This window comes from Phragmites australis, chromosome 15 (genome assembly GCF_958298935.1).
Source record: "Phragmites australis chromosome 15, lpPhrAust1.1, whole genome shotgun sequence".
Taxonomy (NCBI): Eukaryota; Viridiplantae; Streptophyta; class Magnoliopsida; order Poales; family Poaceae; genus Phragmites; species Phragmites australis.
The window spans coordinates 4,692,657-4,753,604 of NC_084935.1; the positions used below are offsets into that span (position 1 = coordinate 4,692,657).

At 43.4% G+C, this 60,948-nt stretch overlaps 2 protein-coding genes across 2 annotated transcripts; both read left to right on the forward strand.

Annotated features, from left to right (window-relative positions):
* The first annotated feature begins 17,767 nt into the window (after positions 1–17,767).
* LOC133892357 (protein IMPAIRED IN BABA-INDUCED STERILITY 1-like) lies at positions 17,768–23,285 on the forward strand. The gene is made up of 9 exons (XM_062333075.1): positions 17,768–18,921; positions 19,639–19,923; positions 20,015–20,332; positions 20,578–20,805; positions 21,255–21,352; positions 21,662–21,770; positions 21,914–22,450; positions 22,531–22,663; positions 22,802–23,285. Exons 1-9 carry the CDS (start codon positions 18,532–18,534, stop codon positions 22,819–22,821), a joined length of 2,118 nt encoding a protein of 705 aa, XP_062189059.1. The 5' UTR covers positions 17,768–18,531; the 3' UTR covers positions 22,822–23,285.
* Positions 23,286–45,584: 22,299 nt separating this feature from the next.
* LOC133892356 (formin-like protein 5) lies at positions 45,585–56,478 on the forward strand. The gene is made up of 18 exons (XM_062333074.1): positions 45,585–46,019; positions 46,691–47,391; positions 47,470–47,688; positions 47,782–50,516; positions 51,038–51,161; positions 51,651–51,722; positions 51,805–51,903; positions 51,974–52,015; positions 52,576–52,707; positions 52,783–52,864; positions 53,211–53,305; positions 54,323–54,394; positions 54,497–54,613; positions 55,175–55,243; positions 55,336–55,402; positions 55,558–55,700; positions 55,783–56,027; positions 56,110–56,478. The coding sequence occupies exons 1-17, from the start codon at positions 45,947–45,949 to the stop codon at positions 55,870–55,872; spliced, it is 4,932 nt and encodes a 1,643-aa protein (XP_062189058.1). The 5' UTR covers positions 45,585–45,946; the 3' UTR covers positions 55,873–56,027; positions 56,110–56,478.
* Positions 56,479–60,948: the final 4,470 nt, after the last annotated feature.

The window sequence follows — 60,948 nt, forward strand, 5'->3', positions numbered from 1 at the left end:
ATATATACGATACACGATCATTGTAACATAAATAAGTACCACGTCCGAATCTAACATGCCCTAGGGAATATAAACAAAATGATTACAACATCTGGTCTACTAAGTGTAACATATGTACTTTTCCTTTCTGGCCTCTTCCAGTCCTACCTCATGCGCCCGACGTGCCCTACAGTGCTTCCTCTCCTTCTCTGCCTCACGAGCCTCTGCTATCATGTGGTTATGCTCCTCCCTCATCTTCTACTACTCCTTTTGATTACGCTTGCGTGTAGCCTCCCTCATCTCACTGGCTTCCATCTCATGGAGACGTCTCCGAGCAACGCGGTGCTGAGTGTGCAGGAGGAATATATCCACTTTTGACTACTCAGTATCCAGCCACTGTAAGAAGTCACATAGTGGTAGTGATGACTGTAATGTAGACCAAAATGTTAAGTGGTAAATCTTAGTTGTTTTTGGAGTAGTTTGGCTATAAGTTATTACCTTGTGGCAGGAGCCAACATTGGTGCTTCCCTGGGATGGATCGTACTCATAGTTGTGGTACATGAAGAACCTCCTTCTGTATGTGTAGGAGAACTCAAAGGACTTCATGACCCTACAAAGGTCTCTACACCAGCATATGGGTATTTTGATCCCATCAGACGTAGTATCTGGCAAGTATTTCTTAGGGAAAGGATTGGATATCATTTTCGTCCGAGTCGTGAAGATTGACGCTAGTTTTTTGGTTCTACATGTGACCAGAAGATCGTCTATTTATACAATAGATTCGTGCTAGTGCATAGACTAAGTTTAGTCCATGGAAATCGGCCCTGAGAAAGCAAATGATTTTGCAGTAAGGAGTGGTTATATCAACTGAAAAGCCTATATATGAAAATGCTACTTCTACTTCATTCATGTCATTACGATGTGTTTCTTGTAAGTGTGGCATGTTCCGTTACACTTGCTACACCATTTCACACGATAGTCGGCTTTTGTGTTGTCCATGTCATCACAAAGCCTCAGTCTTGCATTGTCCCTTCTTTTGCTTCATCTTATTGGGATCATGGATGAACACACATTCGGGTTCAGGTTCCTTCGTAAAATAACCATAAATCAGAAAACCATAGACCTCATTGTTTCAGGTGTTCAATAGAGCGTCCTTCTTGAAGTAGTCAGTGATGTTCCTCTGAGTCCTCATCACCGTCATAGCACACGCGACAATCACATGTGAGAGACGGCTCGTAGAGTCGGCTTGTAGCAGCTGCAAACATATATGTCATCGAAGAGGGAGCACTCTTGGATAACTCTCTTACTCTTGCCCTCCCCTCTTTTTTCTTTTGTCCCTGTAAAAAACTTTGTATATGTGTTGTACAGTTTCCATGTCCTTCATTCGGTGCATCTTTACCTTCTCCGTCATGCTTCCATATACTTAATCATTTTCGTCTCATAAATTAGATAAGCATCATTTAGCGCTATTTTATTGTATTTCTTGAAATACTTGCAAATAGCGTTCTTTGAAATACTTGTAGGTCCTTTAAAATATGAACTTTACAATCCTCACCAGCGGCAACCTCCTCACATATTTCATCACCTAGATGTAAACATCTACTAAATTTATAGTCATAATGCTGCACCTAGCACCGTTTGTGTCGCAGAGCAGAACTCACTTCTTATTCGGCTCATTCACAGTCCACTCGCTAGATGATCGGGTAGATGACCCGATCCTCTATATTATGCCAGCTTCATTATCCATTGGTAAACACTCAAGAGGTACTGATTCGTCCTCCATTCCCCTCGTAGGCCTCCGTGCACGCTCCTGTATTTACTTCTTCATTATCTCATCCAATGTTTTCCAAAATGTATCGAACTTCCGCTGTTGTTTCTAACCGCACAACCTCTTAAACATGTTTACGAGGTCTCATCGTCAGATCGCCACTAAAACCGATCTGACCACTAGACAACGATCTAACCACCTGATATACTGTCGGTCTTACCGTCAAGACATCAAAACCTTCTGCAAACCACCGATCAGACCTCCACTTCAGACCATCACCTCCACGTCGATTTAACCGCCAGCCATACCAGCCATGCCAGGACCCCTTCGCCGGAGACGGTCAAGGAGGTATGAGATCTGCCGTCGCGAATGGGGAATGTGGAGGTGTGTCTTACTCATATGCAATATGCAGGAGCAACTCAGCGAGATCCAGGGGACCATGATGAGGTAGCCAGGAGATACCCGAGTGCAGTGAGCTCCTCTCCACCCCGGATCCAATCCGCGAGCTCCTCCGGGAAATCCATGAAGTTCAGGATCCAGTCACTGCTCGGCAAGCCGCAAGACGTCGACGACGCCATGAGCCGCTGCGTGATCCGCGGTCGCGTCGCCCTCACTCAGGACGACACCATCGAGGATTCGGGGAACCTCTCTGTTGCTCCTGCCATGCCGCCTCGCGTCTCTGTCCTCACCGTGTCGACGAGCGTCCACCCCAAGCCGGACAACGTCGACAAGCTTCCCGCCGACCTGCCCAAGCTCGGCGTCGCCTTCGTCGGTGCCGCCAATCTCTCGCCTCCGTCGTCGCCTCCGTCGACACCGGCTTTCGGCACGTTTCCATCGCCGTTTGGGCTAGCCGACGGCGTCCAGACCTCCAACCATGTCGCGGTCGCCGACCACCTCGAACCGACGCTCGCCAACCGTTTGATGGAGAGCCTCGGTCACTCCTCCAAGCGCCCATGTGTGGTGGTCACTACGGCGCTCACCGACGGCTACCCAGCGTCGCAGTCCGCACCCTTTCACATGGTCACGCCGCCGCCCAGATGCGTTACATCGTCCGCGCCGTCCTCGACCACTCCGTCTGGAAGCTTATGGAGAACGGCACGCTCACCTTCAACCGCGACGGGCTCAAGGATGTTTTGCCCGTGCCAAGTCCATTCTCTGCAACAGCCACCCACTTCCTCGAGCCATCGTTCCCCAGCCGCTCGACTGAATGTCTCAACGATGATCACCCGGGGCTGCTAGTCTTTGCCAACGGCCGCTCCGCTCCCTTCGATCCTAGAACCGGCAAGGTCATGCGCCGGGTTCCTGGGTTCGCAGATGGGGACTGCCGCTATCCAGCGTCGGTCGGCCACTACCCGACGTCACCGTCGGCCGCGCACACGGTTCCTTGTTCCATCGACAAGCTGACCACCGAACTGACGATGTCGCCACTGCGCGCTATGCCCTCTGGTGAAGCTGAGCGTCCTCACTCCCGTGCCGTCCACATCGTCTGCTGCTACATGGAGGTGCACCAGCGACATCTCGCGAGCTGGGTCAAGACACTCACTGCAAAGGAGATAATGCATCTTCAGCAGGCTCAGCTGGTTCTGCTGGTCTTGCTCCTGTCAATCATTGAAGCAAAGAATACTCAACAGGTTCATTTGTTAACTCAGACTGTCAAATGTTGAATGCCCTTGCAAATGCTGGAATAGGAATTAAGGTTGGGGTTCCAAATGTCGGGCTCCTTGGGCAGACATAGGTGTTGGAGATTGGTTTGAGGAATTGTCATATCAGCCTGATCCAGCTATACTGCTTCACATTTGCTTCTGTTGGAACATTCCATCTCATGAGATGATGTTGTTCGGGGTTGGCGACAGAAACTGGGATGATGTTGTTTGTGGAAAGAGTGCAGGAGTTTTTACATTAGCTATGACTAGTGTGCTACATATTTGCTTTAGCTATTTGCTATTTGCAACAGCTATGATTAGTGTCTTGGAAGGTGCTATTTGCATTAGCCATCAGGTGTCATTCAGTGAGAGTTGCAAGTCTGTTGTAGCTGGAATGAGTGCCATAGATTTAAGGAGTGAAATCTCTATGGCTGTGGATGCTGATGTAACCAATCTGAAGGGCATGGCCAGAATGATCAGCACGACAGAAGAAATTGCTCAGGTGCTATCCCAGTGGAGTTTGGTGATAGAGGGGCTTCAACTACCATGGCCACCACCAAGAGGTTGGACAGTGTGGTTTTGGCAGGGTATGAACTCACCCATGCGATTGACAATTCTGATACATGCCTTATACATGACAAATCCCCTTCAAGCTAATGCTGAGATTGCTGGGACATATCATCAACAAGTTTGGCTTATTGATCTCGAAGAAGCAAAATCCAACACCTGCGTTGCTGCTCCCCACTGTGCAGATCTTCCTGAACAAACGAAGTTCAAATGATATTTGCAATTGAACATGGGAACGAGTTTGTTGCTGCAGAATCAGAGCTGATGCCAGATTATGGGGTCAATCAGCAGATAGTTGAACTACCTTCTATACACCCTCCTCCTATTGATGCAAAGATGAAGCTGTTGAAAGAGATCGCTGAGGAGCATGAGGTTGATTGGGATCCATCAGAGACGGAGGTAGAATTTCTGAAACCTCAAGAAGATCTACTGAATGGACCAACCTACTTCAATGGTTCCATGCTGCCTCTTCTTAAGGACAAGAAGGATGTTCCTTGTGAGACTGATTGGCTGAATCCTGTGAACACTTTAGATCAGTCTTTGCTATTCACAAAGGGCAATCAAGCCAATATGTGCAGCATATATACATGGATATTATCACCACCATGGCCACCACCTACTGAATCAAAACAGATATGGTTGCTATGTGGGGACTATGGACCGCTCAGGAGCTTCAGTTGGGTGTTGTCGCGAGCTCATTTGGTTGTGCTGTGCATCGAAGGAATCTGGAGCTATGCCAGCCGGTTGCACTTCCAGGGAAGAAGGGAAAATGAAGATGCAAGTATCTATTGGAAGATTGCAGTGGAGATTCTCATAGCTGAAGGGAATGGTATTGCTGGACCCTTGACAAAAGTTGCACAGGAAGGCTTTACTGAGGAAGATGAAGAGGATGGGAATGAGGTAGCTGGAGATAATGAGCAGCTGTGGCCTTCTCATTGGAGAGCTCAGAGTTCAGAGATCATCTCCTTTAACAGTTCTGTTGCTTGGTGAGGATTGGGAACCTCGTCTGATCGTAGCACTGGAGGGCAAGTGCAATCTGAAGGGAGGGGAATTTGTCATGACCCGCCGGTTCCGCCTGGGAAAACTGAAGAAGTTGGTGCGCACCGGTGTTTGTTGCTCTGCTTGGAACAGATTGAACCAGCTGGTTTTTCTTTTAACGTCGATTTGAGAACAGTTAAACATGTTTAGCTGGTTTTCCTTTCCCTTTTTGGGTTATTAGCATGTAATCACCATTTACCGTGGTAATGGGTGATTAATGAGTGAGCCTGCTGGGATATATCTGGTAGAGGGGGGTTGGTGGAAGGAATCTAGTCATTTGTAAAAACTGGAACCATCTGTTCTTGTAGTAATACAGTAGTTGTGCTTGAGTTCTTCCCCAAATTTCCACGCTAAATTTCGCTGCGATTTCTCCCATTTCTGTTCAACGGCTTGTTGGGTCGCCCTGCAGTCTTAACAATCACGTGTGAATCAATATAATCAAATGGGCAGATCCGAGAGGCACTATAAGAAACCAACATAGACGATATCATATTAGTGATAGTGGTTCATTATGTGTCACTAACGTGTTATTAGTGACGGGTCATATGAAGACGTATCACTAATGTGACCTCGGGTGAGGACCCGTCTTAAACTCGTCAGTAATAATATCTCATTAATGACGGGTGAGAAAATCATCTATCACTAATGATAGCAGCGACATGTCACTTTCAAACACGTTACTAATGACTATATCATTAGTGATGGATAGAGATGGCACACGTCACAAAAGATAACCTAGTCATTAGTCTAATAACTGTGAATCGAACCCGAAAAAACCATTCATTGCACTTTTATATGGACTCCTCGGCCTCAGCTCCTCATTTCTCTCCTTCACTCTCTCTCTCCTAAGTTCCCCCCCCCCCCCTCTCTCAGCCGAGCTCCCCTCCTTACCGAATCTCCTCGACCTCACCTCCCCTTTGCGCCACTCCCAAGTCACCTGCTACAACGTAAGAAGCGGTGGCCACGTCAGCCCATACATACCCTTCACCTCACCCACCTTCGCTGCCTCCTTGGCACCGCCATGGTTGCCTCGGGTGCTGCCTCCATCACGCCCGGCACGGTCTACTTCCTCAACGACTCTGGCCTCTTCTTCAAGCCCAAGTCTGGTGGCGGCAGGGTGACCTCAAGCGGTGGATCCACGGCGACCGGATCTAATGCTCGAGATCTAGGGCGTGTGACCGAGATCCAGGGCGTGTGGTGGATCCACGAGCACTAGCTGACGGACGACACGGGGTCGAGTGAGTGGTGGTAGTGGAACAGCGCATCTCTAGGTTTCGGTGGCAGCGGCAGCCGCTGTTGCGAGGTGGGCAACGCGAACTCATCTCTCCCTCTTGTACTCACCGCTGCGAACTCCTCGAGGTTGATAGATCCAGCCACTATCACCAACGATCCTGCTCTCTGGGCGTTTCTTGCTTCATCTTTTCATATGTTTGCATAGATTCGTGATTTGTATTTCTGTGTTGTTTTAGCTACTAGGTCTAAAGATGATGCCGATTGTATAACAAGTTTCTATAATATCATTCATGATTATAAGGTGCCCGATGTTAGATAGAAGACCAACATCTATTGAATATTCACGATAGTAGCAATCCTCTACCCAACTAGATCTTCGATAGTAGATATATAGAAATACACTTTGATCATAAGGTTAGATCAATCTACACACCTCTATGTGATTCTGAGAATAGTCAAAACAAGACTATGATTATTATCCAACTTAAAAGCCTAAACATGCATGAATCTATTTTTTTTATACTCTTCGACGATTACAAGTATGTATTCTTATTTTCATATTTACATACAAGGTAATCAAGTAAAAATCCTCGACAGCTTGTGAACACATAACTGGAATTGTCCGTGCTTTCAACAGTAACAGACCGTCGTCATCTTATCTTGCGAGTCTCGTTGTTGCGTCGCACCAACTCGCTTTGCAGCCGTCGTACATGACAGGATCTAGTACATGGCAGCGCGGCTGAGTTCTCACGTCATCTGACTCCGATAAGGATTATTGCTCGTTTCCCCTCGGCTTTTCTGTCAGTATCAGATACATTTCGTGTGTGTAGGAGCATCTTGCCATCTCGCCCTATCGACATCTTCATGTCTCTATATGTGTGAAGTCTTGTCATCTGCGGCACAGCTATACTTCGGAGGCCATCGCCGGTTCTTCAGTTGTACCAATTCCACATGCATCAATTGAGAATCTGAATCGGGGGAAATTCAGACAACGTCACTGATAACGGTGGTAATCCAGAATACAGAGAACGCTATGGAGGACTGAAGACGTCCATGAAATGCCATCTATAAGCAGGAACGTAGTCACAATACGCCATTTTTTTATTTTTTGGCCTAAATTGGTATGTACAATGACCGTTTTGCCCCTCCTCAATAAAAATTACTTGAATCAACAATAATAAAAATATTGCTTTAATTAGACCGGTTACTGCTGTTATGAAATATGACCATACCGATGAAGTAAAAAAAAAATTGAAGCAAGAGTTATTACGCTGGCAGTTTGTAAAAAAAACATTTTCAAAAGCAATAAAAAAAATTGCCATGACCTTTTTTTCCATATGTAATTTTGGTTTGCACGGTGTCAGCTATTAGGCTCCTTCCTCAAACAAGAGTTATTACGCTCCAACCATTACATATGCAAAAAAATGTCATGTCAATTTTTTATTGCTTTTAGAAATGTATTTTGACGAACTACCAGCGTAATGACTCTTGCTTCAATTTTTTTACTTCATCAGTATCGTCAGAATTCGTAACAGTAGTAACCGGTCTGATTAAAGCAATTTTTTATTGCTTTTAGAAATATTTTTTTATTGTTGATTCAAGCAATTTTTAATGAGGAAGGGGCAAAACGGTCATTGTACATACTAATTTAGGCCCAAAAATTAAAAAAAATGGCGTGTTCCTGCTTATAAATGGCATTTCATGGACGTCTTTAGTCCTCGACGGTGTTTTCTGGATTGCCACACTTATCAGTGGCGTTGTCTTAATTTCCCCTCTGAATCGTGGTTCCCGTCAAGCTTCAGTGTTGACCAACAAATTCTGATGACCGTGAAAACAAAATGACCGACAGTTCATTCACAGAACAAAGCATTCACGTAGTCATGTGCCAACGTACCATACGGCTATTCTGACCTTCAAAGCCAAGTACCCCTAAGGCCAGCTCCAGAGGTAGTGCTACAGTACCCGCAAAGTACTGTAGCACTGAAAATTTATCTCCGCTCCTCCGTACCCAGTGCTACAGTGCTGCTACGCGGTGCGGAGGGAGTAGGGCACTGTAAATTTGCCGGGGTTACTGTAGCACAGTAACACTGTAGCAGTACTTTCATAGAGGCTGCTAGTGGATCCGGAAGGAGGAGAAGAGTAGTAGAAGATAAGAAATAGGGTAGTTGTTGGAGATGAAAAAAATAAAAAATGTTATAATAGTGATAGAGGATACTGTAATAGTATTTTGAGAATAAAAATTTAAAATAACTGTTAGAGATAGCCTAACATATGTATCGCTCTTTTCTAATCATCATGTCAGAAACTGAATGCCTTGGATGGACCAGCCTCTCTGCATTACCTGCCTCTCGTGCTTGCTCAGTTATTCAGCTCACAATTTTCGTACAACTGAAAACAGAGGAAGAATGGAACAAGACGAGCGCTTGCAGCTCCGCAGAGTGCACTGTGCGGTTGGAGATGCATGCATACATGAACAGAAAGCACCTGCACGTTCTATACCCTGGCTGTCGTCTAGCTTCAGAAGAAAATGTGGAGCTCTAAAACCTAGTCGCTACTGCTGTACTCACAGTTGGTAGCATGCAGGTTCAGCCTTTGTGGCTGTACGAGATTCTAAAGCCCGATGACACATGAACTGATTGACGCACGCTTTGTCCTTGCTCGGAGAGGCCGGCTTTACCGAGTCAGAATTTAGTGTAATCTTGTACTGGAACTCACCAGGACAAAATAATTTCTGTGGCCAGTGGTTGATGTAGATGAGTATGGGAAGACAATGGTAGCTGCATTTGCAAGAATGACTCAGCTGTCAATGTCGGTGCAGATTCAGATCTGAGCTGCACCATGCGACCATAGATCGATCAATGGCGGCTGACGACCGGGACACGGTTGCTGCCTGGGGTCATGCGTGCGTGAGTGAGGCTGCTGTAACTGCGTCGAACAATGATGAGCGATGACTGCGGCGAGGGTGAGGAGGGACCCCCGGGGGGGGGGGGGGGTGAAGGCCAGCCTCAGCATGCAGCTGCATCGTGCACGCCATTTGCGCATTGCCAATAACCAGTATGCCCGGCCTGTAGGCTGTTTGTTGGAGGTGGACGAAGCGTTGTAAGAGAGAGACACAAAAACTCAATTAGCGGAAGAGACGTCTACGGTTGCCAACTTGCAACATAAGAAAAAACTTTGTTCCCTGTTAGGGCATGCTTATTGGGACATACTAGTTCATCAATCTGTGCATGCAGGGCTAAAATTATTTTTTAGAAAATACATGGATAATAAAACTTCATGAAATAACTATGATTTAGGATTTAAAGTTGATTGATGTGCATATATTGACCATATTTCCTTGATGTACTCCTCTAATCAATTGAGTCTTGTACAAAGTTAGTTTTCTTTTTTTTTCCTCACAGTTCACTATATTCATCAATATATATGTGACCATACATGATATAATATTTTATTTTATTTTTTAGTTTGTTTTCGGACTACACGGCATATGAGAGAGACCTAAAATAACTTTTTAGGTGAAAAGCACATGGAATGTTACAAGGCATCGACACTTTGAGTTTATTTATTATAATAACAAATGTGGGTAATTTAGAAGCAGTTATTTGGGTTCTTTTAGTTAGTTTTTTCATAATAATATATACGGGTAATTTAGATATATGTATTAGGAGTACATTGGGTTAATTTTTTCATAATAGTAGCGATGGATAATTTAGAAGTATGTATTGGGGTACTTTGGGTTAGATTTTTCATAATGATGAAGCTAGGTAATTGAGAAATATATTAGTATCCAATGAATATTGTTGTCGAAAATGATTAGAGTCCACCAAATCGATGATCGAATGTTTTACTTTTTGTGAGAATTTTAAAATTTCTCTCTTTTCATAACGTATCTTATCTAAGGATAAATGTGGATACTCTAAAATTAGTCTCTAATTAATAATAGAGTGAATTGCATAAAAAAACTACAATATTGTGCTATTTATAACATAAAACTACAAGTATTGTGAATAGTAACACAAAACTACTGTTATTGTTCACTAATTTCACATAAAACTCGATTTTAATTAGATTCACTCAACTTATGCTTCTTCAAAAATCCTAAAACTTTTTGTTCATATTCCATAATATATGTGCAACTCATTTTAATTGGACTCACCCAAAAAACATGTGTATAATTTAAACTAAAATTCTCCAAAAACACTACTTTTATAATACCTAACAATTGTTAGGACCTCATATAAAATCTAAAAAATATAGTAAAATTCATTAATAGTCTTCTTATATGATAGACTAATTTCTAAAATTATTTCCAGCCCTAGGTTTATGTGGTGAAAAAAGTGAGTTCCTTTGTAATACTCCATTTTAGAAATTATTCCATCATATAAGGAGAATATTAATGAATTCTACCGTATTTTTGGGATTTTATTTGAGGCTCTAATAATTGTTAGGAGTTATAAAACTAGCCTTTTGGATAATTTTAGTTTAAATTTACATAGGATTTTTTAGGTGAAACTAATTAAAATAGGTTGCACATGGATTATAAAACACATACAAAATTTCTGTGATTTTTGGAGAAATAGAAGAGCATTTTTTGGTGAATTTAATTAAAATAAGATTTGTCTGAAATTAGTACATAATACTTATAATTTTATATTACTAGACACCATACTTATAGTTTGTATTATAAATGACATAATATAATAGTTTTATACAATTTACTCTTAATAATAATAAGATTCTCTGCGGTGACGGAGCTTCCTTAGATAAAAGGGGGTCATAGCTCCTCTTGCTTTACAAAATTCTAATAGAAGCATTTATTTTATCACTTACATAATAAATCAAATCCCTAAACATAGCAAGTTTTTTTAGACCGGTCCCCTCTACATTCCTAAATCCTAAGCTCCGCCACTGAGAATGAACTCTCAAGTGTGGGTATCTCTCGTGTTATGGAACAAAGCGCAATCACACAATGGCAACGTAAACCAACCAACCGTTTATCAGTACGGGAACCAAACAAAAGGCAAGTCGATCTGGTGCTGGTTCGGTCACTTCGGGTCGCGGAAGTCAGCACAGCAAGCATGCAGGGGGGCCGGCCACTGACACCGAGAGCTGCACGCTCTGCTTCCCAGCCTGACTCCACTCAAAGCTGCCTGCCTGCCTGCCTGCCTGCTCAAAAGTCTCCTGCAACCCCATCGCCACCAACCTCCCGTCCACACCGCATCTAGATGCGCTTCAAAACGGGTCTGATAGTCTACCGTAAACTTCTTGTGGAATAATGTGTACCATTAGACGCATAATAATTGGGTTCTGAATGGAAGAACCTTGCATTTGAGTGTCCTCTAAGCAAAAAATTTGCGAAGTTTTGCTCGAGCTGCTCTCCATTTGGCATGTCCTAGGGAGCAAGCCGATTATGACATGGTAGGTGGATTAGCAGGAGCATCAAGTATCGCGCCGACTGGTTAAATCTCTTGTACCGCCGTCGCCGTTTCGACGATACAGGAAGCAGTACGTGGTGCCCAGCTCAAGAAAAAGAAAAACTCGATCACGGGGAGAATACATTCTCTAGCCTTCGTCTTAAAAGATAGGAGTTATAAGAGAGGTACACACTTTTTATAAGCATTCAGGTTCGAACCCGAATGAATGATCTACCAACTCGGTTTTATGGTACCCAGCTCAAAATTAGATAAGCACAACATGGTTCCTCTTATTAGACCATTTTCAACTATTTTTCGTCATGATACAAAATCCTTTTACGAAAGGATTTTCGTTCACTTCAGCATTGTAACGATTTTTCTTTACTAATACTCGTTTGCAAAGAACAGGTCGCTGTGTTCAAGTTTTCTAGAAGATTCGAAGTGAAGGAGAGCTATCCATGCGCGCAGGAATAATCAAGGATGGTTGCAGAATGAATCGCAGCATGGACATGGAACCAAATGAGCTGCCCTGATTCCCGTCGAGTTCCTACCGCTGCAGCACATGACGCCGAGCGTGTGAAGTATGAACAAAACCAAAGAGATGGGTGCCAGTGCACAGGTGGGGTCAGTCTTCGTGTGCGGCTCGTGGCGTGGCGTGGCGTGGAGTGGAGGCGAGCCCAAGTGTCCCCCCGTTGCGCCTGCACGGAGTCGGTCAGCCCCAGTAGAAGACACGGACTCCGTGACATCCGTTTCAGACTTGGGGCCGGTTTCCAGTTTCCACAGTCCACTGCTTTTCTACATCTTCCTCTTTCCGTCCACTCTCCAAGCTTCAGGGCGAACGAAGGAATAGTGTAGGATTTTTAGAGGATTTAATTTCTACAGGAGAATTTCGAGGATCTTTGTAGCAAAGGAATGGTACCTGATAAATCCTTTGAAATTATAACGGAATGGGCTATTTCTAAGAAATTTTGAAGCAAACTAAACACGAGGTCTAATCTCGTGGTTTTCTTCCTTTGTATCTTGGGTATATTTTTCCTGTATTGCATCCAAACTTAAAATTTTCTACGTTTTCCTGTTCCTGCGTATTAAAAATCACGCGTTCCAAAGGGCCCTCAGAGTCTAAAGCTTGTACTAGTGCTAGTCTACTGTATACTGGACGTCTCCAGATTTGGCTTTGGATAAAAAGAAGAGACAAACATTCGGCTCGAATCTGATATTTGACTCCCAGAGAATCTACTCACAGTTCAGTAGTGGACATGAACAGTGTTGTTTGGTCACTCACTCATACCCCCTATAATTCTTTCCCCCCCAAAAAAATGGAATTAGCTGAAGTGTAGTCGTTCACAATAAACCTAATTTATTCGTGCTCGTTTCGTTCTCTACGAGTAGTAGATGTCAGGAATTAAGGAGGCCGTTGTTAGCGATTAAGCAATCATTGTCGGCAGAGCATAGCTCCTTAACCCAGTTGATTCCGCTGAAATTTTATACCATGGCATGGTACTCCTGCCGTCCTTTTTGGCATGCATGGTAGTGATCGGCAAATCCCAGACACAGTGCAGTTTCAGTGTACCATAAGCTAGCTTTAGACGCTGCATTATTCCTTGGCTAAGTTTTATGAATATATGGTTATATATTTCATGCCAAACTATTCTTCCGTGTCAGGCATGCCGCACCAGCTGGTACTGATTATTGCTTGATAGATCACGTCGTAGACTATTGGACCGGCCGAAATCCACTTATTAGAAAACCCTGATGCTACTAGTTTTTAAAAACCATGCCTGTCTTGACAGGGAGGAAGAAGACGACACTGCAAATGCGTGCCTGTGTGACTGTGACCTAATTTGACCTCTCCGGTTAGGAATCTGACCAACACAGAAAATACTGCCAAAAATAGGTACCAGCCTTTTGCAGTTTTGCAGACCAAACTTCAACGATATTCCGATCAGTTTACTGATTTTTACGACTCATTGAAATGTCTAACCACAAATGGCCAGCATGTCTGAAATGCAGGATTTCTGTAGTAGTAATTCTGAAAAGGATCAAATGAAGATCTTTTAATGTTCGTTAAAACATTGAGACCGAGCATTAGCTTGGGTGGCAAGGCTTGCTGATGAGCAGCCTGCCCACCAGCGTTTGAACCCAGGTTCGACTCTGGTGCTCACTGAGAAATCGAGCGCTGGCTCAGTTTGGTAGTGTACATCTTCGAGCATTCCGCTCATCTCGACTCAAACTCGGATGCTCATTCTTCTTAAATAATACTATGCTAGAGACTTCCTGGCCAAAGTTAAAAAGAAAAAGAAAACTTACATTGCAAATGCAACATGTTTGCACACTTGCACATAAAAGAGTCTTCTGCAAGATTGCATAATCTTGGACTTTGAGACAGAGAGCCTAACATCTATTTCTTTGATTAATGATGTGATTGTTTGTCGGTATAAACCGTATATATAGGCTAAGTAGAGTTATATTTATTGAAAAGAAGAGTGTTTATTTGTTTTATCTATCTGGACAAATCGATCTGACTTTCTGTTTAGTTGGTTAAAAATGAGACTGTATAAGTGAAAGTAAGAGTTGAGATTATGATTAGTTGTTTATATAAAGATGATTTAATGATATTAATAAGTAAATTTGTCTGTATGAGAGAAGCTCGAGGACGTACACTTACGTCTATCGAACCAAACTAAAATAATATATGAATAACCAAATACATTTGTATAAGATTACATATCTATCGGGCCAGGACATCTTGTGCGGCAATAAATCAACCCCTATGAGCTGCAACTAGGTTTTTTTTTTTTTTTTTGCCTTTTGAGGGTGGGAAGTGGTTGCCCTCAACCTAACCTCCATTAAACTGCACTATAGCTAGTTGACGTAGTCACCCAGTCATGAGCAATCTTGTTTGTTTTCTGACATCTTTTTGTCTTGACCAAATGGGGATAGATGTCGAGTTAACAACTGGATTGTGGGACAGTTCCAAATCAAATGTCTGTCATGTCAAATTTACTAAATATACTACCCCTACACGAAGTAGTACTATTTTGGCGGGGCAGTTGGGAACTGCTAATACACAAATAGCAGCTTTAATGCCATGTATGAGCCCATGACCAGCTAAGATGTTGCAAACGCGCTAATTTGCAGAAAAGAAGGGGACTAAGCAAATACTCCTACTAGCAATATGGTTAGTCTATCTTCAACAAATACTTAAAAAATTATTTACTATAATATTATTACAATAACTTTTAATACTATATTTTATCTCCAGCAACTATCATATTTACTATCTTTTATTACTTTTCTCTTCTTATCAAATTCACAATCATGCTAAGTAAACAATGATGTGGAGGATACAAATTTAAGCCATCTCCGGCTACAATAGTTACTGTAGCACTATATACTGATCATATAAGCTAGCAAATGGCTTCGACAGGAGCCTATCTCCTGGTATAGGGATATGGCCAAGAGGATAGGTAATCTAAATTTGTAACTTTTTCTTTTTTAATATTATTCATAGAGAATGACTATGGATTTGAAAAGAAAAGTAAATTAATAGAAATTAGAAAATAAAATAGTTGTGGGAGATAAAAAAAAATAGAAAGTCCAGTAACACTGTTAGATGTGCTAAGCCATAGTTGCTCTGTTTGCCTCACTATACAGTGATAGTCACGGGAGGAGAATGATAAGATCGGTGAAGTGAACGGTGTTGCTCTCCGAATCCTGATCAAGACCAAACGCAAGTACCGACACGTAACAGTTGCATCTGAAACAGTCGCTCGAATGAAAGCCATTCTTTTTTTTTTCTGGAACTCTATCACGAGTCGACGCGGAAGCGAGGAAAATAATCCTCTAAACGTAGCACAATTTACAGCACGCCGCGGCATTTGTCGGAGCCGATTTCCGAACACAGGGAAAGAAGCCAGAGAGTGCGCCGGAGCACGGGGGGCAGAGCATGCAGCGCGATTTTTCCCACGCTGGAATCACTAGCTCCTCGCCAGACCCCCCCGGCCGAAACCGACCGCGCGGACGTGCAGCGCAGTCTGCAGAGCGTGGGCGCGCCGTTTACACGGGTCCGGCCAGACAGCGGTCTCGCGTGCGCGTCGCCTTCGCAGCTCAGACGAGGCAGGCGGACGCGAGGGACGGTGGACCATCGATCAATCGCCACGCCTCGTCACGGGCCGCCGAGGCGAGGAGGCGGGGGAGTGGGGGACCGACACGACCGCCAACCTGCTCCCCCTTCCGCCGGGGAGAAAGTGGAAACGGGGCCAGGAAAACCAACGGTTTTCGATGCGAAAAGCAAGAAAAAAGAGGACGCTGCTGAATGGCACTGCTTTGGCTAGTGGATCCGAGCAGGGACGGATCCTGGGGCAGGGGTTGCTTAGTGAAAGCCTATGAGTCCTCTAATAATTTCCTTTTTGTTATGGATAAGGGAGAGAATAAGAAAAGACAAAGCAAGACCAAGAGAAAATAGAGCGGGAAGGAGCACGACGCGGTACAACTCGTGTCCAATTGTCCATCTGCAAACCCGCTTCCTTTTTTCCGTCTTTTTCGTCACGGAGCACCTCGCATTCCGAGAAACCAGGATCAGTACCCAAGCAAATTCTATATGATATTATTAAAAAAAATTAGATATTATTCATACTATTTATTTTATGATTTATTAATGACTAGATTAAAGATGAGAAATATTAAGTGGATACGTGTTATCACAGATAAAAATATCTTTTGTAATATCGAGTCTTATAAAATTTACTTCTAAACTAGTACCACTCATACCTGAAGCACCGAGCACTTAGCAAAACAGGAACTCCGATGCTTGTTTACACTTGCACAGTTGCACAGGTATAGACGTCCAAGGTATTACAAATACCTGCAAAACCCAGGACTAGTATGTCAAAGTCATCTAAAATTAAATACTGGATTGTATAAAACTGCAAATATTATGTTTCATAATATAAAATTATAAATATTGTGTATTAATTTCAAAAAAAAATCAATTTTAGTTATTCATTAAAAAATGATCTTATGGTTTTCTAAAAATTCTAGAACTTTTTTTAATGTGTTTCATAATTCATGTGCAACTTATTTTAATTAGATTCAACTAAAAAACATGTATAGAATTTAAAATATAATTATTAAAAGGCTATTTTTATAACTTCTAACAATTGTTATGACTTCAAATAAAACCCCATAAATATGAAAAAATTCACTAATATTTTTCTTATATAACAGACTAATTTCTAAAATTATTTCTAACTTCTAACTATTGTTAGTAGTTATAAAAGTAATTTTTTTTGAGAATTTTAGTTTACATTTTATGTAGTTTTTTTAGATGAATATAATTAAAATATGTTACATATTAATTATAGAACATGTAAAAAAGCTCTATAATTTTAGAAGAAATATAAGACCGCTTTTAGATAAATTCAATTAAAATCGGATTTTATATGAAATTAATACATAATACTTACAATTTTATATTACTGAACATAATATCTATAATTTTATATTATAAATAACATAATACTTATAATTTTATATAATTCACTCAAAATTAAAAGGTGATGACACCGGGTGTCCTACGCCCCCGCTAATCTCGCTACAAGAGCAGAGCACCGAGCCGCTGATGAGCGAATTTGTTTAGCCTATTTAAAATTAATATTTTAATAATAACTCGCTAGGATCTATATTTTCAGAAACTGATCCCTTTTGTCACGCCAGACGATTTGACGTGACTCACCACTTGGTCACGCCACGGAACCGAGCGCGACTGCGGTGCCACGTCGGCGGGAGGCCCACCCTGTGCCACGTGGGCGTGTCGACATAGCAGCCCTGAGTTGCGCCAAGGCGCATGGCACGACTGGAGTCGCGCCAGGCACTATGGCGCGATAGAATGCCATACAGGGCTGCCACGTCGGCACGCAACATAGGGCTGCCACGTCGGCACCGCAGTCACGCCCGGCTCCGTGGCGTGATCAAGTGGTGAGTCACATCAAATTGTCTGGCGTGACAAAATGAATCAGTTTCTAAAAATATAGAACCTGACGGGTTATTATTAAAATATTAATTATAAATAGGTTAAAAAAAATTCCTGATGAGCAGAGCGCGACGCCGACGACGCTCCTCACAAAAGAGACGCGTGCGCGGAAAATCTCATCACTCCCGCTTCCCGTGGCGTGGACCTTTTAAGCATCCCTGATTCCCACCCCACCTGCGAGCCCGCCCCACCCTGCTCCACTCCCCTCCCCTGATCGAGCTGCCCATCTGCGGTCTCTGCCCTTTCGGTGTCCCGGCGGCTGGGGCCTTCCTGATCTGTCCCGGCGGCGCGGCTGGCGGCGGGGGTATGGTGATTTCGCCGTTCTGGCTGTTGCGTCGGTTCAGTTTTTGCTGAATTGAGGACTCGGCTGCCTGATTCTGGCGGCTTCTTGATCCGTCGCGCGCCGCGGTTGCCAAAAGGCCTTGCCTTTTTCGCTCGCCGCAACGGTTATCCTGTGCTCGCTCCTCCAAACCCCCCCCCCCTACCCTCGCGATCACGGGGAAATATCGCCGTCGTGGTCCGTCGACGGGTGCGGTCGGTTGCGTCAAGGTCTCGCCTTTTTTGATGATGTCTCGCGTTCCGTCTTAGTTGAGCCATTAATTAATCTTCCAAGTCAATCCCGACGTGTTCTTGACCTGTGCCGTGTCCGGCCCGCCCGTGACGCCTGTGGTTGACGGGCGAAGGGGTCAAGTTTTTTGTTCTCGATTCTTTGTGCCGCGGCCGCCGGCTCAGCCCAATGCGAGAGTGAGGGGCTTGAGAGAAGCGGAGGAGCGAACGCGTGAAGCGGCGGCGGTCTTGGTTCGTGCGCGAGCTCGGCGCATGGTTTGTGGCGCTTGGTGGTGGTAGTGCGCCGCCGCGATGGGCTGCGTCGCGTCCAAGAACGTCGTCTCGGTGACGCCGGCGGCTGACTTGTCCGGCGAGCTCCGGGACAGGGGCCAGCCGCGCGCGCCGGAGCCCGCGGCAGCGCCGCTGCCGGTGCCGGCGGTGTCCGTGTTGGTGTCCTCCCTGCGCAGCTCGTCGTCTGCGGCGAGGGGGTCGGAGATGGTCAAGGACGAGGCGGAGGAGCCGGGGAAGGCCGTCGTCGCCGTGGCGGCCGCGTCCCGGAGCTTCCGGCTGCGGAGCCTTCGGAGGAGCCTGGAGGGCGAGCAGGTGGCGGCTGGGTGGCCGCCGTGGCTCAGCGCCGTCGCCGGGGAGGCCATCCAGGGGTGGATCCCGCTCAAGGCCGACTCCTTCGAGAAGCTGGGGAAGGTACTGTGGAGCTTTCGGCTGAGGTTTCCTGGGTGATTCATTTCGGTTGCGGTTTCCTGGTTGATTCAATTCATTTCAATAGTTCGTGGGTCATTTTCCATTGGGAATTTTTTGCATGCATGTGGAATTTTAGTAGAAAGATAGTTGTTGGGATTATTATTTGGTTGAATTGGTAGGTATCTTTCTGGAATTTATATCATGTGTTTGTTAGTAATAATACACTAATACTCTGTTGGGTGATGGATTATGACATGAATAATAAACTAGTATAATTGGTAGGAGTAATTGTTATGACACTGAAGGGGATAAAAGGGAGGTGACATGGGAGATCTGGTGTCTCCTCCTATGAGGCATCACATGTTTTAGGCGTCTCGATTGTTGATATGCTTTGCTGGTAGGATTTGACCTCTTTATACCATTTCTTCTATGTCATCTTCGTTATAGAGATATGTAATGGGAAACGAATTAGTACTACTATTGTGCTAGTTTTATCTCTACAACAAGGGTAATGAAACTGTGGAATTCATGTTTAATTCCTGGTGTACCATCGTAAGTACTCGTGAATTCTGAGAATTTCTAACGTGTCTTTTATGTTGAACACTTAGTGAACCTGCATTATTTTCTCAATTTATGTACATGAAAAATATTCTTTAAATAAATGTTTGCTGCGTGCTGATTAAGGTCTGACCATGTTTGTTTGTTGCGCTGTTTGTGTAGGTTGGGCAAGGCACATATAGCAGTGTATTCAGGGCACGGGATCTTAATAATGGAAAGATTGTTGCCCTGAAGAAGGTGCGATTCGACAATTTTGAGCCAGAAAGTGTTAGGTTCATGGCAAGGGAGATACAGATATTAAGAAGGCTTGATCATCCAAATGTCATGAAACTGGAAGGCTTGATTACTTCTCGGCTATCATGCAGCCTTTATCTAGTATTTGAATACATGGAGCACGATCTTGCTGGACTTTGCTCCTCCCCGGACATCAATTTCAGCGAAGCACAGGTATGTACATCCAAGTACATTTATTTCCTTCAGTACAACTTTGACATTACACTGTGTTGACCTGACTTTTTCTCTGATTGTCACATCTCAGCTCAAGTGCTACATGAACCAGTTACTATCAGGGCTGGAGCATTGCCATTCACATCGCGTAGTTCATCGCGATATCAAGGGTGCTAATCTCCTTGTTAATAATGAAGGGGTTCTAAAGATAGCTGATTTTGGTCTTGCTAATTACTTCGATCCCAGCAAAAATCATCCTCTGACCAGCCGTGTTGTCACACTGTGGTACCGACCACCTGAACTGCTACTAGGTTCAACTCACTATGATGCAGCTGTTGATTTGTGGAGTGTTGGATGTGTATTTGCTGAGATGTTTCATGGGAAACCTATATTGCAGGGAAGAACCGAGGTAATTAATTCAGTTACACTAACTACTAGAGTTCATTGCATTGCATCTGCCGGATTCTTCATATTTTGTGGGTTCTGGTTCTGTAACAAATTATGTACATGCTGATTTCCTCCTATCCTAATTCACTAGACATGTAAGCTTCGTTGCTTCCTCTTAAAAGTTTTTTTTTTTCCCAATTTAGCTTGGCCTAATTTCTAAATTTTCAAGGATTTACTTGCTGTATGTAACATCTTTCTCATTTTCAGGTGGAACAATTGCACAAGATTTTTAAGCTATGTGGTTCCCCTGCAGATGATTATTGGAAGAAGTCGAAGTTGCCTCATGCAACAATATTTAAACCGCATCATCCATATACAAGTACTCTTCGAGATGTTTTTAAAGAGGTACCAGAAAATGCATTGAATTTACTAGAAACTCTTCTCTCCGCGGAGCCCAACAAGCGTGGTACTGCGTCAGGTGCTCTTACATCTGAGGTAAGACTGTAATATCCTGTGTTCTTATTGTGTATTGGATGGTGAATGATTGAAAAACTGGTATATTTGGAATTTAAGCTGTTGGTTTTGTTCAAGTTTGCTAATTCTGTTCTACTGCCCTTTTCTTTTGTTATGCATCAGCATGGAATATTATTCTTTCACTCGTATAGTTAGGAAATACTACATAGTAGTGCAAGTGTATGACAGATATACAGTATTACTCGATGCTAAATCTTCAAGCAGCAATGCTGAATATCATTGTCGGTGTAACTTGCATTTAGCTTGGCAATTCCATCTTTTTACATGTTACTAATATATGGGCAAGAAATCTTTAGTTTTAGTGTAAGCAAACATAGTCTTCTTTGTTCCTATTGTGATTTCTATAAGAATAGCACATTCACTCAAACTGGTACAGTACTGTCTGATTTATTTCCTTTCTTTTTGTACAGTTTTTCAAGACAAAACCTTATGCGTGTGAACCTTCAAGCTTGCCTAAGTACACACCCAACAAGGAGATGGATGCAAAGTTACGGGAAGATTTGCGCAGGTGGGCTTTGTTAAATGCAGAATCAATTTATTGCAGAAAAAGAAGTCTGAAACTTAGAATCCGTATTGCTTCTAAAGGGTATGCTTCACAAATTGAAAATCACCATATGGCTGTATGCATCTTGCGATGCAGAGGCCGGAAGACTCTTCCATTATCTAAAACCATATTTGCTGAGCAGCTCCCAACACTAAAACATATTAGGTTGTTATCAGTATGAAATTTGACAACAGGAAATTGAACAATTTTTTTTCTAACACTGCAATAGTCAATCATAACAACCTTAATTTTCTTTCTGTTTCTTTTTTCCAGGAGAAAAGCCAGTAGCAGAGTGCATATGACAGAAGCATCAAAGAAGTCATCAAGGCTCAGCAGAGCAGCAAGAGAAATTAGTGAAGTCACTAAGCAAACGAATAGCAAGGTATTAATTTTTTTTCAATGGCTGGATGCCTGGATGTCTTCACTAAATGTTAACAGCAGGCCAACTTGGACAAGCTGTATGAATATTTAAGTTGATGGTAGTATCATTCATCAAATATCTCCTGCTTTTCTTTCTTTCTTCAGGAGTCCAAAACTAGTGTAAACGGGAGCAAGGATGGTGCAGTACAGGATCGTGCAAAACTGAATGGTGATGCTAGGCTGTTTGCGGACATACAACCAGTTTCAGCGGCCCAAGTTAAAGAAAGGGCTCGGCATGTTAAGAATGAATCACGAGAGGAAATCCCTTTCTCTGGGCCATTGATTGTTTCATCATCTAGTGGCTTTGCATGGGCCAAAAAACCACAAGAGGACCGTTCTTTTGCTAGATCACGGAACAGATCTAGTTCAAGAGGCCAATTCACTTTTGAGGTCAATCAGGACAATAAGTTGCAAGCTAAAGAGAACATTGGCTCGAGGGAACTACCTAACAGAGATGTACACATGGCACGTGTCAACTCCAAAGTCCGAGAGTCGCATGATTTAGCAAAGCGTGCAGTTCTGAAGAAGTGGTCCCAGTTAGAGCGTCCAGATTCATTTGATTCTTGTGACACTTACCACTCTCAGAACTTTTCGAATGCGATATATCTTGGGGATACTCTCTCATCAAAGAATAGCTTCAAGGTGGGTCGTTCATTATTTTGATTGCTTCTGCTTCTTTCATATTAACAAAGTTGTAACTAATGTGCTATTTGAAACTTCAGGGTGACCATGACCAAGGAGAGAAGGTTGAATACTCAGGCCCTTTGTTGTCTCAGTCACACAAGGTTGATGAACTGTTAGAGAAGCATGAGCGCCACATCCGGCAAGTTGTTCGAAAATCATGGTTCAGGAGAGGTAATTTTGTTTCAGAATTAGTATATACCCTTTTTTTGGGCTTTGATGCATGGATTCAGCGATTCCGTTATATTTCATTGCCTCTGTTTCTTGCTCTGATAATCCTGTATTGCTGGTTGCCTGATTTTACGGTAACAGGAAGAAAGCAAGACAAGTGAGAGGAAAAGCTTGACCACTTGTGCTCATCGAAGAAAACGCTGAAACGCAAGCTACATAGAGGAAGGGGGCCGGGGCATGTCAGTTTCTAACGAGTATCTACTGCCAGAGTCCTTAGTCGGCACATTGGCCTTGACTGCGGCTGACGATTACGTTGCTGATTTGGAGGACCTACTGGAAACACCATTAGTTTATGATTCCATCTCACAGCAAATCGAGAAACTGTGATTTAGTCTCTGCTACTAGATTTCTAACATGTCGTGTGATGTTCCCGGAGGACGCCTATGCCATATCCCCATTTTGCTCTCCATCTCTCTTGTGCCTAGGAATAATTAACACCTGACGAGCTAGTGTGGCTGATCAAACCATTTGTGTAGTCGAAACCAATAACCACCGCATCATGGTGCGTGATCGATGTAAAGCCCTATGTAAAAAAGGTAAATCGAAGATTTATTCTTATCTCTAACTCCAATATCCCATCTCCGGTTGCTACTGATGCCTGGTAACGGCCAAGCTGAGCTCCTGTCAGTAAGGACCATGTCGCTGCATTTCTGCTCGGGTTCAGCATCGTCAGTTCGTCTTGCTTTGCTAGTCTATCTGACTCTGAGCATAGTTCAAAAAAAAAAAGTCTTCTGAAGAAGGTGGCACTGGCTGCAATGATTTAGGTCACCGGGGGGCAGCTGCATCAAGTTATCAGTAGACTTGCTGTTTTTGTTGGTTGGTTACACAAACTGATTTGTGTAACGGTTACACAGTAGAATTTCTCCTATCTGAGGTGTGTGACGGAGGGCAACACGGTGTTCTGGCGTGTCTAGTTCCAGGTTCCATGCAGGAAAGGTGGACAGAACAGCGAGGAGGGAGGGTGAAGATGCGGCTGGAAAGGAACGAGAAGAGAAAGCTCAACAGTGTTCGTCAAGAAGATTGGGTTCAGAGGATGAGAAGCATGGGCATCCTAGCGTTGGGCGAAGTTGATAATTTGTTCCAATGTAAGGGTGTGATGGAAGTTGTGGTGACTTGGGTACAGCGGCGGATCCACCGCAGGTGGGGGTGGGCATACTTGAGAGTCCTTCAAGTACTCTACAATTTTTGGTATGCGAGAGGTAAGAAGAGAAGAGGGGGAGAAGAAAGAAAAGAAAAAAAATGGTAGGAGAAGAAGAAAGAAGAAGAGAGAGAGAGAGAGTCTTATTTCTTGGGTAGGTTGGAAATCTCGGAGAACTCGGCTCGTCTGTGTTTTCCAAAAAAAAAAATGAGCTCCTACTTCCCCGGGCGGCCCAGCCGAGATGGTGCAGTGGAAGGCCCGCTTAAGGAGGGATCCGGCTGGCTGGGGCGCGGTGGTGGAGTGGAGCGGTCTTATATTTTATAGATTTTTTATTTTTTAATATTATCAAGAATACAGTACCGTTTTAAAAATCACACGTCTAACCTACCGTCGCATATTCAATGGGTGAGAATAAGATCTCGCCTGTTGAATGGATAAGATCTTATAAACCCTTACAGTAAACAAATTAAATAACCGAAGAGAGAAATATCTCGCCCATCTCAGCCGGCGAGAACTTGATCTCATCCGCTGAACGGGTAAGAACTTTCTCTCTCTAATTATTTAATTCGTTAACCGTCGGTGTCTATAAGATCTTACTTGTTCAACAGGTAAGATTTTACTTTCACTCGTTAAATGAGTGAAGGTAAGTTAGATCTGCAATGTTTTGAATAGCTGTATTATAAAAATATTAAAGTAATAAAATATATAAAATAATCGATGGACGGACGGGACGGGACGGGAGGCTAGCCCAAGTCGATCGTCAGCGGACGATTTTGGCGGACGCTGCACGTGTGAGATCGCGGTTGGGGCCGTTGGGGTGTGGACGGCTGTAGGAAGCTGTGGGCCGAGCTCCAGCCGAGGGCTGAGGCCCGGGTTCCATAAATCGGTCACGCTCGGCTTGGCTCAGCTGGGAGATGAAAAGGTACGGGCGTGCCGGCCGGCCGGCCGTGGCGGTTGTGACTGTTACCACACGACCTGCGGAACGGCCGGTCCTTGCCGGCCGCGGTAGAGGAACAGAAAGCGATGCCACTTTCTTTAGGTGTGTCGGGACAGCCGGACAGACAGGAACGGTACTGAGCAGTGAGTGAACCGGTTGCGGTAGATCGTCAAAAAAAATTACTAGCATGTACACGTGAACCACAATAAGACTACGACGTAGCTGCTGCCTACTAAACCTACGTGACTTCGTCGATCTTAGAAACACGTGATATGGTATATATTACAGGTGTATGTTGATATGCATGTATAGGATGCAGTGTGCGTATAGGGGTATGTTGAAATACTACATTTTATATCTGGCTTAGGGCAGCTTCAATAGTTGAGGTAGCTGTTTTTTATTTTGCAGACGTTGAGAAGAGAGAAATGAGTGGAGATTAAGATAAGAGCTAGTTGTTAACTTTTATTTTGCAGATTGGAAGTGAATTAATCTTGAAGAGCTATATCTAGATGCTCTTCATCGAGAGATAGCTCTAAGCATCAAGCAGATCTCACCTCAGCATCTTCCTACTATGTAAGATATGAGAAATTCTAAACGATAAGACACATATAAATTTTTTAAAAATATAATTTAATAGTTAGAGCTAGTAGCTGCTGTTAAAGAAAAAGAAAGGGTCGTCTCTGCGCGCGTACTTCCTCGTAGCTGCCCTTAAAGAAAAATAAAGAGTCATCTCTGCGCGGGTACTTCCTCGTCCTGGTACCTAGACTCCGATCATCAAGTCTCGCAAAAACTTATCCAGCTCAACCAATGCACCGCCCCGCCCTGCATCGCAGTCAAAAAAAAAAGGAGGAGCACAGGCCCCGGCAGTACTGCACAGTTCGACAGGCGTTAATGGCTTGCCGTGCCGATCCCGGGCGAATGCGCGCACGTTCGCCGGCTGGCCCGCCAGCATGATCCTTGGCACGAGCCATAGTTGGCCAATATTCCGCGTGTCGCCTAGCAGCGCTGAAAAGTGGACGACATCGGCATGTGCCTCATCCTATATGCTCCGGCTCATCGGCATGTTTGATCGATCGTCCTGCTATGCTACGCTGCGTGGTCCGCGCCCCCCTCTCCCCTCGCGACGGACCAACGCTCTCGGAAAAAAGCTGGACGACGCTCCCGGCAGAGGCTGCTAGACGCTGACACTGCCGTCTCGGCGTCTTCCTCCATGATTGCGACGAGCTGACGGCCTCGGGACGCGCGCTACCGACCTTTCTGCAAGCTGCAGGCAGGAGGTCGCCGGCTCGCCGCCGCTGCTTGCTGCTCCGGCCGCCGCGCGTGAGGCATTAACAGATTCGCTCGGTTCATCTGATCGTCTCGCGCGAGCACTTCAGCTTCGTACCGGTGGCGCGGTGGCCCCTGCCATGAATTAAGACGGAACTGAGCTGATTAGTCGACGATGCTGATCAGCGGAGAGAGAAGGCTTGTGCGTGCATGTGGACAGAAGCAATTTTGAGCAGTGACCATCACGTGGGCCCAGCAACAGTCGCTGTCTCCGACACTCGAGGAAAAGGCACGTAGGGCTCCCCTGTCAATCGCTACCGGTATCTCCATCGTAGGCAGGCCGTCGCGGTTGATTGCACACCAAGCGACGACCTTCGTTTTCACCGCTCCATGAGCAGTGGTAACTGGTAACTGCACCGTTAATTAACCTGGTTGTTTCGCACGGAATGGACAATCCATCGAGGACTTTTACAGTACATTTAAATAAGTGTATATCATCTATTTTTTTTATTCGGTGGTTTAGATTAGCCTAATGATACTCTATCGCCTATCAGTATCATGTGTATCATTAAAGAGTATCATGGATATCATAAGGGTAGGATTGAAAAAAAAAACTATGATAAACTTGTAAATTATATGTTTAATTAAAAAAGATCAAAATGTTAATTTATTCTTCGGATAAGCTTTCACTTATTCTGTTCATTTCATTTATTAGGGTTTCCATCCTCCGTCAGTCGATCGATAATAGGTGGCGAAGGTCCGAAGTCCGGTTAGTCAATAACGTAATTACCCCTAAGGGTATCAAGATAATTACAATAATACCTACTAAAATAGACGGTTGTATCACAACAATGATATTCTCCATCATCTAGTATCATGGTGTACTATAAAGGTTCTCTATTATTAACTCGTCATCCGTGAGCGCTATCACTACACATCGTACGCTCATGTATGATGGAGAACTCGACGGCTCTTGTTGTCAAAAGATGTCCCCGTCATGGAAAAATAAAGACATGTTCACTGTTTGCCTTTCTCGCCAGCTACAATCAACTGATAATTGGCCTGCCAGTGGCAATGGAAGCCTCATGAGTTTCCTAACATTTTTTTTTATCATAGGTAGAGGAGAAAAAAGAAAAGAGAGAAGAGAAAGAGGAAGAAAAAGAGAGAGGTGGATGAGCTTTCATATGTGGTTCTTTTGCATCCGCCATTAATTATTGCTGCACTAATGATGTTTGGTAACGGTGATAATGGTCGCACTCCCCAGATGCTAATGAGGCAATAATCAACTACAACTTGGGACGGGAGGGTAGCTGGGGACTGAGCTTTCGAAGAGCACTTTTGGCCACAAACAAGAACTGAAATAACGGAACACAGGAGCAGTAAGTTTTTGTTCAGGTAAATTTGAACAAATGAAGATGGGTTGAATAATCTCTTCAGGTGGTTAATTGGCGCTTGATTAGGGGTGCTGAATTCATTGCGCGCACAATGACTCGCGTGCTGCTTCTAGGAGACGCGTGCGATCACGTGATGGGATGGGGCGCTCGTGCAGATGTCCCGTCCGGCCGTCGTCCCCATGCATAGCGATTGGGTCGAGAGTTCGAGACGTGGGTCATAGCGTGGGGCGGGATGTAAGACCATCTCTAGCTATATTTTTTTTATTTCGTTTTTTTTTTGATTTTTTTTAGTTCCTAATTTCTTTATTTTATCTTATTTTTAACAGTTTTCTTTCGAGGGGAATCGTGAAGGGAAAGAAGAGAATCTCGTTTTAAAGGGAATAACTCTGTAAATTCCGTCGTGAAAAAAATCATAAAGCAAAAATCGTTGGAACGCTGAAGGGAACGAAAATTCCTTCACGACAGGAATATCACCTCTAAAGGGAATCCCTTGGCTAGTCTAAGTGGATATTTAAATGTTAGTTTTAGTTATTATTTAGTTTATTTTTAAAATTTTAATTAGACAGAAATAAATATTTGGTTAATTTTATTAAATTTTAAATTAATCTAATAACTTAGAAAATACAAAACTTACATCTCTACACGTGATATTATATTGTGGGTCGCAACACAGCGAAACTTGCCCCAGACATGGAGACCTTTGTGAGCCATGGCTTCATCCATACAATCTCTTGGGAACGTTACGCTCCTAAGTTGAACCCTGCACCGCACCGGTCGTAAAAGTAAAAAAATGACAACCAAAACCAAAATATTTTATCTGAACGGTCCAACCGTTTGAAGGAAATCAATCTGAATAGCAGTACTGAAACTCGCCCTCCGTTCGAGGTTTCGATGGTAGCTGCATGCACCCATGGCGGCTCATGTATCCAATGTTGATCATAAAAAAATTATTCTAGTTACATAAAAGATATGATGCCAAGATAAATAACGAATATCTTAGATTTTCTTAGACCTCCCTCCATGTTGATTTCTTAGACATTAATCAAATGTCTATCTAAATAAAAAGCTAATGTGATAAGCATTTTAAAGAGGAGAGAGAAGTAGTTTGTTTCTTATGAAACAAACTACTCCCTTCTTCCCACAATACAGGGTGTATAATTTTTTGAACTTCTTCCCAAGTTACAGGTCGTATTAAGCATGAAGCACTGATGCCGCCGTTTCAGCTCCTACATGCGAACCGTTGCTACATGCCTGCACTTAATGCTGCTGCATGCATGCTGTCTATATTTCCTCGTTTCCACGGTTCCAGAGCCATGGACGTCACCTTTGACGGTGGCCAGGACGGCCCTATGGGCTACCAGCTCGACCTCGCCACGGACGACTCCCTTGACCGCGCCCAGCTCCGCGTCCCTCTCGTCGCACACGTCGACGGCGCTCAGGACGGCTACCTCGGCGGCCTCCTCGTATCGCAAGTCGACGACTCGGCGACTCCTTTGACGGTGCCCATGATGGCCTCCTCATCTCGCAAGTCGACGACGACTGGACGGCAACCTTGACTCGCAACTGGCCGACGCCCACGACGACCTATTCGTCTCGCAAGTCGACGACGCCCACGATGGCCTCCTCGTCTCGCTAGTCGACGGCGCCCGGGACGGCCTCCTCGTCTCGCAAGTCGATGGCTTCTTCGACGGCGCCCACGCCAGCGTAGTCGTCGCGCACCAAGACGTCACTCACGATGGTGTACTCGTCGCACACCAGGACGACTCCCATGACGCCACCCATGATTGGCTAAACGAGCTCGACGAGGAGGATTTCTCTGAGTGGTTGTCCGGCATGAGAGCTGGCTGCTATCGCTGCTCGCTCGAAGGCCCTTGCGCTCATTGCCGTCAGTTGACACCGTGCTCTCGTTGCAAACGCGTTCACAGCGAGTACACCATCAACGCTTGGATATACGGATACGAAATTTAATTGCAGGGTGATGCTTCCAGAGGAAGGCGCTCTGGCAGCATGGTGTGTCCCGGAATCGTTGTGGAAAAGTTGCAAAGGACTTGGTCCATGTCGATGTCATGGCGTCGGACACTGTCGGTGATGCTTGATAACAGAAATAACATTACAAAATTCAATCATGGTTCGGTTACAATTGCAAAAACAGAAATAACAGATCTACATCTAAGAGACAAATTGTAACGCTTCGCTCATAATTTTTGCCTCGCATTGTAACCTAACCGGAAGAACACCATTCCTCTCCAAAGCTTCCTTCTTCAAATGTGGAATTTTATAATGTTGTCCCCCCTTTTGCCATAGTATCTCTCTCATGCAAGCTTGGTGAGTTAGGAAAATACGGTTACTCCTATCAATTGGATACTCGTCGTAGGCTTTGGTTACCTTGGCAATAATGTCTTCAACACTAGTGGGAGAGGACTTTTGAAATATGGCCTGGATGGCCGCAAAATAACCAAGGTAGAGCACATTGAGATCGGGGGATTTAGGCGGTTGGCACATCAACCTTATGTCAAAACCATCTGCCGATGCCGCATACAAAAGTCGACGTCGTCTACTACAACATGCATCTTAGCATTGTCCTGCTGGATGAAAATAGGGGTACTAATATCATCTGCTGTCCATCTCTGTTTGATCGCTGGCAAGACATAGTTCAAGAGATACGCAAGACATAGTTCAGTAGTACACGCATGAACTACTCATATTCCTAATTTTACAACAGTGAATATGAATATTTCTACAGCTAATTCATGATAAACTACTCATATTTCTACAGCTAATGCATGAACTACAACTAGCGTAAACATGGAATGATAAACTTACTCGTTTCAGTTCCAACCGCTGTCATCCCGGCCACGTCGCGTCCGGCCATTGCCATCCCAGCTTCACCACGGTCAGCACAGCCAAGCCTAGTTTTCATTACGCTTGAGTCCCTGATGCCGGCACGACAACGGCCAGCGAGTCCAAGTCGGGTACCATGACTGCGGCCAGAGCGCCCTAGCCCATCGTTGCCCTCACCGGATACCCCGATGCGGGCATGAACTCGGCCAAAGACTCCGAGACTGTTGCGCCCGCGGCCTACTAGGCCAAGCGTTTTGTGGCCGCGCCCAGCGTTGCCTTCTCTTGAGATGCGAAACCCGGTGTTACCTTCGCTTGAGACGCGGAACCCGGTGTGACCTCGGCCGACGAGTTCGAGTCTGGTGCGCTCGCGGCCGGCGAGCCTGAGCGTGTCGTGTGCGCCGGCGAGCCCGAGTGTCCCGTGTGCGCCAGCATCATCTCCTTCTCCCTGATCTCTGGCAACTTCTTGTTCCTCGCCACCATCTCCTTCTCCTTGATCGCCAACAACTTCTTGTTCCTCGGGTACATCTCCCCCACCACAATTGTCACCTTCATCTCCTCGTCCATTATTGTCAGCTCCATCTCCTACACCATATTTTCCTTAAGCACGAAACAAAACCAAAAAATAGAAATATACCTTCATCCCACTCAAGATCGTGGTTGAGATCAATAACAAGTCCATCAAACTCTTCAATCTACTCCCAATTGATTGGCTGGTTAAGGTCAAAATTTGCCATACTCAAAAAATTTTAATGGATGAGTAACATTTTAGTAATCCTAGACAATTGTGAGACCATAAATTATGTTAAGAGACCTTAAAAAACTAGAAAAAAACATGCATACACTGAAAAGCTTATTTTTTAATATCAATTTCTTATTTTCTCTCCTCTTAGACACCACCTAAGAAAATGCATTCACTACTACAAAACAGTCCTTCGTTGTCGGTTCCAAACTGGCTTTCACTGCTGGTTTTGGAACCGACAGTACGCAACAGGCAGTGATAATCCAATTGCTATTACTGTCACCTGTTGTCCATATGTAGTATTGCCATTTTGCAGAAACTAAAAATATATCAATTTCTTATTTTCTCTCCTCTTAGACAGCACCTAAGAAAATGCATTCGCTACTACAAAACAGTCCTTAATTGTCGGTTCCAAACTGGCTTTCATTACCGGTTTTAGAACCGGTAGTACGCAACGGGCAGTGATAGTCCAATTGTTATCACTATCGTCTGTTGTCCACCGACAGTATTGCCAGTTTTCAAAAACAAAAAAATTAAAAAAATCACCATCGGCCACGCCCACTCCGTCGCCGCCGCTCGCCTCGGCCGCTGCTCGACACAATGCTCACGCCGCCACTGCTGCCGGGTCGAGCAAACATTCACAAAAATCACAAGCTAGCCGAGAGCACATTCACAGAACAAAACTAGCAAACATTCACAAAAATCACTATCAAATTAAAGCAATAACAGAACATTCACATAACAAACAGTGATTACCGTCGAGCAATCATAGAACATCCACCCGTGGTCAAACCACGCCACTGAGCACGCAGAACGGGAACCGGCGCTCGCGCTCAGGGACGCCGACCTCGGCAAGCTACGTGCTGAAGGCGTGAGCTCTCTGGGATGACGTAGGCGGGAGCTCTCGGGGACGCTGTGGATCTCCTCGCCGCCGTGCTCGCTATGGAGGTCGCAGTGGATCTCGTCGGAGGCCACCGTGCTCGCTATGGAGGCCCCGTCCGCCCCGGCCTTCCTATCCTGCGCCATCGCGGTGAGCCTCGCCGCGACCCCGGTCTACACTCAGCCGCCGTCTCGCGCCTCAGGCCGCCGCCGCCGCTGGAGATTCCCTTCGCCCTAGCCAGTCTCCCTTTCCCTCTCTCCTACGTGCGCATGAAGAAGCCCGCCGGTGAGCTCCCCACTGTATGGCCGGCCACCTTCCCAATCCGGCCGGCCGATGGGAGAGATAGGGGGGGGGTGAGGACGGGAGGGGTGAGGACTTAGAAAAATTAGGCGGTTGCGGCGTGAAGAGATAGAGCCGGTACGGTCGGATGTGAGACGTTCCAAAACTGAATTCGATTAAAATTTCAGGCCTGGCTTAACCTTCACTGCCGGTTCATATTATCCACCGGCAATGATAGTATCACTGCCGGCTCATAAGCTGTGATGCCTAATTTTTCTGTGTAGCTTGTGAACCGACAGTGATGCTTCATCACTGCTGATCTATTAGAAACTGACAGTGATGAGTCGGTATAAAAGACGATTATATAAGTAGTGATTAGGAGTGACCTTATCACCAAAAGTGGAATAGCTTATGCTGATGACGACACATTTACCAGCAATTTTCTAAAACTTGTCTTTAGTCGTTTTCTGGGGGTGAAATGGTAGATGAACATATATACATACTACGGTTGTAATATGAAGTCGAGGAAACACAATTTCCAGGTCGCACTCAACACATTTCGTTTCCCCAACGACAGGAGCCGATTCAACGGAGAGCTAAGGGGCTTGCCTTCTACTTTTGAAAATACTTGAGAGCTCCCTCTATAATTTTTTTATAAAAAAGAAATATGAAGAAAAGGAGAAGAAGGACGGAAGAGAGAGAGAAAAAAAAGAAGAGTAAGGATAATAAAGAAGTTAAGCTCCCTAAATTTGGCTCTGATCCCGCCATCGCCCAGCGAATGGAAAACGCAGACGGATAAAAATCTCAGGTCCCCACCGGCTGAACGCACAGCTCGTTATCCGCAGCTCCCCCGTGCTTCCAGAGCCGAAAACTATCTATAGAGACGTGACCGTCCCCGGACGCAGCCAGAGACGTTCGCATCGGTGAGCAGCACGGCTGCCGTCTCCATCCCCATCAAGCTCTCGTCCGCGCTAGCTCTCCCGTCCCGTCCCGTCCAAAGACGTTTGCATCGGCGGCACGGCTACCGGTTAGCAGCGAGCTTTTTCCGCTCTGGCCTCCCGTTCCATGGCCACTTTTCCCACGTTTAGTCTTTTTTTTTTTGACAAATCGCCGCTACTGAGTATAGTCTAACGATCTTCAAAGAGAATAATTATAAAAAAGATATAATGTAAAGATAAACATGCTTATTTTTTATTCATCAATGTTTACAATAAAATATTCTACCTCATATATATATATATATAGTATCAAAAATCTCTAAGAGATATAATTGAATCTTTCAAGAGATCGAGACGGGTCCATATTTAATTGCAAACTTTAGGTTTTGTAACACTCCACTTTGGCACTTCGCGCAAAATGCATATGTCTCATTAAAACTCTCTAAAAACTCAGTGAAAAAAAAATTAAAAGAAAGAGTACATAGCTCGTGGTATAGTCCCATGAATTACCTCGTTAAAAATCATAACATGAGAAACTTAAGGAAAACTCGTCTAAGGAAAAATAGTATAATCCACCTAAAATACCTCATATAATATTCATGATTAACTTTTAGGCACTTAATCTTCTTAACTAAGATTTAATTCTTCATATCGGTATTATATAAAAATTCTCTCACTAAAATATGCAACTCTCGAAGCCTCATCATCCTAATGCCATAAACACATCTTTTAAAAAAGATGTACAGAGAGACTTAGTGAATAAACCTGTAAGATTCTCATATGACTTAGTATACATTACCTTTATTTTATTCATCTTAAGTAATTGATGAGCGTAAAAGAACTTAGGGTTAATATGCTTCGTTAAGTTGCTTTTCACATATCTAAGATTACACTTGTGTAACACGTGTAGCATTATCTTTATAGATAATGGTATAGGTGTTAGTAGTGTTTAAACAACATAACTGCTGGATATGATTGATCACTCTTCTAAGTCATACGTATTCTTGTGCGGCTTCATATAAAGCTATTATTTTCTGAGTGGTTCGTCGAAATAGACACAGGATTTTGCTTTGATGATTTTTAGGATATTACAGTTCCACCACATAGAAAAACATAGTCAGTCTGTGATTTCTTTCTATGCGAGTCTGACAGATACTCATCATCTGCGTATCCAATAAGACTTAGGTCCGGATTTTTTCTGTAGAACAGACCCGTATTTTTACTATATTGCAAGTAACGCAGAATATCCTTCAAGCCTTTCCAATATTTTTTAGTGGGCTCTATATTGTATCGTGCAAGCAGGTTTACTGCAAACACTTTGTCTAGCCTGGTGCAATTAGCCAGATACATCAGAGCAGAGCACCTATTACACTTAAGTATAGAAATTCCATTCCTAATACTTCCTCCCCCTCTTCTCTAGGTCTCTAAGGATCTTGATCTGCTTGCAATGACCTTCCGGTTATAGGGGTTTTGGCGGGAAATAATTTTTTAAAATCAAACTGCTCTAACACCTTCTCAGCGTAATTTGACTGATGTATAAAGATTCCATCTACCACATGCTCTAGCTGCAGGCCTAAGCAAAACATGATTTTACCTAAATCTTTCATTTCAAATTCAGACTTCAAGTACAAGCTTGCTTATTCAATTTCTTCTTGTGTACCGATGATATTCAGATAATCTTCGTATGCAAAAATTCATTTCGGGATCCTACTATTTCAACCCATACAACGATTTATTCAATTATACGCTATAAAGATGTCTATTTCTTCTATCATGATTCGACAATGGTATTTCTTCAAGTACTTTCATATAAATGTTCGAAACAAGACTCCTATAAAGATATACGGTCACAACATCCATTAATTTTATTTTTAATTCTAGATTGATTACCATTGAGATCAAATATTTAAAGGTAATGTCACCCATCATCGGAGAATAGGTATTTTCATAACCAACGATTGGTTGTTGAGTGGAATCTTGTGCCACTAGTCATGCTTTATACCTCATAATTTTATTCCTTTCATTTCTCTTACGAACAAAAACTCATTTGTATCATACTGGTTTGATGTGGGGGAGGTGTGCGGCATACTGGCCCAAAACCTTTCTTTTATTCAGGGACAACAGTCCAGCTATTATTGCCTTCCACCAGTCTTTCCAATCTAACCCCATTCTACATTCAATGAGCGATGCATGCTTAGGGTCATTATCTATAGATGTGCCAATTTTATTTGTGTAGTATGTGTTAACTATTGTGATTGCTTTGTTCTAGGATTCCTTAAAATTCACATAGTTTATTGCTATTTCATCATAGGTTACACTTTTATGTGCTTCTGCATCTTGCTCTTCATCATTTCTTACTTTTAGTGCAAGGTTTTTTAGTTTACCAGCATCAATTTTAGCGCGCGTATTTTTTCTATTTTCTTACTGCATAGGAAGATTAAAATCTAGTATACCTACTTTCTGAGGTTTCATATCATCGCCAAGTCTCAACTGGCTCTCCTTCTTTTTCCTTTAGGGTATTTTTGTGATCGGATGTGGTAAGCTCTTATTCCTCATATTCGTCAAACGTGTCCGGCTATTTGGGACTTGAGGAACCGAATTTCTTGTTATTTTATTATTTTTTGGAGCTCCTAGGACAAAATGAGGGGTACGTTCCTTGGATACCTTCACCCTCTTCGGTGTATTGTGTGCAGGTACATGCGACTTAGTCACGCTCATCAAATCATAAAAATGATCAGGTAGATTGTTTGCACATTTATGCAAATCGATAATTTTCTGTACTTCATCATTTGCTTCACTAATGCGAGGATCATGTGTTATAATTCCTTTGGCCTGTCAAATAATTTCGTAATATTTTTCATCCAAGGGTATATTTTCTTCCTCTAATGACAGAAAATTATTTTCATCAAATATGTAGTCAGTGAAGCGGGCTGTATGCAAGGTCCCAGAGCGGTTCGCTGTGGTGGTGGTATTGACATATAAATCACACATCCAAATTTGTATAAGTAGAAAAATTTTAGAATTATCCCAGTTTCATAGGTGAATGGATGCTAATATGGAGATGGTCTATAATTAATGAGAGCTATCGCGTGTAAAACTTCATGTCCCTAACATGTAGCAGACAAATTATAGTGCCGCAACAAAGGTTTAGCAATGAATCTTATTCCTTTTATCATTGCTTCGGCTAGTCCATTCTAAGTGTGGACATGCGGTACAAAATGTTCAACTTTAATTCCCATACTAGTGCAATAATTATCAAACGATTTAGAAGTAAATTCTCTAGCGTTGTCCATTCTAATAGATTTTACTCGATTGTCAGGAAAAATATTCCTGATTTGTATGATCTGCAAGATCAACTTTGCAAAGGCGTGATTGCGAGTAGATAATAGACATACATGCGATCACTTCGAAGATGCGTCTATCAATACCATCAAGTATCGAAACAGGCCAAATAGTGGCAAAAAGGACCACAAATATCCCCTTGATTCGGTCCTGAAATGCAGGGATTTCATCTTGTACCTTCCAAGTAGACGGTCTTATTATTCATTTCTCGATAGCATATGCATGACATACAAAATCTTCATAATTTAGAAAATTCTATACATTAATGCCATGGCATCGTGAGTTAGTAATTATGTTCCTCATCATTCAAAGATCAGGGTGATCAAATCTATCATATCATAGGGAGAATAATTCTGTACTACAAAACACAATCTTTAAGTTAATGAACACTTCAGATGTTTTAATGCAAATGTAGTACAAGCCACTACTCGTGCAGGAAAGTTTTTTCTAGTATTCTTACTTCATTATCACGCTTAGTGATGTGTAGCTGTTTCCTACTATCTTCTTAATCAGTTTCTACATGAAAATTGTTAGCGCAGATATCTTTAAAACTTAAGAGATTTTTTTAGATTCAGGATACAACAATGTTTCTTTAATGTGCAAAGTAGATCCCATAGCTAGTATGACTATGACTCTTCTAGAACCTACAATACAATTATCACTACCAGTAATAGTCATCAGATTTTTAGAACTATTTCTAATAGACTGAAAATGCATATTTTCTCTTAGGATAGTGTTTATGATTCCACTATAAATATCGAAAAAAATATTGTTTGCACCAAAGCTCGCTCTTCTAGAGTTTTCATTTATTTATTCAATGCTTCTAAATTCAGCAACAAAATAAATAGTTGATTACTCTAATTCTAGAGAGAGTATGCAAAATATGGTACCACTTCTTCTTCAATAGCTTTTTTTTCGCTTCATCCTTTATGGCATTTTCTATAGCAGTGGAGGACGGCAAAGTAAAAGCCTCTACGTTCTTTATTGGGAGGTCTTTTACTACAAGTGTGGGAGCATCATCAAATTTCATATGAGAAGATACACTTTCAATTGTGGCTACTTTGTCCACCTCCATCACCACTGTGATGGTGAGGTGTGCTTCTAGCTCTCCTTTTACTTCTTCTGGTATACTTCCACAACATGTTTTGATGCTTTGCAGATTCTGGTTCTGCTCACCATATGATTTGACTTCTTTCATTGTCTTGTCATTATCATCACCAGGTTTAACCTTGTATGTCACCACTTTCCTTCCTCCATTCCCTCGCTTCTTATTATGGCTCTTGCGTGCTTTGAAAGAGTTGTGATTGACTTCTATGCCACTTCTCTTCTCTTTCGGCTGGGATAAGAAGTTCTTGTTTATGACTTCATCATGAACTTCATAAAGCTACAATATGTGAATCAATTTAGAATACTTCTTGTATTTCGATTGACATTGATTGCGTGCAGATTCTGCCATATTCGGGTGGAAAGTGGAGAGAGTCTTCTCAATTTTCTCCTCTTCTGTGATCTCTTTCTCACATAGATACATGAATGTGCAAATGTGGTGCAATGCAGAGTTGTACTCTTTGACATGCTTGTAGTTACATAAACGGAGCCGGACCCATTCTTGCTCTGTAAGAGGTTTGATGGTGTACTTAAGACGTTCAAAACGCTCCTGTAGTGTGTCCCATAGTGCCTTGGCGCTGGTCATTTCCATGTACTCATCCTTCAAAGTGGGAGAGAGATGCTGGTGGAGAAAATGAAGTGCTTGATAATTTTCATCCTCTGTGAGAACTATTGCACTACTTGTTCCTAGGCCAATGGCAGTGCATAGCCTTTTCGCTTCAAGTACAATCCAGACATCCAACGCCGAAGTGAGATAGTTACGGCCATTAGCACTAAACTCAGCGAACTCCTTGTTCGTAATGTCAGTCATCCACATATTTAATAATGCAAGCATTACTACTAGTAAAGTAGCATCATGTTTCTAAATAGGTTACTGTAAATTTTTTTCGACATTTTCTATGCTATTATTTGATATTTACTGAATTTAAATGCATAATAGGCAATTTAAATAGTAAAAACAAAATTAAAAGCATAGAAACAATAATAACATAATTAAGTAATGCATAATTGCTAAAATTGATACAAAATTTGAATTCTAGAGGTACTTCTATGCAAAAACAAAACCTCTGTATAATTTCCAGAACAACTAGGGGCCTAAACACAAAAATTCAGAGATTGCTCTCAAATAATGGAAACCTAGGGGCTAAATGCAAAATTTCTAATTTTTTTCCATTTTCCTTTTTTTCCGCCAAATTTTCAAACTATTGGGCACTCTTGTTTACATTTTGGGTCGGCCCAACCCATCCGATTGGTTCGCCTCCTATTGATATGGGGGTGGCTAAGGTTTTGAAACCCTAACCACCACCCAACCCATTCGGTGGCCGCCATTCGACCGACGGCGCACTAAGCTTCGAGTGATGGCAAGCTAGCATGCTAGCCGGGATGGAAGCGCGCTATGGCGGCCGGTGCAGTGGGTGAGGTGGCGCGTGGTGGCACCGGTGTGGTGTGCTTCAGGAGACGCGGTGGCGTGGTCAGGGCGCACGGTGGTGCATTCTCAGGGCGATGCCAGCGATCCTTAGGGGTGCAGCGGCGCGGCGGTCCGGCGACGCTGCTTTGGGCGGCTCGTGCTCGTAGGCGATGTGGCATCATGTGCTTCTGGCGCGGCACATCGACCGATGCTCTGGCACAATTGCGCTTCTTGTGCTATCGGGCGCACTACGAGTAGCAAGCGGTTTGGCAGCACGCGGCGGTTTCAAGGCAGCAACGCGCGGTGGGAGACCGACTTCGGACGATTTGACGGCGGCGGGCACGTGTCATTTGGCTATAGGCGAAACGGCTGCGCGGTGCTCCAAAGGGGTGCAATAGCGCTTCGGCTCGGTGTCACTTCAGGTGGCCAGCATGGTGGTTCCGCTTCGGGCGGCGTGGCAAGGCCTAGAAGGCCGTCGGCTTTGATGCCAATTGTATTTTCCCCCTTTCTTCTTTTCAATTTGTGGCGGTGGCCTTCAAGCCACCGCGATTATGTGCAGGGGGACGGTCGCTGGATTCCAGCCGGCGGCATGGTGGTAGCTACGGGACCCACCAGTTCTACACCGCGTTCATGCCTATGCAGTTCACACTACTATTCTGCTATGCTATTCATTGCAATGTGCTATTCATGCTATTGTTCACATATTGTCATGCTATTCACGCAGATGTACAGATCCAAAGCAAAAACAATAGTTGCAAGAACACGTACTGAATCGATTGTACCTTTTAATTCTTGCGAATAGATTTGTGCCGCGTAGGGCATATAGGCTAGGCCATGACTTGCCCGTTTGACGACGATGTTGATGCAATTCAGATCGGTTATAGGTAGATTCGTTCCGTTAGCTTAGTCTTCGGCAGAGCTTTGTGCTGATAATGTGTTGAGAAACCGCTGCTATCAGATGTAGTCCAACGATCGCCCTAGAAAAAAATTGCAAAGGAGACACAATGTAGGGGAAAAGCTACTATTCTTTATTCATCTGTGTTTACAATGAGGAGTTCTGTCCTGTATATATAGTGCCAAAAACCTCTAAAAGATTGAATCAAATCTTTCAAGAGATCGAGATGAGCCCACATTCGGTTGCAAACTTCAGGTTTCCTAACACCTTTCTTGTTCCCTCGCACGTGTCTTCGCTCCCTGTGTTGGCCTCACACGTGTGGCCTTATCCGCGCAGGTAGGCTGGTTTGGGATGGGAATTTTTTATTTTATCATATTTAAAACCAATATATTATTATCAACACATGGGAAACTAAATTTTCAGAAACTAGCCCCTTTAGTCGTGCCAAAGGCATCAATGTGACCTCCCACCTATGTCACGCCAACCTATTTGGTGTGACCAAGGCGCCACGCTAGCACGATGCCGCGATAGCCAGCCGACGTGGCAAGCCTGAGTGCCAGTAGTTTTGGCGTGACCGACTGTCACGCCAAGCCCCTCGGCGTGACTGAGGTGTATATAGTGGACCACACCAGCCCTTCCCTCCCGCATGCTGTTCTCCCTCTCCAAGGCTTGTTTTCTCACGTCTTCCCTCTGCTCCAAATCTTTCAACAAATTCAGTAATTTTGGACCCAAATCAAAGGAGATTTCACTAGATAATACACATTGAAGATAAATACTCTATTCCATCCATTCAATATCGATTTTCCCTATACTTTTAGTTGGTTTTGGGGTACTTAGGGTTTGGAGATTAGGCGATGTTAAAATTAAAATTTGGTAAGATTAGCTATTGTTTGTTTGTTGGTGTTTAATGTTTAATGTGGCATGTTTATTATTCTTGTATGGGGGACCATTTCACTCTTGTATGTGGTTGTGCGAAATTAACTGTTTCTAATATAGTGCGTAGGATTTAGTAGTGATGAATGTATACATTTTTGGTGCCCGTTGAAATAGTAATGGTTTGGTATTCGTACATTTGTATGGTATGACTTCCAATTTGTGGTGTAAATAAAAGTGGACACACATTGGCAAAAGTATCCCGATGTTAGTTGCAAGGATGCCCCCATTCCTCCCGCTCTCCCCGTCCCGATCTGTGATTGTGGTAAACCTATCGTTGTCCTTCAGTCGTTACATGAAGATACTGTTGGTTGCGCTTACTACCTATGCAAGGATTATCATGTGAGTGTATATTTATTTTGGGTTAGGGTGGAAGCATATCTCTTTACTTTTGTTGATATTGTGTTTCATTAATTTGCAAGAGTGGGAAATGCGCTTTTTCTTCCAATGGATTGATGGGCCTGAGATGTATAACCCTAGAATTTTGAAGGTGAAATGGTTTAATCAGTATCCGAAGCCATACGACAACTTTGTTTGTTGGGTTCTTCCTCCACCAAATCCTCCAAAAATGACGGATAAAGAGAACTGTGAAATGCGCAGAAGACATCTAGTGGATCCTCCGTTATGCAACTGCGGGGAAGCATAGCATGTTGTGTGAACCTTATGGGAGATCTCCTTGCTTCCGTTGTGAAGGGATGGCAAAGGTAAAAAATGTGCATGTTTGGTGTTTACAATTTGAGTGAGGTATCATACAGACTTGGCGTCTTGCTCCAATTACATGAAGACGAACCAAATACAAGAACCAAAACCAACTATTGTTCCTCTCTCCTTCTGTCAACACAAATGCTAGGGGGACAAATTGATCCTTCACATCGATGCCAACAACAATCATCAGAGCACCCTTGTACTTTCTTATCAATAAAGTGACATCAACGCTAATCACGGGCCTACAATGCCCGAAGGCCTCTACGCATTTAGGGAAGCACCAAAACACACACTACATGACGAGCTTCATTACCTCACTATCACTGCCCATCATGCCACCGACCAAAATGAAGCACTTCGTTCTGAGATTGAAATGTGAAATTGCATCTAATATCCTAGGCACCCTCATGTATGCATCTTTCCAATCTTCCCATAGTAATACCATCACATGTTGCTTCGTATTCCATGCATTGCCATACAACACCAGGTAATTGGTAAACCCAATTATAGACTCAATTAGAGAGGTCACAGTCGTGTCCGAGTCTGTCCAAATGATGGGGCGATGCGCCGACCAAGATACCTTGTTGTGCACTATGAGTGCACTTGTTCTGGCCTTATTGACCCACAAGTGTGGAGTTGTTTCACATTTGCGACCTTCCATCTTTGGTCGTCATTTAGAATTACACAGACTTATACACCCCATCCACAACCTTTCTGGTATTTGATAGTGTACCTCTCCTTCGCATAAGAATAAACCACGTCGTATGACCTGTGGTGCCGCATTGCATAGTCCATGAACTAGAACTTCACTTGATCAAGACTATCAAATATCATCCCCTTCTTAATCTACTCCTTCCCACCGTTTCGCTCCTCCTCCGTAGACATTAAGCCGTTATCACATAGAGCTTTCTTGGTCAATGAAATATCCAAGTACTTGGCACCTTGGGCATATGCACATGTACAACCTTCAATGTCCTCATCTTCTGCTCATGTAAATTTCATTCCACCAAGCCCCCATTTCATCCTCGCTCGCTTCTCCTTCAACCCCAAGACCAACATGTCCTTGCTCAACACCAGACACATGTTTTACTTCTTTTATCTCATCACCTTCATCTTCATCCTCACTATCCGAAGAGAATATTGGATTTTCTTCAACATTTACTTGGGCCGCCTGTTCCTAAAAAAAAAACTATCATCGAAGTCATTACATACAACAGTAAAATCAAACTTATTAGAACCACATGCAGCTCTCTCCTAAACGGAGGCACAAGGTACCTCCGGTATAGTAACATCGGCGAGATCAGAGACACCGGCAACATCTGGGACAACGGTGGTAATTTCTTAAGCCAAATACTCAACATGCTCCACTTCCTGCCTATGTCTACTCCGTACTTCTTGAATCGATGGCATCGAGCTTCCATAAATACCCACGTCAACTATAACCTCCGTGCAATAAACTTAAGAATCATTCACACAATCCTCGTATAATTTCCAATAATTCTCTGATGCCAACTCCATGATAACATAGTGAGACCTACTACCATGACCAGCATCAAACCTTTCACGTACGGTTACATCACTTTCATCCACATCTATATTCATAATTGACCTAACATGAGTAACAATTTCATCGAAACAAGGCGGACTCCCAAATTTCAACACATGCTCCCTCATCTTATCAAACTCCTCATTTGCATTAATTGTACCACCACAAAACACACAAATAATCCGGTCCATATACACAAACCATCCAAATATATCACATATGCAAACATACGTAACATATGCAAATTTTACATATAATCAATTTCAATCCCTGCGCCTCATCATTTGGTCACAACAATTCAAAATTACTCATATATATAGAAGAACATGCATTGCTCATATACATGGAGCCTAACCATATATGCCTCAATTTCCTACGCTCAAATAATTACATGCAATAAATTCCACGTGATACAAATACGTAACTACACATCTATAGCACGATATTTAACCTCCGATCTAACCCAAAATGTACAAATTTCATAGATGATCATCACCAAAATACTAAACCCTACTTACCATTCACCTAAGAATGCAAGCCAAAAAAAATATAGATGAAATGGACGAGCAACCTTACCAGGACACTTTCACGTGAATTCCGCTTCAAATTGGGCCCGAATGACGGAGGATTGTCTGAGGAGACTCTGGCCGGCGTGCTTGGTCTAGGGAGACGAGAGGAGGAAGAACTACGTGCGGGAAGGAAGGGCCAGCGTGGCTCTCCGTATACACTAGCGTGACATCTGGTCATGCCAAGACTCCTGGCACGACTCAAGCCTGCTACATCGGCTGGCTGTTGCGGCGCCGTACCTGTGTGGCGCCTTGGTCACACCAAAGAGATTGTCGTGACATATATGGGGGATCATGTCAATTACTTTGGCATGATTAAATGGGCTAGTTTCTGAAAATTTAGTTTCCCACGTGCTGTTAATAAAATATTAGTTTTAAGGCTAAAATAAAAAAATTCCTTTGGGATGCGTTTGTTTCCCTGAATTTATCCTTAGTCTGATCTGGTGGATACATATAATTGTGAAGATAAATGCGTTTAGTTATTTATATCTACTGTTTCAATATGTCTTTACAGATACAAAATATACGTTTTCAGCCTGTCCCAGTCTAGCCTTAGACTCATGCATTTGCTCGTACAGACATGTCCGCTTATCAGGGTTACAAAATCATCTTAATACGAGCAACCAATTACAATATCAACTTTTGCATACGCTCATACAACCCCAGTTCAGTCAACCAAATAGAAACTCAGCTCAATTTATTCATACAGATACAATCAATTTAATATTTTTTTAATAAATATGACTCTACTTAATCGCACTATACGAAACCCGAGGAACCAAATACACCCAAAGGGATATGCTCTTGCTGCTCAATTATTTCGATGCTTTACTCCAAGATGTGTTTTGCATCTATCATGCTGAAATTTCTGGTCCACTGTAGCCATATTTTTTAATTGCATAGAATGCTTTGCCAAATAACACAACTATTGTGCACCCGGTGAAAGTGCTCTCTGATTACCATGTCAGCCTGTAACTATAATTTTATACATTTCTGTTATATGCTGCTGGCAATGAAAGTCTCGAAGTAACAACTAGGCGAACTCAAGGGCATGCTGTTCTCCATCTCAGAAGATGAATTTTGTGTTGCACAAGTGGTACTCCAGTGTGCTGCCTATAATAATGCACAATTGAGAACTACATTAATCAATGCATAACTTAGACACAGCTCTTCACCAGACTTTTCCCTCTCTGAAAATGTAATCGTTGACATGCTAACAAAAAATCTCTGAAAATGTAATCGTTGACAGCCCGGACAGACATGCACCGAGCTTAAATTCCCTCGCAGTACAAACGGCAAAACAAATTGACCATAGCACGTGATCCTCCAAAAACAGTTACCAACTTGACGTTTTTGTAAAAACAAAATTAACCAAATTTACCACGAATTTAGGGTAGTCACGGTAAAGAATCTCAACACTGAGATGAGATCTCGTCACCCGGAAAGGAAAATCCGGGGACAAATAATTCAATGAGGCTTGATCTCATACTTTAAAGGCTATATTAATTTATAGTGTGACGTATGATATTTTATTTTCTTCTTTATTTTTACGTCTATAATTTTCTCAATCCATATTTTTTTTATAATAATTTATGCTACATATCACGTCATAAATTGATCTGGTCCTTAAATATATTAGGCCGTCTCTTAGCATTTTTCCGTACCGACACGGCCACCGAGGCCCCAATCCACCTCTCTCCCCGCACGGCACCTCCTCCCCAACCGTCCCATCTGACGTATGACAAATTGGTCCCACGTGTTCCGGACCCACAATGACAGTGACACACTTGATTCAACCAGCGTCGCCGAGCACGGGGCCTTCACCGCTGTCACGGCTCCCCGGGAACATTCACGGCAGCAGCCAAAACAAATCGAGCAAGCGAAATAAAATAAAGCGGAAAAGAAATTGAAAACGCCAAGTCGTAGCAGTAAAAAAAAAAAAACTCGGGAAGCGATAGCGAAAGCGAGAAAAAAAAGATGGGAAGAGTTAAAGCTAAGCGAGGAGGCCAGGTAGCAGTAAGAAGAAGAAGAGTCCCCAATCCCACGGTGCCTCGAGCCCTCGACCGGCTCCGCTCGCACGCCCACCACCGCGCCTAGCTGTCGCGGCGCGGATCCCGAGATCCTCAGCGGCGCTTCGGCGGGACCACCCCGGAGCTCGGCGGCGGCGGCGGCGGGCGCACGCCCCATGCCTTTGGCGCCCCGATCGGAGCCGATCGGTGGCCGCCTGAGACGTCAGAGCAGCTCGCCGGGAGCCGGAGAGGAGGAGGGGGTGTCTGCGGCGGCGGAGGAAGAGGAAGAGGAGGAGGGGGAGAAGGATGGCGCTCTTCCGCAAGTTCTTCCTCAAGAAGACCCCTGATCGGCTGCTCGAGATCTCCGAGCGCGTCTACGGTATAATGGTCTCGTCTCTGGGTCGAGCTGGGCCGTGGGGTTGCTGGATTTACAGGGGAGTTTCGTGTTCCGGGGAGGACTTTTTGGCTTTGGCGACGTTTGGGGTTCGGAATTTGGTGAAGAGTTGCTTTATGGGAGTTGAATTGAATTGAGCCGCAGTAGGGCGCATTTCGAAGCACGGCTGTTGGCAACAAGCAGCTGGATTTAGTAGATTTTGAATTACATTTTGGAGCATGCATTTGGTGTGGATGTGGGTTTGGAAGCGTGGTAGCAGTCTTAGATTTAGCTGCATTTGGCTTAAATCGCTTTATTTGTTTCCTTTCATGAATTTGGTGGTGTTTATGGAGGCTTGCTCTTTAGGAAGTTTCCTGGTTAACTGCATTTGTCTTAAATTGGCATGCTCATCTCCACCTGCATTATCCCACATGTTCAATTGTTGCTTGCATCAAATTTTCAGTTAGTTATAATGATGCACGTACTCGTTGAACCAAAGTTAATCTATTCATACTCCAATTGTTTGGAAATGTGAAATTTTAGGATATTTGCAATTGTAGAAATTAAGATGCTGCTAGCCTGCCAGTGCTAGATACGTTTCGAATTTTTTTTAATACTAGCTGAATGGTGCAAAGATGTGTATCAGATTGTGCTAATTTATATGGATGTGTTTTCAGTGTTTGACTGCTGCTTCTCAACCGATTCCATGGGTGAGGATGAGTACCGGGATTACTTGAGCGGCATTGTTGCGCAGTTGCAGGAATTTTTCCCAGACGCGTCATTCATGGTATCCAATTTCTGGTCTGGGGACAAGAGGAGCCGGATTTCAGATATATTATCTGAGTATGACATGACAGTAATGGACTACCCGCAACAATACGAAGGATGTCCATTGCTTCAGCTTGAGATGATCCACCATTTCTTGAAATCGTGTGAAAATTGGTTATCAGTGGAAGGACAGCATAACATGCTTTTAATGTATTGTGAGAGAGGGGGATGGCCAGTGCTCGCATTCATGTTGGCCGGACTGCTTTTGTATCGGAAAACATACACGGGTGAGCAGAAAACACTAGAGATTGTCTACAAGCAGGCTCGCAGGGACTTTATACAGCAATTCTTTTCATTGAATCCTCAGCCTTCACATCTGAGATATTTGCACTATATAACAAGACAAGGAAGTGGTTCAGAATGGCCTCCAGTTAGCCGGCCCCTCATCTTGGATTCAGTAGTTCTCCATATTGTTCCAAGGTTTGATGCCGAAGGGGGTTGTAGGCCATATTTGCGTGTACATGGGCAAGACTCAGGTCCTGGTAACAAAAGTGCAAAGGTCCTTTTCGAGATGCCAAAGACCAAGAAACATCTTCAGCGTTATGGGCAGGTGAATATTATTCCCATGTTGCTAAGATATTTATCACTTTCCAAGCTACTCTGATATATGGTTGCAATTGCAATGCAGGCAGAAGTCCCGGTAAAACTTAGTGCTTTCTGCCGTGTTCAAGGAGATGTGGTACTTGAATGCATTCATATTGGCGATAACCTTGAGCATAAGGAAACAATGTTTCGGGTCATGTTCAACACTGCATTCATTCAATCAAACATCCTAGGATTGAATCGTGATGACATTGATGTTGCTTGGAATGTGAACAATCAGTTTCCAAGGGACTTCCGAGCTGAGGTATTAATGTCCCTATGCCTCTTTTACTTTCTTTTTTTCTATCAGTTTCCTATGCACAGAGAAATCTAAAACAAAACCCAATTTTTGAACCAGATACTCTTTTCCGACCCTGATACTTTCAAACCTGCTGCTACTGCCGAAGAGGTAGCTGATGATGGGGATGAGACCGATGTTGCTTCGGTAGATACAGGAGAGGAGTTTTATGAAGCAGAGGAGGATTGGCATGATGCTAGAAGAGATCCAGAAACTCAGTCAATCGATGGTAGAGTGTCATTAGATGATGGCATTGCAGAACTGGATGGTGGCGCGGCAAATGAAGAAATAAGCAACCTAGAAAAGCACCAGACTGATGAGGACGTGAAAATTGTTATCTCCCAGAATTCAGGTAGCATGACTGAAAAACGGCCAAGTGCACCTGCCTCAAGTTTTGAAAGCCCAGGAGGTTTGCAGCAGGGACATGGGGTTCTTGCAAAATCTAAATTAAGTGACACAAATGACCATGAGAACAGTGATGTGCAGGACATACAGGTGGTTGCCACATCTGTGGATTCAGAGGGACACAGGTTTGGGTCCATCTGTCAGAAGGAGGATACTAAAGGTGTAATTGCTCAAACTTTAGTCACAGCAGTAGACCCAAGTTGCAGTGATGAAATTCAATGCCAGGTCAATGAAGCCACAAAAATCTCGAAATACCATGATTTGGGCTACACTGCATTCGGTGCTCCTTTAGGTTTGTCTTGTACAGATGAGGATACCCACTTGAGAACTATGACTAATGACAGGCTGAAGAATGGTGATATCAAGATTATTACTGAGAACATAATAACCGTGGACAATGAGCTGGTGATCTATGAAGAGAAAACCATAGTTGACAATGGCAACCTGATACATGAAGTAAAAAATGTCGTCAACGAAAAGAGTGTTATGTCTAAAATAGACAGAGATATTATTGGGAGTACAGAAACGGCCAAACCTTCTGATACAGTCGATGGCAAATTGGATCAAGGTAAATTTAAGTCAGGCCTTGAAAATACCATATCCACAAAGAAAACCAGTTTGCATGACAGAATTGTTGTGTTACCAGCCGCTGAAGTAGTAACTGAAATTAAAACCAAGCGAGAGGGGCCTGGTGATAAACAGGATTTGGGCATGGCTCTTCCTCAAAGAAGAACAATAACCAGGGCTAAGAGTCCTAGGATTGGAAATGATGACCGAGGGCAAATTCCTGATAATGCTGTGTCTAATGTGTTGAAGAAGATCGGCAATGCAACCCAGCCAGTCTTATTGGAAACACGGCTTGGACATGGCGAACAATCAGAAGAGCAGTCAAATCTTGCCAAACCAAAAACAATACGCAGATGGATCTCACCAAAGAAGGAATCTGATGCGACCTCTGTGCATAGGCCGTCTCATCCTCCGTCCAGATATTACAGTTCACCAGCTGCACTAGCTATTCTATCCAAGTCTACAGATGGCAAAACCAGTGTTGTGAACAACGCATCTCTAGTATCACTGAGAGAACCAAATGGTAATCACTTAACACAAGCAACAATATCTGCACTGTCTGCTCCATCGCCTCCACAACAACCCTTGTTGCCAGGTGCACAAACTGCATCAAGAAGCCAAGCTCCAAATCATCCACCGCCGCCTCCTCCTCCTCCACCACCTCCTCTATCTAACTCCTTTTCAAGTTCCATGTCTTTGTACAGGGGGCCAGCTTCAACTGGCTTGTCAAACATACCTCAATCTAACCCTCCTCCACCCCCACCCCCACCCCCACCCCCGAGGTCAGGTATAAGTGGAAATGCTCCTCCTCCACCACCTCAGCCAAGGTTAAATGGTACTGTCACCACTCTACTTCCCCCTCCACCTCCACCACCACAACCGCCTCCAAGGTTAAATAACAATGCAGTTGCTCCACCACCACCACCGCCACCACCACCTCCGCCACCACCAAAACTGAGTTCAAGTGTTCCATCCCCACCCCGACCTCCTCCACCCCCATCTTCCATAACACGTTCAAGCGCTCCTCCTCCGCCACCACCACCACCAATGGCACATTCTGCTCCTCCTCCACCACCACCGCCACCATTCTTGCGTTCTAATGCTCCATCACCACCTCCGCCGCCGCCACCCTCTCTTCCATTGACACGTTCTGGTCCACCTCCGCCACCACCACCTCCAGCGTCCTATAGTGCTCCTCCTCCACCACCTCCTCCAATGACATGTTCAGCAGCACCACCTCCCCCACCCCCTCCACCTGGCAGAGGAGCACCCCCACCCCCACCTCCTCCCCCTGGTGCTCATCCAGGCCCACCACCCCCTCCAGGTGCTCGTCCAGGCCCTCCACCTCCTCCACCACCCCCTCTAGGTGCACGTCCAGGCCCTCCACCTCCCCCACCCCCTCCAGGTGCACGTACAGGTCCACCACCTCCTCCAGGTCCGCGGCCAGGAGCTCCACCCCCTCCACCTCCTCCAGGTCCGCGGCCAGGAGCTCCACCTCCCCCAACCCCGCCTGGAGGTGGTGGGAGAGCACCTCCACCACCGCCTGCACCAGGAGGACGGCTTGGTGGCCCTCCTCCTCCTCCTCCTCCAGGTGGACGTGCACCAGGTGCACCAGTTCCACCCAGAGCACCATGTGTGCCACCAGCACCAGGAAGCAATCTCTCATTGGGTAGAGGGCGTGGGGCTGTACGCCCTCCAGGATCAGGTTACGGGGCTGCTGCTTCACGCAAGTCAACACTGAAGCCATTGCATTGGGTCAAAGTAACAAGGGCTCTGCAAGGTAGTCTATGGGAAGAATTGCAGCACAATGATGACTCGCATAGGTAATCTTTTTATTATTATTTCTTCCATTTGGGTTATACTTATTGGTATATGCATGATACATTCAATAATTTAGTAGTTGTAGGTTTGAATCCATATTCTGAGAGTTGATGTACTGTTGAAGTCATGATTTTGGCATCAAATTTGTACAAAGCATAGTCTTGTACAACCTGCATGATGAATTGTGAAATAGCAACTACTCCCTCCGCTCATGTATGTTGGGTGTGCTTTCCTTCAGCGCTTCTACCAGTTATCCTCTTAAACTGACTAAAATGCCCCTAGTTATACTCCCCTTTAATGCTTTGGCATGCCTTGTGCTTGCTTCATGTGCATGCATGCACATTTAAAGCACAGGGGCAGTAGTGACCAAAAACACAAAAGATGCATAGGGAAGTAAAACACGCATAACAATCCTGGACAACAACTAAAAAAAACGCCTAACATAAGTGGATGGAGGGAGTAACTTACACTGATGGTCTTTCATTTTTTTATGTTCTTAATGTTGTGAACTTATGTTCTGCAGTGTTTCAGAGTTTGATTTATCGGAACTTGAGAGCCTTTTTCCAGCAGCCGTTCCAAAATCTGACAACAGCTCAAAATCTGAACGTAGAAAATCGCTTGGATCAAAACCAGAAAAAGTTCACCTGGTAAGTACTTGCTAACAGTATTTATTTTTTTCATTTTGCATTAGTGACTGAGTTCGCACTTTTGAAGGATATTTGAAGTATGTAAAATTCATCCTACTATTTCCCGAGTCATCTTTTGCCATTAAAAAAAATGTAAATGGTCTTCTAGCATAGAATTCAGTTGCTTTTGTTCTAAATATTCTGCTATGATTTAGAATTCTGACTTGAGTTCAAGATTTCATTATTGTTTATATCTGTAGACAAAATTAAGAGGCATTAATTGCTAACATTGAATTAGGTGCCTTTGTAATTTTAATTCAGTAAACTAACAAGATATCTCTAATGCAAAGATTTTGGTGAATATGCTTCTTCAGTTAACTACCAGTCTACCCTATAATTTATCTTCAATTTTCTCTTTATATTAATTAAATATTATGGTGCAAAGTTTCAATAAATTAATAGTTCACCATCTTTCTTTGATATCTCTATTTTGACACTTTATGTGAATAGATTGAGTTGAGGAGGGCAAACAACACAGAGATCATGCTGACAAAAGTAAAGATGCCACTCTCGGATTTGGTGGTAAGAATGAGGACAGTACAAAAGATTATGATATCTCACTATTTTATGATTTTTGACACAGTATTAATGACTGATTCTCTAGAGTGCGGCTCTGGCACTGGATCGATCTACCTTGGATGTCGATCAAGTGGAGAATCTCATAAAGTTCTGTCCTACGAAAGAAGAAATGGAACTTCTCAAGGTGCGTATTAGTACAGCGTTGCTTTACTGCTTTCGTGATCTCATTTTAGTGCCTTATTCCTTATTGTCAGAATTACACCGGAGACAAGGAAAATCTTGGGAAGTGTGAACAGGTAATGACTCTTCAGTCTTCACTATAACTATCAATGTTTTTTTTTATATTCTTTTTTGGTACTAGACTACCGAGAGTGTATCTAGTAACAACTAGCCTTAAATTTAAAATAGGATAGATATCAAATCTCAGCAACCAGAATGCTAGATTGGATCTGAGTGGTGTAGATCAAGGTGGGTTGCCCATATCACTAGAAGGTCGAAGGGTATGAGTGCAAAGTGAGATAATTTAGGGACTCTTGTAAATTGTCTGTTGCTTTTAGTGATTGTTCTAAACCAACGGCTGAGTTTCAAGGTCCTATTATCCTGCTTTAAGACTAGTTCTCGTTTGGTGGATATATTCCCCGTGACTACTAATATTGGATTGTTCGCTCATAGTAATTTTCTAAAATATTTGTTGCTACAGACTAGATCAATTGGGGCATCGTCTCATTTGAATTTCATTTGATGGTTATATTGTTCGCATACGCACTATAGTACTCTATCACGAGTTATACATAACAATTAGATATGAGTACATGATTAGATATGTTTACAAGAGATTATTGTTCTCCCGGTGCAGTTCTTCTTAGAATTGATGAAAGTGCCACGAATGGAGTCAAAACTACGAGTGTTCTCCTTCAAGATCCAGTTTGGTTCACAAGTTACAGATCTTAGAAAAAGCTTGAATGTCATAGACTCTTCTTGTAACGAGGTATGTTGAGAATCTGGCGTAGTGAATTCAATTTATTTTGCCTTTTATTGATTAAGTCGAATTCTACTTTATCAGATCCGAACTTCTCTAAAGTTGAAAGAGATAATGAAGAAAATCCTTCTTCTTGGGAATACGCTGAACCAGGGAACTGCCAGAGGTAACAATAAGTTTGCTTCCTTTCTTTGTCTTCAGTTTCACCGGAAAGTATCAATGAACATAAGATTCTTATAAGCCTTTCTTTATGTGGCTTGTTTTTTTATATATAAAAAAAGCTAGCTTGTTTTACAATAGGCTGACAAATTAGACAGAAACTTTTGTGTAGGACCTACGAAATGAGTAGCAGTGTTGTTTTATGGTGGTACCTTGTTCTGCCATGCACGTGAAAGTTCTTTTAAAAACAAAAAATGTTACAATGCATGCTAGCCCCTGCATCTTTTCACTTTTCTGTGGTCACATAGTATTAATGTTCTTGGGCTAGTTCACATATGTTTATTTACTTACAGGTTCTGCGGTTGGCTTCCGGTTGGACAGTCTTCTAAAACTTACAGATACCCGGGCAACAAATAATAAGATGACACTAATGCACTACCTCTGCAAGGTCTAACTTTCACCTTCAGAGAAATTTGAGTTCTCACATATTTATGTTCTGCATCAAGTTATTTGTTAAATTAGGACCACAAAGATTGAAACTTGATATGGTGGTGCAATGTGAAGTTTGTACATTATGTTATAACAGACAAATGTAAAGTTACAATATCTACCCAAGTATCCAAAATTAACGTATGGCAGGTGAATGGTCCAGCAATTAGCACGAGTCCTGAGTAGCTCTTTGGGATCCTAGCTGCAGAGTGGATATAGCTTGATGAGATTGCTGGGTCAGCAGAACCCAGATATAAGCGAAACTGCTATCTTTGCTAATCTTAAGCAAGGCCTTTTTGTTTATTAGGACCACAAGATTATGGGGTTATGCTTATTAGGTGCTTGTGAAGTCTTGCGCACTGTTGGTGCTACTGAGTCAGCCTTTTGTACAATTGCACTCAATATCTTCTGTCATCTCCGTGCTGTATCAATCATATCAATTGGATTGGATGGACTATGCGACAGAGTTACAGATGCAAGTCCGATGGATGCTAGTTGATGAATTGCGAAACAGAGAGCAACTTGGCTCTAAGCACTGCTCTCTGATCCAGTATTGTGGTAAACAAAAATGTTTAACTATTTCAACCCTCCAGAATCAATTTAGGTTCATGAGTTCATCCAGTATTTAAACGGCTCTGGAGATCGCACAACATTGACTAGTACAATCTGACTTGAAACCATGTGTAACATATAATCATTTCCTCCAGATTCCGTCAGGTTTCTCAATGAACCCAATATTGCTTTTAACTAACTATACATGACAGTAAAATCAACTGAATTGGTTGTCTGTCCCAAAGGGAAAAAACTAATTGTCTACAAGATGATCTCGCTATGTTATTAAACTACCATTTGACTATTTGTCTGTTTGATGGTAACTACCTCGTAGTCCTGTGTCAAATTTACTGTAATATGAGTTAAATGATTTTCACATTATTTATCACATATATACATGCTAACAATAATTTCTTGATATCAGGTACTTGCTGCAAAATCTCCACAGCTTTTAAACTTCTATGTGGATCTTGTTAGTTTAGATGCTGCATCAAAGGTTTGGGTTTCCGCTTGATATATTATCGATTTTGTAGAATATATAATATTATGTAACACGTTTGCAAATTTATGATTTCTTCTAACTTTTAATTTTCAACAGATACAACTAAAAATGTTGGCAGAGGAAATGCAAGCGGTTAGTAAAGGGCTGGAAAAGGTTCAGCTGGAGTATGATGCTTCAGAAAGGGATGGTCCAATATCAGAAATTTTTCGTGAGGTCAGGGCACTGTAATGTCAATTTCAGTTTATTATGGAATTTAGCTAGCAAGTCTTTGTTGAAGATACAACTTGGCATTCGGGAAAATTGAAAGCCTTTCTTTAGACAGTTATTTCCCTTTTGGACCTATGTGTTTGATACCTGCCCTCTAGATGGACCACTCAGAGCCTCAGATATGCTTTCATTAATTTTAACCGGACAAGCTGACAAGTCCAGAACACAATAAATAAGATAATATACAGGTTCATCCATTGGTAACTGTTTCTGTAAATATTTCTTGTATTCGAGATAAAAATTGTCGTATGCATAGTTGCATACACCTCTTATATTATTTTTTGAATAGCCACAGTTTGACTAATGGTAGCTTATTTGCCTGTATCAACTGATATTAATGCTTTTATATGCAAATCATATTTTTTGCATTGTACTTGCTCCAAAAGAAAGAAAGAAAATTGATGCAAAAAAGTCGGATCGTGCTCCTGTGAAACTGCAGAGTAATTGAGCTTGTCTGTAACTCTGTATACCGATAGCTTCTAAACTGGCATTGTTTGCATTGTGTAGAAATTGAAAGAGTTCACCGACAATGCTGGATCTGATGTTCAGTTGTTGTCTTCATTGTTTTCTGAAGTGGTATGCTTTCGGTTTTTCTGTTCCATAACGGTGTATATGTTGTGTGTTCTTCATTTCTTGCAGCTTTGAATTTTATTGCATTCTTTTTCTAGGGAAAAAAGGCTGACACACTGATTAAGTATTTTGGTGAGGATCCTGTCCGTTGCCCCTTTGAACAAGGTAAACAGATCAGTTAAATTTGGACATGCTCAGTTTAACTTTAGGTGCAAATTATTATCTCAAGGATGCAGCTGGTTGAAGCATATCCGATCCCACTTTTAGCATTATCTATTATCATATCTCGCCTTTAATCTGTGGTGATTATCATCCTGCAGTTATCTCTACCCTCTTAACATTCGTAACAACATTTCGAAAAGCACACGAGGAGAACCTCAAGCAAGCTGAGCTTGAGAGGAAAAAGGCTGAAAAAGAAGCAGAAGCAGAGAAGTCTAAAAGTGCACAAGTAACTAGTAAAAATGTATTGATCCTTATTTCATCTAGTTTTTAGCTTTTCTCAACTTCGTAAGTTCGTATTTATGGTTTTTAAAATCTGTTCATAGAACTCTAAACCATCAAATCCGAGCCGGCAAGCAAAACAAACTTTAGAGAGGACAAGGTCTACAAGCAGACCAGGAAGAGATGTTGGATGATCCCGGATGGCCAGCTCTTCTGCTGTGCTTCTGATCTGCTTTCGGGGCAAATCGATGCCCACTCTTGTCCGGCAAGAAAAGTTTTGTGAATGGATGCTGGCATCAATGAGTGCAGCGTGATTGCATCGTAGCAACTGTACAGGACGCCCTCTGCGGTATTGTGTGCTGACATATCTCTGCCCCTGAAATACATCAATGAATGCTTCATCTAACTTACTGACTAGTTTCTTGTTACAGGTCTCTATGTCTAAGGCCGACCCCGTTTTTCCTCGTCGGCCAGCAGGATCCAGTGCCAACTTCTGACTGCTGTAAAGAGCTAACAGTGAAGCTAACTTGATTCTTTCTTTTGTCATTTTGTGTTGTCCATTCTTTCTAACACCGGTGGCCAAGTACAGCCATGGCTTCAAGAAAGTACAGCCTGGTGCGAAGGTGGAAAATTGTAAACATAGGAATTAGGGAAAAAGGGTACGGAGATAATCTGAGGGCAAATAATGCCAGAGGTAAATATGAGATGTAAACTCGCGCGTAGTTTAGTAATAAAATTTTTGTAGTGTATGTATCATCTCTTCTCTATGATGCAGTGAATGCATCACCATCTTCTCTACCGATCCGGTGTCCGAGATCCTTGTGGGCTCGGCTGTCGCTTGTTGTGTGCTGCCTTTGCTCCCCTACATATTACTCTGTCTACTTATAGACCCTGCATGCTAGGGTGCTTGATGCAGCTTTCGCTTGATTTCTGTCTAGTGCGAGAAAAACTCAGGGAATGAGATGCACATTCTGTGTCCCTGGTAAACATGACTGATATGTCTACTACTTTTGACTACCTGCTGTGCTTAAGGTTTCGTTTTGGATTATTGCCCGAAAGTACGTCCGCTTTTTCTCCTAGATAACCGCCTAGACGAATTTCTCGGTGGCTGCTGCAATTTCCGCATCTCGGTGCGGCTGTGATCGTGGACGAAGAGTCCCAGCTTTCCAGGCCTCCGTCCTCCCCCTCTCAGGAGTCAGGTTTTGCATTTTTTGCGGATTACTAGGATTTGTTTAAGTTGTGTGTTTTCGTTTGATAATTGGTCTTCAGAGTATATTGTGCGATAATGGGTTATTCTGCTGCTTTCATACACCTTGTAATGAACTGGATGTACTTCTTGTATTTGAACTCTGCAATTCCAGTAGCACGAATGATTTGCAAGTGTTTGTAAACACAATGCTGATGATGACATATATGCCTTTTTACAATCTGGGGGATTTGTCTATATTGATCACCTATCTGTAAATTGTTTCTGCTCATTTCGCGCGTTGGTCATGCCATGATGATGTAGATGCTAGCGCAGTTGTGTATGATTTTATGCCATATGCTTAAATGGGAATATTCATGAAATTGTAGGGCATTAGCGTTTCGACCATATGAATCACATTTTGGTCATGAAATGATGATGTAGATGCTAGCGCAATTGTGTATGATCTTAGAGAGAATTCTTTGTGTGCCACCCAATAATAGCAAAATTCTCAATTTGCCATTAGAAAATTGATGATACCTTATATGCCACTACTACTATTTTCCCTTCTCCTATGTGCCATTTCCATCCAAATGGAGTTAACCGATGACCAAAAAGACCGCTTTACCCCTCCCCTTCCTTCTTCCTCACAACAGTACATTCCTTGTCTTTAGCAAATCAAACAAGCCATAACGAAAACTCCGGTTTGCCACACCATTCACTGTTATGATTGTGTACAAGTGAGATGGCCTTCCTGTTCTCTTTCCCTAATCTGCTAAGCGAAGCAGCTGGGCTCAACGGGTTGAGAGTGTGAGTCTGTGAGAGCGTGAGGGCCCAATGTATTTGCCTAGCTTGAGAGCGTGAGCTTGGTGGTGCCAACCTGATCTGGCCAGCTGGATCTTTTTTGGAAGGTATTTAGCGTGGGTGAACCAGGAAAGGATGGAGGAGGCCTTGGTGTGGGAGTTATAGCAGCCTCACCGGTTCCTCACAGCCAACTGTAAACGTCGCTCTCCAATAGATTTTTCAAGCTCGTCAATTTTGGCACAGGCTTACAGGACGCGGGAGTGGAATTGCAGCGAGGATCAATGCGGAGGCGACGGTGCATCCAAGCCCCCATGGTGGATTGTCAGGATGGCCATTGCAGGCCCAACATGCAAAGATGGCGGCGCCAGCCCACGTGGCAATGCTGATGCTCTCCTGTCGGTGGACAACACTTGGTTAGTCGGGTGGGAGCATAAGGGAGGAAGGGGAACAAAGAAGCAAAGGGCAATTAGGTCATTAACGCAAAACTCTGACAACAAATTGAAGGATAACAGAGATGACGGAAGTGACATGTAGGGAATGAAAAGATAAAACCAGTGGCATAGGAGGGACCATCAATTTTTTATTGGCAAATCAAGAATTTCGCTATTATTCGTTGGCACACCAGGAATTCTATCACGATCTTATGCTATATGCTTAAATGGGAGCATTCGATGAAATTGTAGGGTGTTAGCGTTTCGACCATATCAATCACATTTTGGTTCTTTCTGGCACAATTTGTGTAACATTAGTAATTTTGAGCTACCGCAAGATTTTTGGCATGCCATTGCAACCCAAAAATAGCTAGCATGTTCACGGGATTACAAGTTGTCCCATAAACCATACCCAAGATTGTCCATCTAATTTCTCAAGCTATAATCTTCATAATCTCACTTCAAGAACTTCCCTCCAATCAGCAGATAATTAAGCCTTGCATCCCATGTGTCCCCTCCTTCAATGACCTTCTTGGCTTTGGATTGTCAAAGCTTTGGTCGCCTGATGCCACAATCTCTGCGATAGTTTGGTGGCGCAACACCATTCGCATATCGCCCGCCACTGTGATTGTGCATGAGGAATGCCCAGCCTCTAACTTCTCCTCCCTCCTTAGTGGCAATGTAAAATGGGTTAACTCCGACGGTTCCATCCCAACGTCACTTCGATCCGGACCCAATCTCCCCCTCCTCCGATCAGGTCTCCGACATGGTCTTTTGATGCTTATGCTCCACTTCGTCCTCCCATCCTCCACAATGCACCCCATATGTTTCCTCCTCGTCCTCTTCGAGTGTGGTGGTGGTGGAGGTAGGACAACAGGGGGAGAGGCGGGGGAGAGGGATACATCAGTTATGGAAAAAAGACGAAGTAGGAGGGGGCGTGACCAGGGAGATCTGAAGGGAAAGGGAGATATGAGAGCAGGAGGAGGAGCGAACGCCCGTTCATCGCGACGAGCACAATCGCCACCGAAAGTCAATGGGAGGAGGGATTTAATTTTTTGCCATCCTACCGAGTGGCGCATGGCAAAAAGCCATGTATCGAGCGTGCATTTCGACTTGCCATCTGGTCCCCACAACTCTCAGTTGTTTTCCACTTTGAAGCATTTTGGACTACCACTTGACATTTCTCATATGATGCACAAAGACAATTGTGCCCTCGGGCTAGCCCATATCACTCACGGCTCTCTCGACTAGTCTAGTTGCACCAAACACTCACCACAAAACCAAACCTAGTCGTCTTGCTCCTCTTGCCAGTGCCTCTTCGTCCTCTCTCTTCCTCTCATCGGTGGCATTGTAGGGAGCATGTCTCAGTCGTCATGCTCCTGGAGCAAGTTCTCCAAGGCGTCATCATCGAGGCCCGCCTTTGAGCTCAACGGTTTCCCCTGGTGCAATGCCCTGTCTACCATTAGGATGACATCATCGATCTCACAACCAAGACCGATGCAAACTACGGGAGGATTTTCTATAAGTGCCCATGAAACCTGATTGGTGTGAGTCTGGTATGTCCAATTTAGTGTTTCGGTACCATCATCCAGTTTTGCAATATACTCATGCACGATAAGCTTATTCTAAAAGCTATTTTAGGGTCAAGCCTACCACATCAACAAACAAAAAAAGAAATGGGAAAATGACAAAAGGACTTACCACAACGAGCACTTAGAAAGTAGAATGGCTTCCCCTCCCCCAAATCGACAAAACCCTAGGTCATTGAATTCCGTAGATTCAAAAAAGGGAACAAATCTCGGATCAAAGTCCACCAAAACATGCAAATATACGGGTACGATAAGATGCACTCACCTTGTTCTTCCTCTTCACTTTCGTGTGGCCGTTACCCTCGCCACCTCCCTGGTCGCGTCCACTTCGCCACCATGATAGAGGGGAACTAGGTCAAGATGGCTCGGGTTTGGTGGGTTGGTGCACTGGGTCGAGAGAGTCGCGAGTGATATGGGCTAGCTCAAAGGCACAATTGTGTTTGCGCATGGGATGCCACGTCAAATAAATAAATAAAGAAATGCCATGTTGCAGTCCAAAATGCTTTAGAGTGGCGAACGAGCTTAGAGTTGTGGGGACTAGATGGCAAATAGGAATGCACGCTCGGTATGGTGACTTTTTTGCCATGCACCACTCGGTAGGATGGAAAAAAAATTAAATTCCATGAAGGGGAGCCACGATGAAAAGAACGTAGAGGATCGCATGGGTTTCCCGCAAATATTTGGATTGCGAATAATAACCGCAATCCACTTTAGGGGGTTTTATGGAAATATTTGGATCACGACTAATAACCGCAATCCGAGTTAGGGGTTTTTATGGAAATATTTGGATCACGAATAATAATGGTGATCCAAGTTAGGGGTTTATGGTAACTATTGGATCATGATTAATTATCGTGATCCATTTTAGGGGGTTTATGCAAACAGTTAGATCATGATTAATAATTGTGATCCATTTTAGGGGGTTCCCATAAATAATTGGATGGCAATTATAATAGCGATCAAAAAGAGGGGATATTATGTAAAGTCTGCGACCGTAGTTGATCTTCAGGAAGGCAAGTTGCTACCGATGGATCGAAAAGGTGCGATCCAGATTGAGGTGTGGATGCTCTCCAACCGCCCCGGCCTCACCATTTCCATTGCGGCTCCTGTCCGTGCACGCCAATTCATGGGCTGACAGCGGCCATAGACTTTCATGTTGTGAGCTCCAAGCATTGTGCTGGTGCAATAGAGTCCTCGCCGATGTGACCAACGACGCTGCAGCCGAGGTCCTTCAACCCCTCTCCTCGGTGGGCGGGATCG

What these genes read in the sequence shown, in the direction of transcription:
- LOC133892357 (XM_062333075.1), top strand. Translation starts at nt 18,532, where the DNA reads ATGGGCTGCGTCGCGTCCAAGAACGTCGTCTCGGTGACGCCGGCGGCT. An exon ending in TCAATTTCAGCGAAGCACAG is followed by an intron (nt 19,924 to 20,014) that starts GTATGTACATCC and finishes GTCACATCTCAG; the next exon opens with CTCAAGTGCTACATGAACCA. An exon ending in CAGGTGCTCTTACATCTGAG is followed by an intron (nt 20,806 to 21,254) that starts GTAAGACTGTAA and finishes CTTTTTGTACAG; the next exon opens with TTTTTCAAGACAAAACCTTA.
- LOC133892356 (XM_062333074.1), top strand. Translation starts at nt 45,947, where the DNA reads ATGGCGCTCTTCCGCAAGTTCTTCCTCAAGAAGACCCCTGATCGGCTG. An exon ending in GTTTAGATGCTGCATCAAAG is followed by an intron (nt 54,395 to 54,496) that starts GTTTGGGTTTCC and finishes AATTTTCAACAG; the next exon opens with ATACAACTAAAAATGTTGGC. An exon ending in CACAAGTAACTAGTAAAAAT is followed by an intron (nt 55,701 to 55,782) that starts GTATTGATCCTT and finishes ATCTGTTCATAG; the next exon opens with AACTCTAAACCATCAAATCC.